Here is a 72,089-nt window from a genome sequence, read left to right on the forward strand (position 1 = left end):
AATCAAAACAACCCTTGAGATTTCACCTTACACTCATCAGAATGGCTAAGATCAAAAACTCAAGTAACAACACATGCTGGAGAGGCTGTGAAGAAATGAGGACCCTTCTCCATTGTTGGTGGGAATATAAACTTGTACAACAACTTTGGAAATAAATCTGGTACTTTCTCAGAAAATTAGGAATAATGCTACTTCAAGATCCAGCTATAACACTCCTGTGCATATAGCTGAAAGATGCTCAACCATACAACAAGAACATTTGCTTGACTATGTTCATACTAGTTTTATTTATAATAACCAGAATGTGCAAATAACCTAGAAGTTCTTCAATCAAGGAATGGATACAGAAATTGTGGTAAATTTACACAATAGAATACTGCTCAGCAATTAAAAACAAGGAAATAATGAAGTTTGCAGGCAAATGGGTGGAACTAGAAGAGATCATTCTGAGTAAGGTAACCCAGAAGCAGAAAGACACATGTGGTATATATATCCTCACTTATAAGAGGATATTAGCCATATGATGTAGGATAAACATACTAAAATCTATAGTCCTAAAGAAGCTAAACAACAAGGAATACCCTAGAGAAGATGCTTAATTCTCATTCAGAAGGGCAAACAGGATAGACATCAGAAGTCGGAGAAACAGGGAACAGGACAGGAGCCTACCACAGAGGACTTCTGGAAGACCCTAGACAGCAGGGTATTGAAGAAGATGCTGAGAGTCATAGCCAAACTTTGGGCAAAGTGCAGGGACTCTTGTAGAAGAAGGGGGGAGATAGAAAGACCTGGAGGGTACAGGAGCACCACAAGGAGACCAAATCAAAAAGTTTGGGCCCAGGCATCCTGCAGAGACTAATAAATCAACCAAAGACCATGCATGGAGAAGACCTAGTGCCCCTGCTCAGATGTAGCTCATGGGTAGGTCAGTCTCCATGTAGGTTCCCTAATAAGGGGAGCAAGGGTAATCTCTGGCATGAACTCAGTTTTCTTGCTCTTTTATCAACTCCCCCTGGCTGGGTGGCCTTACTAGGCCACAGAAAAAAAGTACTCAGCCACTCCTGATTAGACCTGATAGGATAGGGTCAGACAGTAATGGAGGAGGACCTTCCCTATCAGTGGACTAGGGGAGAGATATGGGGAGAAAAGGGAGGAATGGTGGGACAGGAAGGAGATGAGTGAGGGGGCTTCAGCTAGGATACAAAGTGAATAAATTGTAATAAATAATAATAATGAATTTTTAAAAAATTTTTAAGGCTATCTTCAACTTCACAGAGAGATAAGAGCCTAACTTTGACTAAAGCAAGTCTGTCTCATCAACAAAACAAGGCAAAACAAAACAAAATTATGAATTTTGCTTGTACATATACATGAGGTACCTTTAATCTTCAAGATGAACTTTTATTGATAGGAATGAAGAGAGAAGATAGTGTAGAGAGCATCCAGCTAGCTCAAAAACCTGTTCCTCTTTTCAATGCGGTCAGGCCACTACTGAGTCACTTCTTCCAGGGTAAAAGGCAGAGGTCCTTAGGGAAAGGTAGATTTTTGTTGGTGCTCTTGATACCATCTCCTCACTGGTCATTTGGCCTATGACACACTTGCATTACAAATATCTTGACCCTTGCTCAATGAGGCTTCTGAGATATCATTGATTATGTGACCTATCAGTGACATTGTGACTATTACTCTATATTCTGAACTTGGTGGAATTTAGAGTCACCATGGGGTTTCTAAATTGGGTTGAGGTGGGACTACCAATCCTAACTGTGGGTAGGACTGTTCCATGGGCTAGGGTCTTGCACCAAATAAAAAGGAAAAAAAAAAAGAGGTGAATTCCAGCAGTTATCTTTTAGTTTTCTGAACAAAAATTTGTAGGAAAAACAAACTTACATTGAAACTCTCACAAGACTGAGTAGGTAATTAGAAGTCATTGTGGAATGGTGAGAATGTTGCAAGTCTAAAGAGTAATTCCAATTTATCTTGAGCTATCTTTAATTCCCAAAATAATCATTCCTTGCTCACCTACATTTTGATCTAATATCCTTGTGACTAGTAAGTAAAGCCTTTGGAATGTATTAACTTAATATAACACGAGCTTCCACCTTCTACCAACCTAAAGGCAAAGAGCTTCATCAGTAATATCTGAGGCCAATAGCAGACAATTCTCAGCTTTGCTTAAACCTACCTATCAAACACATCTACTTTAAACTGCCTTAATTTGTGACTTTCTTCGTCCTGTTAATATAAAACTTTCATCAAAATATAACCACACTGTGACATGAAATCTAAGATACCCTCAGTCTGTATTCTTGGGCCACAGCCATGCACAGATTTGGCTGAAGAATAAACTGCCTCTTATTCTCTTTAGGTAATAATTGTGTCTTTGCATCAACAGATTCTTAAATATAGATGCAAAACCATGATGGACAGTTACCTGGGATTTGGAAAAGAAATAACTCTCCCTTCTTAAGTTGCTTAAATCATGTCTTTTGTTGCAATAACATGTAACTATATAAACACTGTGGAGGGGAGGCTGAGAGCCATGAATCAGGTGTGCAGTGAACACCACAAATCCTATACAAAGGATATGTGTGTCCTTAACTTAGATTTTTTTGTGTGTGTTCTTTTGAGGAAACTGACTTGGCTTTATTGTGCAAAGCTAGATTTAATGGGTTAGGTCTACTGGGAAAACCTTTACAGAGAAAGGTTGAAATGGTAAACGAAGAAAAGGTTCGGAGAAAGGCCAGGAACACATCCTGCTATGGTTCTGTGATTCCTTAAAAAGAACATGTATAAGGTGTTTCCAATGGGGATTGAGTGTCTGTCGGTGAAAATATGAGTTGCTGAAGGAAGCAATTAGAGGAGAGGGTCAGAGGAGGTGGTGCTACCACCCTCATGAGTCATTCTAGCTCATGTGTAGCAGCCACATGAACAAAACAGGAAAGAAAGAAAAAGGTCAACAATTAACAAAAGGCAGACAAAATTCATTCTCTAGCCCCCAGAAGTCAACAGAATAACTGGCCACTGGGACCTAATAACTTCCAGTTTGGGAAAGAACAGATTTGAAAAACAGACGATCAGATGCAAGAACTTTGGCAAGGTGAGAGTTACAGGAGTCAACAAATGGTGTGCTGCATGCAGTCTGCCATGCCTCTGCTGGCCTGCTTTGTTGGAAGAGTTGCACAAATACAAAGCCCAGAAATCCTCTAGTGATCAGAAAGCTCCAGAGTATTCATTTTCTGCAGTGAAGTGTTTGCCCCTCCCACCAGCCATCCTTCTTTCTTTTATATCCAGGCTGCAGCCATCCTGCCAGAGTAGCTGATACAGTGCCTGCCCATCAAGGGCCAGAGCTCTCCTCTCTCAGATGCTATTCTTTGTGATTTCACCGACAGGCTTACTAATGGGGTGCTCTGAGGAAGATCATCTCATCTTGGATGCAGACTATGCATGAATCTTGAAAAATAGAAGAAATCCACACACATGATATACCCCATCACTCACAGAAAGTGAGGCAGCAGGGCGCCAGCAGAGGGGTTGGTCAGGAAAGTGCTTGATTTTAAGGCATAAAGCCCTCAGTTGGATCCCTATAAACAATGTAAAAATTTCAGGTGTGATGGATTATATTTGGAATACTATTATTGAGAAGAAGGCAACAAAAAGATTCATGAAGCTTGCTGGCCAGTCAGACGAGCCTAATTTTGGGTTCTTGCTCCTAGTGAGAGACACTTAAGGTTGACCTCTAGCTTTGACATGCATGGACATGCATATTCGCAAACGCATGACCACACACACACACACACACACACACACACACACACACACACGTGAGCTTAAAGCATGTTGGTCTCCTAGGCTACTGCCAACCAAAAAGAATACTGCCTACAGCTACATCCCAAGACCAGCCCTTTCCTGATGGTCATCCAACTTGACTCACCATGGAATGATTATTTCATTTACTTAAAAATTATCCCTTTGGCCATATCTTGTTTGGCAAGAAAGAACTGGTTAGAAAAGAAGAGGAGTGAAGGAAAATATTGGATAATGCTGGCTTGTTTATTTTTCTTTGCACCTGGGTTACTTATATCTGTGTCCCATATGCCATACCTCCTCCACAGAGCAACAGGTCTGCGTCTCTTTGCAACACATGAGTCTTGCTGTGTCTATCTTTCTCATAAAGCATGCCTCCTCTGTGGCTGGTGAAATGGCCCAGTTGATAAAATTCCTGTTACAAAAAGCATAAGGACCTGAGTTTAATCCCCAGGTCCTTATCCCCATCATGATGGAGACACATGGGAGAGACACAAAATAAAAGATTCCTTCTTTCTTTTTTTATCCCACCCCATCCTATGGTGTATGTAATGCTGGCAGCCACAGTCAGTTTGAGTCTTCTACCCTTGATTAATCTTTGGAATCTTTTATGGGTAAAACCAATTGCATTCTTGACTAACTTCCTACACACTAACTTCTCAAGGCAACAAACATGACAAGATTAAGTTTCACAACCAGAAACTTTCTTCAACCATAGAGGTACAGCCAGTAGTCAACTGGGAAAGCCGTACACATGCTGGTGTTACTGGTGTAGAGAGACTCCTCAAGTTCAAAACAAAGAATATAGCTAGGGTCCAGGTAGGTATGAAGAAGAGAGTACTCTGAAAGAGCTAAGAATGCTGTTGGTTGGTCTGCTGAAAGTCAAGACCTTATGGGTAACTCAACCTTCTAGACATAAATTTTTTTCTTCCCTAACATGCCCAGTACTTGGGGATGAAACCTCTTCCAGATGACAATAGGTAAAATGGCTGACTACAAGCATTAACTGGAGGCATAAAAAGTATGGGGATGGGAATTTGTCACACATCAGTGTATGTCCAGACAGTCTGAAGATCTAGTGAGAGATACAGATTCAACCCCACATGGGGCCTGATTCTCTGCATTTCCACCCAACTTCACAGCTTGGGACCACACTGAGTGTTGGGGATGGGAATCTCTAAATCTAGAGTTGGATCAATTAGAAAATATTAACACTGTTTGTGGCATGAGCTCCACCCACCCTGCTTTTGGTCTGAAGGTGTTTATAAGTGTTTCAGGGGGAAGTAATGTTCAGCAAAGTGTGAACCCATCGACACTCCTTAAAAAAAAAATGTTAATAAATAACCCCCTGGTGATGTGGACATTTTTCAGCCAAGCTTCCCCAGAAGTCAGAATCTTGACTGGAATTTCAAATAACAGAAACACCGTTGGTAGTGGTGGTAGTGGTGGTGGTGGTTTGGTTTGGGTTTTGGTTTTTGTTTTGTTTTGTTTTGTTTTGTTTTGTTTTGTTTTGTTTTGCCTCATCTTTGAAATGCATGATATCTCTCCTTGCAAGCAAGGAGCAGAAACTCCTGAATTGTCTTGGATCTAAAACAGGGCAAAAGAAATATGTGTGTAAAGAACAAGAGAATGGGTATCAGACACAAACTGCTTCCAGAAAATCCTTCTCTGTTGTGGTGCCCACTACTTGTTTCATCTTTCTTCTGACTCTGACCTGCCTCTGGCCACTTGAATCAGCTTTTAGTTCCTGAGTTCAATTGAACCACCACATTCAGGAGTCTTTAAGGTCCATATTTGATTCAGCTAAATATATAGTAAAAAAAAAAAACATGACTTACATAATATAGTTATTTCCTAGGGATTATGAATTAGGATTGGGGTAATGGGTTCCTGGACATGAGTGTCCTGGTCTCCTCCATGTTTGCTCCTCTACCATTCTTAGCTTTCTGACTCATGATCTATATCAGGGTTAGAAAGTATGTGAATTACTTTTTCTGACAAAAGCAATTGGAAAGAAGGATGGAAGGAAGGAAGGAGAGAAGAAGAGAGGGGAGAAAGAAGGAAAGATGCACTTATTCTGGCTCAGTTTCGGGATCCCATCCATTAAGTTTCAGGCAGGTAGTTCCATTGTGTCTGCATGTAGGAGGCAGAGGAAGATGAATGCTGGTTCTCGACTCCCTTTCTCCATATTCAATCTGGAATCCTGTCCCACAGGATGGTGCTGCCCACATTCTCTCCTCAATTGACCCAATCTAGAAATCTTCCAAGAAAGGACATGTCCAGAAGTTTGCCTCCTAGGCGATTCTACATCTTGTTGAGCTGGTAATAAATAATGATCCCAGCATGGCAGCAAACTCATAAGAACACATTGCATCAGAAGTCAGGCCACAGAGATTGGACAGGAATTGGAAGCAGCCTCTAAAACCTCAACCACCTACTTTCCCCGCACACATTTATCCAGGACCTCCTAAAAAACTGACAACCTTCCAGAACTGCACTACAAGCTAGACAAGTTTTCAGACACAAGAACCTATATGAGGCATTTCACTTTCAAATGACACCATGATTTAAAAAAAAATGGTTATTAAGTAGCAGCCATCACTTCCATAGTGTGACCAGAAAGAAGGATCAGTGGGAAACTTGGGTGTCAACAGCTCTTACTGTGGCATTCCCATTCATCAATTACACTTTGACTGTATCCACTCTCCCTTCTATTCTCTCTTCTTTTTCAAAGAAACCCCACTCCTTCCTTAATATTTACTCTCATTCCACATCTAATAGCAAGAAAGGTTGGTAAATGCTGTCTTGATGAAGCAGAAATATCAAACTACAAAATCCAGACTCCTTTGACTAAGGAATGTGAGAAATGCTTGTGGTAGAGAAACAAGTAACCATCAACAAGTGTTTAGTTCCATTGACTCTGCTCAACTTCCTGCATCTTTTTCCCATCTGATAAATTACATCTACTGTGGGTGCTATGAGCCAGATGCTCTGTAGAGTATTCTATGCTCACATTACCCCACCAGGAAAATAATCTTAGTTTGTGCAACTAGCTAGCTTTCCTGACTAGTCACTGATGTCACTAAAATTTATATTCAGGGAACTGGAGATATGACTCAGTGGTTAAGAACTCTTCCAGAGACCCCAGGTTCAATTCCCAGTACCCACATGGCAGTTTACAACTGCCTGTAATTCCAGTTCCAGGTGCCTGAGGCCCTTACATAAATGTAAATGCAGACAAAGCTCAAATGCACATAGAATATAAAATAAATCATTAAAAATCATATTATTGAGTTATCTCTCATTGCAGAGCTATGGACTACTCTGATCCCTTCCTAGGGTGGGTTTCATAATGAACATGGAACTCTAGAATAGAGGCTTTTAAGCCAACTCATGCCTCAGTGTCTCAGCTCTATCTACAGACGAAATTGGTCTACACATTTGATAATATCACTGGTGTAGGCTCCAGCCACCAAAGACTTTTCACTGTACTTTTTTCTTGTTCCTTTTCTTTCTTCTTCTCCTCTCCCATAGTGTAACAAGATACCCTCAGGCGCTTACAAAGCTATGGAAAGCACCAGAGTTCTGCATTGCCCAGTGAACTTCTATTTCCTACTAGAATAAAAGAGCCAAGAATTGCAGACATTAATACTCTTTGTTACATAAGAATGACTGAGTTGTTTCCATTGACTTGTGAGGTTCTTTATATAAAATATAGAGGAGAAGGGAGAGGAGGGAAGGAGGGGAGATTAGGTAAGGCATAAAAATATCTGTGGAGTCTATAGATGTGGAACTTCCTCATGACTTCATCCAGTGTCTTTGCATCTGTTACCTGAGGCCACTACCGTTTCCCATGTCAATGAGCACCTCAGTGAGCTACCTCAGCATCCTTTCAGTGATATTAGGTCATTCAGTTCCTGGCCACCATTCCAATTATAACTCTCATCATCAACCTTTAAATTAGAATAAACTAGATGTTTAGAAGCAACTAAACTAGAGAAACACCCTCAAAGGAGTGACCTATTTTCCTTGAGATTGATCTCTTGCTTGGAAATATTGAATGCAACCTGCAAGCAAAATGCCAGCTCACTGATTATACTGATTAATGGAGTTCTGCTTTATCTTAAGAGATCTCTATTTTTATCCTGACCCTTAAAACTCGTGAGGCTTACACAGTTTTTGAAGACCAGTTTTGTTATTCACATGGCTTTATATCCCCCCAAAGGGAAACAGTTTAGAATGGTTCTTTTCAATGCTTGCTTCTTCTTATTTTGATTTACATATAGTCTCTCAATGAGTGTGCGATTTCGTTCTGAATAGTTCTTATTTAAAAACTTTTGTTTGACCAAAAGAAAACTCCACCTAACTAAGCAGGTCTCTGGGCACTGTATCTACCATTGAGTGCATCCTTTATAGAGAAACTTGAGTTATCACCACTGGCCCTGAAGTCAGCATCTGAGAAATGATATTTAGAGCAGAGATAATAGTCTCCTGAGAAGACATCTAAAAATGGTGGTGATAAGGTTCTGGAACTTTCTTGCCCTTTCTGTGTACTGAAAGGTTTGTGAGAAATAAGATCAAATAAAGGAATTCTCTATGGTCTCTCAGCCAAATTATCTTTCATTTAGTGTAGTTAAACAAATATTAGTATGGCTCTGTAGGATTTAACCTTTTTTAAATCTGCAGTGTGAGTTTATCTATGTTTTATTTAAAAAAGAATAGCACATCGGAAGTCATGGTTTTTGTCTCTCTGAGTGATTTCTCCCTCCCTGTCTATCTTTGCAAGAGAGCTCTGGTACCCTTGTTTAGGTTTGGATGGAAAACTAAGTGAGGAGAAAAGATGCTTTCCTAGGTTGCCATGGTGACTGAAGAGCCTTCTGTGGCTTGATACACCTCTCACAAACAACCATCTAGACATTCTTTCATTTGGAACTGAATCCAAATGCATTGAAAAGCACCTCGTGAACATTCTGGCCAAGCACATGAGATTTGAAGGTGAACTTGGCTTCTGCACATGGTCCTGCTTTACAGTAAATGAGAAGCTTGCACCAGGAACAAAAGCACTAAGCCTTTTAGCTTTGTTATCAGGAAAATAAAGATGGATAGTATTCTTTTCATCTGGAGTGATGGAGAAAATGAATGTGATAAAGCGTGTAAAGTGTTTGCTGCAGTGTAAAGAGCAATCCATAGAGTATGCCTGGCTTCACACATCCTTAATTCATTTCAGTACCAAAACTGAATCTGAGGATCCATCCTACTTCCAGGGTAAGAGGCCCAAGGCAGAGTACCTGCCTACCATTTCTGCAGCCATCACTCAAGCGAACTGAAGCAACCAAACCAGCGAAGAATCTCTGTCAACACCATGGATGGTTAAAGCTACAGGGTTATGCACCTTGTGAGCCTTAACAACACCTCCAAATGCAACTCCTCCCCTTGCTTCTTGCTGAGCCAGAGTCTGTGACAGCTGGGAAGAGTCAAGTATATACCTGTTGGGTTACTTTTCTCACTGCTGTGACAAAAGAAACAAAAATGGCAAGTTTATTTTGAGGTCATGTTTGGAGGCCACTCCATTGTGCAGGGTGAGACAGGAGTTGAGGTAGTGGTCACGTTACATCCACAGTCAGGACAGAGAGAGATGAATGTCGGTGATCAGTCCAGGGCCCTCATCCATAGGAGAGTCACCTCTCCCACCCACACTCCAGATGGATCCTTGCTTCTCTTTTGAATGTCTCTAGAGATACCATTGCAGGCAGCCCAGAGGTGCATCTCCCAGATGATTCCAGACCCAGCTAAATTGACAATGACAATGAATTGCATGGTCTAACCAGACTGTTCTGTCTGAAAATTTACATGCTACGTCGTGCTTTGAGTGTACCACTCTCTTCAAGGCTTTAGTCATAGTAGTTCCTTTTTCTAGAGCACATGAACAACAATGCTTACAGTAGTTTTTGTCACCTCTTCCTTTAGGTGTCTGTGTGAGGGGCATTTCCTGTGGGTTCTCAGTCTGAGTCACAGTGTTTGTCACATGCCTCCATTGAACCCTGGGCCCTTGTGTGTAGGAGAGTTGAAATTCTGAGCTCAGGTGTTTTAATTTAACAACAGCGGCAAATATATATATATATATATATATATATATATATATATATATATATATAAGTTGCTCACAGTTAAGGACCATGATTCTTCTTCCATAGAGCTACATAGAGTAGTTAAACTCACAGACAAAAAGTAGAATACATGCAGCCAGAAGGAAACACTGGAGGGAAGCACCAACAGGGGCTTATTATCTGATGTGGATAGATTTTCAGTTCTGAAAGATGAAAACATTCTGCCATAGATTATTGTGAGAATAGCACAGCAAAAAACAATACCTATGAATTCAGTGTCACTGAAAGAGCACATATAAACAGTTAAAGTGGTAAAATTTAGTTCCACATGAAATCAAACCCAAAGCATTGCACAGGCCAAGCAAGTGCTCTAATACTAAGTCATATCTTCGCCCTACTATCATGCACACTTTTATTTTTAACTTTTGGTCTCCATAGTAGACCAGAAATCCTCTACTATGGATATGCAATTTTCTGCCTTTAAATGAAGCACAAAAAATTATTCAAACATGCTTACTACATGAATAATCAACCTTTAATGATATGAATACAAGTCTGATACTTTTCCTGTGATGAGGTTTCCTTTACCACGACCAGAAGGAAAAGTGCATCTGTGTATTCATGTATGACCCTAATACTTTCAGACTCAAGTTGCTCAGGGGAGATTGTGATTAAGAAATACCCATGGTGTCCATGAATAGAAAGGAAGTGTTGAGGAAAACAAAAAAGCCAAAATGCTACAGTGCTACTCAGGTCTCTCAGGAAGTACCTAAAGCAGACACATGCTCTGACCTTCTGCCTTGCCAGAGCTTCTGAGGCAAACGAAAACCTGATTTAGGAGGAATCCATAGTGAAAGGGGAAGCATGGCTTTTTAGATTCTCTGCAACCAGTTATTAGACCTCCTCAAGCAGCAAGTGTCTCTAGTGGCACTATAGAACTAATGATATAGCTCTGGTGAAGATTTTCAAAATAAAAATACTAATACCTTGACTTAGTATTACACGAAGCCCAAACACATTATCGTGCGTGGACACTTGCATAAACCAAATCATGGAAGAAATGTATATGCTCACACAGTGTGATAACCATGGGATATAGCTGGCATGGTAGAAGAATGTTGACTTAAGGCTTCAAGATCACAAGCAAGTTTGGTTTTCCTTAACTTCTATGTCTTCTTTATTACCTTTTAAATTATAAGAGTGACAACAGAATCTGAAGGACTGACTTGGGAAACTCCAGGCCAGGACATCTCTGCAGACAGGATCTGTTACTAACACAAAGCCTCACTAGGATATAGGTTCCTCATCTCAGAACGAAATAGACTGTAGCTACGTTGGGTTGAGGTGAGCAAGTGCTGGGCATAATGACTGGAGTACAGCTATAATCAGGAATGGAAGCAGACGTGAGCTTTAGACTGCTAGGAGAGGAGTAGACAGGAGGAGAGGAGAGGAGAGGAGATTCCTCTCATCAGCAGTGCCTGGCAGAAGCTGTGCCGAAAGTCAGAACTACTGTCTAGGGAGAGACACAGAAGACATGCAACCTGGACAGTGTGTTGCCTTCCCTGGTGACCAGCTTCTCCCTTGGCACTAGCTGGTCATTAATTTCATAGTGCTATATGAAAGTAGTTTGTGCTGGTAACCAATCCTGCATGGATTGCTTTGTTAACATTTATCTGAATCTGTTTTTTAAAACCAGTTCTTGCCTTGCAGTGTAGATGACTGAGATGGGATTATGTGAAAATACCAAGGAGAGTGGGCTAGTGTGTTCTTTTCGTCTGTCCTTCTTCCCTTGCCTGAGATGATACTAAGAGTGCAGCAAGAACTATAATAAGAATGCAGCTCAGTGCTTCCACAAAGGTGGGTTTGGAAGAGGAATGAAAGTCTGTTCCATGCCTGAGAAGGTCTTCTTACCTTTCCACCTAAAAGTTGAAGATTGTGTCACCATTCAGACAGCTCAGCAAGAAAGAAGCTTATCTTGGGCTCATAGCAGTCTGGCCATATGGTGGGAATTGAATTGATTCATTGTTGTTTTGACTGACAATATTCCCATTTAAATCAAGAAAAATACTCCAACACAACTTCAGAGAATCATGACACAGCTCAGCATTGTTACCTTCCATTTTCTAGGAAGATTTCAGAAGTTGGAATTTTACTCACTGAAAGCAAACATAGCATAGTCCAGAGAGTTAGTGAAGATCACCACTAATTACCCAGGGGATGGAAAGCATTCATGGGAACTAAGAGTTAAAACAGAGCTTGAAAAGATCAAATAAAGGGAAGAAATACTACATCTGACAAGGGATGGTTAATACTGTCAGTTTGACAGGATGTAGAATCTCCTAGAGCATATGCTTCTGAGCATGCCTGTGAGGGAGTTTCTAGACTGTGTTATTTGAGGTGAAAAGCCTCACCCTGCCTTGGTGTCAACATTCCATGGGCTGTGCACCTGAACTGAACAAAAAAGAGAAAGAAACTGAGCTCCGGCATTCATCACTCTCTGCTTCTTAGCCGCAGAAGGATCCTGTGCCTCAAGTTCCTGCCCCGGTGTCTCTCCATCATGATAGACTATAGACCCTCAAACTGTGAGCCAGAATGACTCTTCCCTCGCTAAGCTGCTTTGTCAGATGTTGTGTCACAGCAATGAGATGGGTAACTAAACCAGGCTGTGATCCCCACATGCAGTATTTCCCCGTACAGACTATGTTGTCTCTCACTAACAGACTTACAGATGAAGAATCCCTTGTCCTGATACAGCCAATGCCTGCAGAATGGGCGAGAATTAGCAGAGATGGAGCTGGCTTCTTCTTCTTCCACTGCTTCCCTGAATTTATCATAATTAGTTTAGGAAAAACAAATGCATTTCTCAACCCTGACCATCCTGTGCCTACATTTTTTTCCAGTAGCCCCTGAGTCTTGTAGAGTTGCTAGTTATTTTAATCAATTGATAAGTATAAGGATATGAATTAGTTTTATAGCCAGTTAGGGCCACGGCGTGGAGCATATAGAAAAGTTAGTCTCTTTTCATGTGGATTTATGGACCACTCTAGACCCATAACTTATAACAGGACTAGTAACCTCCACTGAGCAGACTTCCTCAGAAATCTCTAGCTCTCTTAATGGAATTTCCTTGACATTTGCAATAAGCAAGGAGGTGGTAGATTGGAAGAAGGAGCCCAGAAACACAGGCACAAAGAGGCTCGAGCCCTGTTCTTCTTGAGTCCACTCTATGACCGCAAAAATCCATCAGCTTCTCTGTTCTCACTTACGTGTATGTATCAAATAGTCTGATAAAATCTGACTGGCTTCAACTACCCCTAATGAAAACTCAGTCATGCTTTAAGGGGACATATTTTTTTTTTCTCTTCAGATTCATAATCAAACTGGGAACTAAAATGTGTGATAGCTCAGACAGTAAAGTGCCAGCAAGAGAACCTGAATCTGATCCTCATAACCTTTGTGAAAAAGCACAAATACAACCAGGCAGGCCGACCCACTTATAATCACAGTGCTAGAGAGGAGCACCCAGCAGCTCAGTGGTCGGCCAGCCTATCCACCTTAAAAAGCCTCAGGCAAGAGAGAAACTATGTTTCAATAGAGAAGATGAGTAACAACATCCACACTGTCCTCTGGTCTGCACCAGAGGACAAGCAGGTACATGGACACACAGTAATTCAAATCTGATATGGTTGGACACAGCCCACACACATCCTGGAAGTGGGTGGGTATGTCCACTCTGTTTGATCTTACCTGGAGGCTCCGTGACTCTGCTGGTTCTGTACCGTGTCCTGGGGTCGGGCTTTATGAAGACAATCATGTCTACAGACAGCACCTCTTTTACTTGTACTGCCTGATGTGGGGAAGAAACTGAGTTCCACTGACAAGGACTATTGCATATCTTCAGCTCATCATGGACAAGGAGGGGTGGAAGTCCAGGCTGGTCCTATAAGCATCTCTCCTGCCAAAAGGCACATGTTTATTTTATAAACATTTCATGGTCTGCTTAAGGTTAGTCTTTTCCTATACATATTTAATTTTAACATTACTCTGTCAAAGACCACACTGCACAGAATCCCTCCTATTCAAAAGTGAAATTTAAAAACACACATTTCAACACCAATGAAAAGATATTAACTCTCTTCATGAATTCCAAATTTGAAGGTAGACCCCTAAAAGTACTCAGATCTTGTGTTGACTTGGCAACAGCATTACTTTGCTCATTATTCATTAATATTGAAAATGATATTAAACAAAATACATTCAGTAACACTGGCTATTCTATTAGAAAAGTAGTGACTTTAGTATCGTGATACTTGGGGAGAAAGAAGGCATGCTGAGACGCAGAGATAGAGCTCCTCCTTTGAGTCCACAAAGGTCCTGAATCCCAGCTGATGAGGTGAGTCTTTTACTTTTCTTACTTAGATTTTAATACACAATATTTTCATCATCTTCCCAAATCTATTGGAAAGAAAAAAAATGCTACTTTGATAAAAGAGTGAATTGTATTTTAAAAAAAAAGATAAGGAGGAGGAGGATGAAACAACATGCACATGCCTCAGGGGTGGGTGTCAGAGAGGGAGGAAAGGAGAGAGAAGTAGGGGAGAATTCAACTTTTAAGGAATCATTTTAATATGTTTTTTTTATTAATTACACTTTATTCATTTTGTATCCCCCCATAAGCCCCTCCCTCCTCCCCTCCCAATCCCACCCTCCCTCCCCTTTCTGCATGCATGCCACTCCCCAAGTCCACTGATAGGGGAGGTCCTCCTCTCCTTCCTTCTGATCTCAGTCTATTAGGTCTCATCAGGAGTGGCTGCATTGTCCTCTTCTGTGGCCTGGTAAGGCTGCTCCCCTCCTCAGGGGGAGGTGATCAAAGAGCAGGCCAATCAGTTCATGTCAGAGGCAGTCCCTCTTCCCATTACTATGTAACCCACTTGGACACTGAACTGTCATGGGCTACATCTGTGCAGGGGTTCTAGGTTATCTCCATGAATAGTCCTTGGTTGGAGTATGAGTCTCTGGGAAGTTCCCTGTGTTCAAATTTTCTTGTTCTGTTGCTCTCCTTGTGGAGTTCCTGTCCTCTCCAGCTCTTATTATTTCCCACTTCTTACATAAAATTCCATTCACTCTGCCCGACAGTTGGCCATCAGGCTCAGCCTCTGCTTTGATAGTCTGCAGGGCAGAGGCTTTCAGAGGCCCTCTGTGGTAGGTTCCTAGTTTGTTTCCTGTTTTCTTCTTCTGGCTTTCAGAGGCCCTCAGTAGCAGGTTCCTAGGTTGTTTCTTGTTTTCTTCTTCTTCTGATGTCCATCCTCTTTGCCTTTCAGGATGGGGATTGAGCATTTTAGTTAGTGTCCTCTCTCTTGTTTAGTTTCTTTAGATGCACAGATTTTAGTGGGTTTGTCCTATGTTGTATGTCTATATGAGTGAGTATATACCGTGTGTGTCTTAAAAAAAAAAAACAGCATCTGCTACAAGTGTCTCCTGATCATTGGATTGTTTCAGGAAAGCTTCTGCTATGAAGAATCTGTCAGCAATGCCAGCTTCCCTGACATGCCCAGGTGAGGTCAGCTGTGGTGAGCAACACATTCTCTCACTCAGACACCTGCCTCACCTAAGCTGGGATATCAGCCTTTTGAAACAAAGGTCTCAAGATACCTACCTGTCTGAACTTAATCTAAGCCTGATGGGATGCTGGAAGCATAGGAGGTCAGCAAGGCACATAATTCTAGGTGTGTCTGTGAAACTGTTTCCAGAGACAATGAGATCATAAAGATTGGGACCTAATTAATGGCTTACCCCACTGGTGAATTCACAGTGTGAATAGATTATTGAGAGATGCAGACTTACAGATCATTTTCTGGGTCCTGCTTTCGAAAGTGTATCTTGGTCCTGCTCCCTTCCTGTTACTTCTCTCGGCTTCCTAGATACCACAAGGTGAGACACTGTGCTTTCTCCCACACGAACTATCACGGTGTTTTGCTCACCACACCACCCAAAAACAATGGAGCCAGCCAACCATGGCCCATCACTTCGGAAAACATGAGCAAAAACAGCTGTCTTCCTCAAGCTGCCTTTCTCAGTTCTCAGATATTTGTCAGAGCAACAAAAAGTAACTAAGATGTTACCTTTCCCAAGGGCTTCAAGAATCATGAGCCTATACCACCATAACCGGTTCCCTACCTCACTCACAGTCTCACTCTCCAGTCTCCCCAGTCAGCAAATGGAAACCACATTCAGAATAGGAACTGTGTTTCAGTCTCCACATGGACATTCTGGTGTAAATTTTCTATAGAGATAAATTAAAGTTACAACCTCCTTCAAAGTTCTTCAACATGTATGATCATTTCAGTACAGCTGGAGATTTGTAATATATTCTGATATGTGTATATGTCCCATCACAGTTGAATGCTGCAGGAATGTGAGTGTGTAAATTAAAACCAAGGCATTCAAGAGAAGGCTGATACACTAGATGGCTGTCTAGCTATACACCTTGCTTTTAACACCTTTAGATTTTTCAGAACCAAAGTTTTATATTCATCTCTCTTAATTTCTAACTTCCATTTTAAACCAGGTTAAAAAGGAAAACTGTAAAATGCTGAAAGACATAACCTACTGAAGTCTGTTTCCTCAAGAAGGGGAGATGCTTAAAGTTGCGTGAATGAATTTGCTCCCCCAAGACACCACAACAAAATATAGGCCAACTCCAACTCAGGGCTTGAGTGTGAGAAAATGGTTCTCAGGACACTCAGAATGTTGTAAGCAGTAGATTTAGATCTGCTGACGGTAGGCAGGGTTTTCTGGCCCCTACATAAAGATCAGTTTTATTAAAGGAAAAAAAGAAAGACTTGTGTTTATCTGTGTTCCATTAAATAGCAGCAAATATACTGCCCATGTTTTTCTGTGGTTCAGCAGGACATGTGTAACTGTGGACAACTTTGGTATAAGACTGTTGAGTTTTGACACATACCTACCTTGAATGGACAGAGAAGATGCCAATATTTCCAGTCTAAATTCTGTGACCACTGAAAGCTGGGTAGAAACGAAGAGCTTCTGTCCCTATCAGCAGTTTGTCCCTTTTGTAAATATCTTACATCCTTGGATTAATAACTTGAAACATCCATCTAATCTAGCTGCGTGGGCAATCTGTGTATTTGTTGACTCTTGTGACTAATCAAAAAGCAAACAGAAAAATTGCAAACTCTCCTTCAAAAGTAATATGATGAAAATTTCTCCTGAGAAGCAAGAACTACTGCATTTTGTATGTCTTTTAAAAAAACCATAGACTAGAGACAGGTGGCGTGCCTACCCCTGTACTCTCAGCACTCAGGCAGCTAATTTAGGAGGACCTAGACTTTGAGTCCAGACTGAGATATAATGTGAAAGTCTGTCTCGAGCAAGCAAACAAGTAACACTAAAGAAAACAGAAAAAGCCGAAGATTATAATAGGGTCAAAAGATATTATTCTCCATAACCAGTAATAAATAAGTAGACAATTGACAATCAAGAGATATGACTGGAGCATCAACTGACTGAGGACCATGAGGGCTCAGAGAGACTGCAGTACCAACGAAAAAGCATGCATGGACTGGACCTAGTCCCCCAAAACAGGTGCAGCTGATGGGTTGCATAGTCTTCATGTGGGTTCCCTATTAAGTCTCTGACATGGACTCTGTTGCCTGCTTTTGGATCACTTTCCCCTAGCTGCGCTGCCTTGTCTGGGCTCAGGGAAAGAAGATGTGCTTAGTCCTGATTCAACTTGATGTGCTGGTGTGGGTTTTTAAGCGGGGGGGGAGAGGGGTGGTCTGAGGAGAAGGGGAGGGGAGATGGTGGGACCGGAAAGAGAAAAGGAAAAGGCCTGTGATTAAAATTAATTAATTAATTAATTAGTTTACAAAAAGAAAGTGTAAGCCAAGTAATCTTCCCTCCTGGAATAAGAAAAGAAGAAAGAAGAAAAGAAAAGAAAAACGTTTAGGGTCAACAAGATGGCTCAGTGGGAAAAGCACTTGCTACCAAGACTTAAAAGAAGGTTCAGTTCCTTGGAACCCACATCATGTAAGAAAAGAACTGACTGCTGTAATGTGTCCTCTAACCTTCATATTTGCCCCATGGCATATGTTCATGTGCATGTGTATGAGTACATGCTTGTACAGGCACAAACACACTAGAAATGTGTAAGAAAAGACTACATAAAACAGATAAAGGATGCTCTTCTTTTCATGTTTTTGAGTAAAGTTTCTGATTAATGAACCTTGCTTCCCTGTAATGAACAGATTTTAATATAGAGGATTTATGAACCTTGATATCTAATGTCATTTGTTGAATATCAGGTTTTGTTTGTCTTTTTTATAAGAGCAAAAGATTATTCAAATTATTTTCATTGAACTTAATAAAAAGTAGGATAATTAAATTCAGAGACCTTGATTCCAATTTTAACTAAATAACCTACGCAAAATCTTTTTATTTGGGGATTTCTGCTCATCAGTGACAAGATCAAGAAAAGGATCATCAACAGCATGAAAAATGGAGAGTTCTGGGTACACAGATTAATAAGCTAATGATAGATGAATGAAAAGATAGATAGGTGAATGGAGAGTATATAAGTTTTCCTGGAAAAATATCAATAGAAACTTATCAATCCCAGCTTAAGTCTAGTTTAGTGACCAGTCAATTTACTGAGGCTACTTAATAAATTGTATCACTCAAAATTCTCAATCAGCATGGGTGACACCTCACGCATACTGCGTCACCAGAGTCCTATCCTCAACTCTCCACCTTCTAGACACTCTGGCATCTCCCAAAACTATGTACAGGTGGGGCACAAGAGGGACTGGAAGACAGGGATCTCAGGTGAGATTCTGACTATCTTCTCCTTCTAGTTCTAGGAGAGATGTTAACAGCTTTGTTACCATAGCCACATCTCTGGTCATAATTGGAGTGTTTTTCTCATTTCATTGTCACACCTATTAGACAGGCTACAGGCAACCAGGACAAATCTCTACTACACTATGGCTGACGGCCATATACTTAGGAAACAACTGTACTACGTCAATTAATGGTAGAAAGAAAGAAAGAAAGAAAGAAGATAGATAGAAGATAGATAGATAGATAGATAGATAGATAGATACTGTTGTCATAAAGAAGCATGTCAATAACTCTTCATATAACAAGTTACAAATTTTCAGTATCAGGCAAGCTCAAAGTATTAAATATATTATTCCTAATTATTATCTGATACAAAAACACCTCAGTGTCTCTCTTTTTAAACAGTTGTTGTTTTTTTTTTAATTCAGCTATTTTTAACTAAGTCTTCACTGGTATGCCTGTTTTGTCTGGAAGATCACTATGCACATGACATCAAAATCACATCACTGTCAACCTACTGTATACAATCATCATTGTAAACACTCCTGTGGGAATGGAAGTATGTAGTCTAGTCATGTATTACTTCTGAGTAAGTTTGTTCTAATGTGTCATCTACAATCCCTGCAATTAAACTCAACCTAAGGAGAGGTGAGCGTTCTTTCAATGGAATGCATGGGCCATTTAAAGGGAGATTTGAATTACTAGAGAATCCCAACAATAATCTTACATCTTTAAGGGTCTATGCTTCCTTAGCCCACAAAGAATTGAAATGAGTATATAATAAAAAAGAATAAAATCATGCATTTTCCATCAAGACAATTTTCAGAGAAAATCACTAATAGTTGGACCTGGTTTGTAATGTAAGCATTTGGAAGACTGATGCAGGAGGATATCTATAAATTCAAGACCAGCCTAGGATATATAGTAAATTCCAGGACAACATGGCCTGTGAACCAAGACTTCATCATAACATCCTCTTCTGTCCTCTGCAGGCACAAGAAAACACACACACACATACATGCACTCACACATGCACATACACAATTAAATATAAAATAAGTCTTAAAAATGAAAAGAAACAAAACCATATCCAGTTAGTTATTCTTCTTAGGAAACCTACCATTAAGGACTTGAAGCAATTCATTTTGTGAACTTTTGTCAGTATTCACAAAATTAAATTTCTGAACTTACAAAATATGAAATTTGAGTAAAAGAGATTAAATCTCTGTTATTAAACATGTTCCCAAATTCCTAGTTAAGACACGAAAAAAACAAGAAAAGGAACATGGGTTCATATAAGAGGCAAATTATGTAACTTTTGTAAAGTTATGATGACTATGCCCTGAGAAATATCTAATAATTTTGGGCTGTTAATTCAATGGCCAGTTTTATATGGTACTGCAGATATTGCTATCCAAACAAATGTAGGATTGGAATTACAGGTACTGGCAATCAATAGAATGAGAGATCATTATGGAAAAAATACAATTTAAAAGAAAATCATTGACAGTCCAAAACTTAAAAAAACACTCCAGTTGGTGCCATCGTTTCTCAGTTGATGTTGAGTTGGGCAGCAACAGATGAAAATTCAACATGCCTCTTAGCCAGCCACTCCTGTTTCTGATTTAGCAGCATCCAGGAAATGACTAACTGCTTCCAAGCATACAAATGAAAGCCATGCAACCACCCATTCTGAAGCATCACCTCCCTCTAACATGAGAACATGAGGGAAAAGCCAGGGAAACATATGAGCCCCACAACCAACTCCTAGAGATGCTTCTGGAAGAAGGCAGAGAGCAATGAGGAAGAAGACCCAGGACAGCTGCCTTATCTGAAAACAAGAGCAAATGAAATGAAGACAAGATGGTTCCAGAAGCTATAAATCCTCGTAGAGTGACCATCAAATTAGTTTAGAGGTGAAATTATGGAATGATTTTCATTGCATTTCCTCCTCCAACTGTTCTCGCAAATGCCTAAAACAAAAGAGTTAGTGAAAACCCACTAGGAAACTGCTCAGGTTTACACCTCTGGGAAGTCTGGGTAGGAACCCAAGCAGGAACTTGAAGGTAGGAACCATGAAAGGATGCTACTTACTCAGTAGCTCATGATCAGTCAGCATTCTTTGACAGTTGAGGCTTAACCTGTCTGGAAATAGTGTCACCCACGTGGGCCGGTCCCTTACATTTTTCTAATTGATAAAGACACTGTTTTCACACACATGGCTATAGGACATTCTGACCCCAGCAATTTCTTGATTAAGGTTTATTCTTCTCAAGTGGCTCTGGGTTTTCTCACATGGACAATAAAAACTAAGACAGTAGATTTGCAGACGTGTTACTATAAGATGATCTACGTTGCTTCGAAATTTTGGGCTTATCATTGCAGGGTAAAACAAGAGCTCAGGTTGACCAACAGAATCTTGAAAATAAGCCCAGGCTCTGTCTCTTAGATGTTGGCAAAACCCTCCCACCCGCAAGCTTCAGTTGCGCATGCACAGCCTCCTATGTCCATTGTGTCTATGACATGGGCACCCACTTTCTCTGCTCAAAGACTGGTGATGACTAGGTGAGGCTGGAACGTTGGCACATTTTGCAATTCTGAATGAAGCACTGAGTTACTATAAACTTTGTGAATATTATTTCCTCCCCATGGGTCTTTGCACAGATTCTGATTCTCCTCTCTAACTCTCTTCCTCGGCACTTGACATTTGGACCGCTGGTGGTTAGCCAGTTTGAAGCAGAAGGTTTTGTGCACATGTTTCTCTCTCCAGTTTGCATGCCAGGCTCAAAGAAAAGATGAAACTCAAAGCCCTTTGCAAAGGCCATAAAATAGTAGCATCACATCCAGAGACACAGTATGATGTGATGCTTTGCCTCAATGTGAGGATCGGGTCATTCTCAAATAAGGCGATTTATCACACATCACACTGTTTATTACATTAATTGTTGACATTATAAATACAGTCATTTGTTTTATATACAAAAGACCCCTAAACTCACATCCATCAACTCTTACAACCAAACCTTTGCATCTAGGAATGCCTTAAGGTCTATAGTGACACAATAGTTACTTTAATAGTTTCAAAAGCCTTGCCAATCAGTTGATATTGATCACTCCCTATGCCAGAATAGTGATATCTGGTGCAGGCAGACTCCTGGAAGATGTTTATTTTTAGCAGCATCTGTTTATTGTACAAAATGTAAAGTTTCATATAGATCTTTTTTTCCAAGTATATAGTGTCCTTGGACCATATTCACCCCTTCCTAACCTCCCACTTTTTGGTCTTTAGTGTCTGCTTCTCTGTCTGATGGTCTTCTCCATTCCTTTAGTCTTCTTCCTCTTTTTATGTCATACATATAAACACACACACACACACACACACACACACAAGAGTTTATGTGTCAATAAGAAAGCTGAACCCACAAATGCATGCAATATTTTTCTTTCTGCTTCTAACTTATGTTAATATTCAGTTACAACCATTTTCCAGGAAATGGCATAATTTATTTCTTTTTCATGGCTGAATGAAACTCCACTGTTTATGTATCCTTTATCCTGTTGCCTGTTGGACATCCAGGGTAATTGCATAACTTGCTATTGTGCTCAATGAACATGGCTATAAAGGGGGTCTCTGTGGTGTGTTGACTTGGAGCCTTTGGGTTTATACCCAGAAGTGGTGTAACAGCAACATGGGAATTTTAATTTTAGTCTTTTGAGGAAACTTCATGCCAGTTCTGAAAAAAAGCTTATTAACTAAAAATAAAGATGGAGAAAAAGCATTCAATCAGACCTTCTAACTAAAATTTTGTAGCATACATTTAATTAAAAATTATATACTAATGTAGAGTTTGGGGAAATAAAATAATTCATAAACACGAATTATTATAGTGACGTACCAAGCCATGGAACACTTTGCCTCTACGAGTTGCCTGCTTTCATAACTTAGATTGGTCAAGTTTCCACCCAATTATTTTGGATGTTTCAAAACCCTCTGTACTTTATATATGAGGAAAAGTCATGAAGAGAAAAAAAAAAAAAGATCTGTTAAGCTAGATTCCTTCTTGCAACATATTTGTATTTCTGAAAAGTTTCAGAACAGCATTTCTATTTTAGCCAAATTAAGTCAGATTCACTGTTTTGGGAAACTGCATTCAATCAAGTGATGACCTCTGTTATCAACCCTTACTGTTCACTCAGAAGCTCCGTTCTTTCCAAAGTTTATAATGCAAACACAGATTTTCTCCAGCTCTGTCTTAGTGAAGTATTTTACCCTGGGGTTCATCTATGCAGAGATGAGAAGGCAAATAAGAAAGTGCTATTCCTCCCACAAGATTCTAATTTTCAAACTCAACACTGAATCGTGGGAAGTGAAACTGTTTTCAGTGTTCCTAAACTGAAATGTGAGCTGGTAGATCTCCGAGTTGGAGGACCGCACCTACCCTTGTCATTTTTCCCAAGACTCTCCTTGGTTTCTATGAAGAAAAAAAAAAAAAAAACACAAACCCTTGCTGGTCCCAGAACAGAAACCACAGCAAAAGAGGAGCTGAGTCATGGCTGCATTAAATATTCTCCAGATTGCTAGTTGCTCACTGGGGAAAGAAATCAGGGAGAACAAATCTTTGCAAAGTGCCCTAATCACAGGCTTGTGTCAAGCAAATATATTGTGAAATGAGTCCTTTCTTAAAGTAAGAATATATTTGCAGAACATCATGAGAACGGATATACTGAAAAATGACAGTTTAACCTAGTCAAGGGAAAGCAGAGTCTAAAGCTAAAAAGGTCATCCCTACACTCATGCAGGCGCTCAGTCATGAAACATAACAGAGGAAATTGAATCCATGTTCACTTCCTCCAGCACCTGGCTCGCCTTCCCTTTCTCTGCTCTGTTGTCCCATTCACCATATTTAGATTAGAAACCATACAGAGCTGTATGACTCCCTACAAAGAATATGCTCACTGAATGGGAAAAAAAAATAATCGTGACCATGCTACTGAAAACTATCTTATTGAAAAACAATATTTATGTTAGAGGACAAATTATTTAACAATAGAAAGGGGGCTGAAAGAGGTTGAGGTGACTCAGTTACTGAAGCACTTATCTTGTACGACTGCACACCACACTTTCATGCACCAGAAGCTCTATAAAAACCTGGGCATGTGACAGGCACCTGTATCTCAGCCCTGGGGAGGTGGAAAAGGGGAACCCCTGGGGCTTGCTGTAGTCAGCTAGCAAGCTCCAGGTCCCCTGTGAGTGTTCTCATTTGGAAGAAGTTAAAGAAAAATCCCTTGTGATATTTAAAACCTAGTTGAAACAATATAAATCTTAGGGCACATACATATCATGACCATGTTTTTAAAACTCTTTGATTTAATACTGCCTGGTGAGGAAAGTGATCATTGCTAAATCGCAGAGGCCACATTAATGCAATCACAGAACTCTTCTTGGGACAAAAAAAGGACCCTAAGAGTATTTTTGTAAACCACGTATATCTTCACATATCTTTTGCAGCACAGTGTGGAACTCAGAGACTCGCTTGTGTGAGGCAAGCAGCCTATCATTGATCTTCACTTCCAGCCTTATTCACCCTCTCTTGATCAAAATGAAGACAATTTGGTACACTTTGTACTTTATGCAACTGTACAAACTCTAGGAAAGCTGACCCAGTAACATCTTCACATTTAATTCCTCAAGAATGCAGACTAGGAAAAAAAAATGGTGTTTGTCCTGGTCTAGTTCAGGAGTCAGCTGAGGGTTGAGTGTTGGGATCTGGGAAGCAAACTTTTCAGATATGTGACAGTTTCTGTTTTCTATACAGTTTAGGTAGTGATCTGAGGCCATTTTGAAACTGTACCGACCCTGCATTAGCTGCCTCAGACCTGTCCGTTATTCACCTGTCTCGTCTGTGTCTCAGAAATAAATCAAAGGCCAGAGGAGGGCCAGTGTCAGAAATGCACCCCAATCTGTGTGAGTGCTGCTGCTGCACAGCAAAAACAATATAACCAACACTTTTCAGCAGGCCACAGGAATAAGGCTACTCTAAGCTGTATTTCTTGAATTTGTCAGACATCAAGATAAACAATAAGACTCATTTTTTTAACAACAGAAAGGTCAAATGAGTACTAAATTACTGAATACCCCATAACTGCTCAAAAAACCTTTGTCTTATGCTCTCTCTCTCTCTATGTGTGTGTGTCTGTGTATGTCTGTGTGTGTGAATTCATACACACACACACACACACACACACACACATATATATGTATGTATATGGAGAGAGCCATTTCTCCAACCCCCTCATATATATGCATAAATATATAATATTATATCATATAGCATATTACATCTATAATATACTACATAATGTATAATATATGATAATATTTTATTACATGGATATAATATATTATATGGATGTGATTAATAAATCAGAGGCCTTTTGGTAACTTAATGACTGAATTGAAATAGTTGAAACTAAACTGGGGTGTCAGTCAATGGTAGCAAAGGTTCCTATGATGCTTTGGATTCTTGGGTTGTATTCCCAGCACCAAAACAACACAGAAACAAGTGGCACACGTTGTGCGTTCAACTTTATAGCACAATAATATTTTGTACCATAACAGTTGTTTTTTGTTGTTGTTGTTGTTTTGCTTTTTGTTTTTTGCCTGTTAGTGTTTGGAGGGAAACATGCTTTCCTTGCAGAAGACAGGGGAGAGTCTCGGGCATCATCCTCAGGTGCTGTCCATCTTTCTGAGATAGAGAATGTCATTCTCCTGAGGCTCATCCATTCAGCTAGCAGACCTGTCTCTGCCTCCCCATGGCTGGGATTGCCAACACATTCCCCCTTGCCTGGCTTTCTTAAAAGGTGTGTTTTATTTTTAATTGTGGTGTGTGTGTGTGTATGAGTGTGCATGAGTGTGTGTGTGTGTGTGTGTGTGTGTGTGTGTGTGGCTATATGTAGCTATATGCATGTGTCTTTCTGGAGCTGGATTTATAGGCATTTGTGAGCCACAGGGTGTGGGCACTAGGAGGCAAATTTCAGGCCTCGGCAAGAACCAAAAACATTCCTAACCACTGAGCCATTTCTGCAGGTCCATGCCTGGATTTTTACATAGTTTGGAGATCAAACTGGGGCCCTCAATCGTATGATTTCTTTTTTTAACAGAAAGCATATAATCAACTGAAGCATCTATGCAACTCTCTCCTCATCTCTCTTACATTACCATGCTGTTATATGAGCCTCTCTGTCCTATGTGTGTAGCCTCCTACAGAGAGAAAGAGTGTTTCGTACCTGGCTAAGTGCTGGGCACTGTGCTGTCCACCTGTACTGGCTGGTTTCCTGTCAGCTTGACACAAGCTAGAGTCATCAGAGAGGAAGGAGGCTCAGTTGAGGAAATACCTCCATGAGATCCAGCTGTAGTGCATTTTCTAAGTTAGTGATCAATGGGGGAGGACCTCACCCATTGTGGGTGGAGCCACCTCTGAGCGGATGCTCTGGTACTTTATAAGAAATCATGCTGAGCAAGCCTTGAGGAGCAAGCCATGAAGCAGCATCCCTCCATGACCTCAGCATCAGCACCTCCCTCCAATTTCCTTTGGTGATGAAAAGCAATGTGGAAGTGTAAGCTGAATAAACCCTTTCCTCCACAACTTGCTTTTTGGTTATGGTGTTTTGTCACAGCAACAGAAATCCCAAGACACCACCCCAATGGGGCTTCTTTTGTGTGCAATAAACTGATTTTCCTAACAACGAGGCAGCCTGTTCCCTATTCTTTTACAAAGAAATTTTAATCTCTTCACCTGACACCACGTAAACTCCTTTATACCATACACAAACTGGGTGATTGCTCTTGAAATTGCTTTGTAGAGAGCCATGTTTTTTACTAATGAAAATACATCACAAATACCAGAACTCAGGCAGACATTACAGCCTCTGTGGGCTCAAGACTGCTTCTGGATGCCGGGCAACTGAAGTTTAAATATTGAAAAGCTTTAATCAGAATGGCAATTTAGCAATGCAAATGTAGTGACATGAATCACCCTCATAACCATCCTATGGCTTTCACTTGTTCTGATTGTGCTAAGGTCCTCAGAGGCAGAACTCTGAGGACTCAGATGGCCTTCTGACTGTACCATCAACCTGCCGTCACGATCAGCTCCCGTGACAGTGAGCACTCATCCACCAGAGACATTCTGCCCCCCATGGAGTTACTCCTACTTTTTTTAACCTGCTCCCTTGCATTAAATATATCCTCTCTGAGATCACAAAATGAACTCTGAAGAAATCATAAGTCCAACTCAGTGCCCTTAACTCTTCCTTTGTCCCTTCACTGTCCTGGTGATGTCTTAAAGCCCTCTCTAAAGCTCTGTGGTTCCACAGTCGGGCCTTGCCCTCTCCATGCTAAGCTCCCAGGTTCATTATCTGAGCTCATAGACTGGCTGAACTGGGCTACACATGGCCTCAGGTCTTTTGAGGAGTTACTAATACTGTGATGTCTTCAGTCCTCATGTCTTCCTTACAGTTAATAATGAGTTTGGACTGTCACGTGCCCCCAAAGAGGCCTTTTTATAACCACACCCCAGTACCCCTACACAACTCAGGGCTGCATCAAAACTATTAAGGGTGTTGAGCTTTTCTTTAATTTTCACTCTCACAAAAACTGATGAGGAAATCCATACCCCACTCCTTGTCTGACTTCCATGGAGAAAGGACCATAGACTTTTCACTCAGTGAGGGACTATGCATCATTTACACCTCAGGGCCTCTTAAAGGGAATGTTTTGGCTTAAGAGAATGAACCAACAGGTGGAAATAACTGACCCCTCAGGAAAGGAAAGGAATAACATCTGCAAATATGTTTTCAGCTCATATCACAGTTAGCCACACAGACACTTGTCTGCTCTTGGTAATCTGAAATTAGCTCTGTGATGCACGATATTTCTGAAGTTAAAAGTCTGCCTTCTTAAAGGGAAAGGCTTTAAGAACTGGGTCAGCTCATATAAAACACTTTTCCAAGCTATGTATTTGAGGGTGGCCTAGTTTAGAGCTTCTGAACGCACAGAATGTAAAGGTTAGATAAATATTCCAGTTTCCTTAAGTGCCCCAAGACCCATGCTTCATGAGGATTCTTTCAACAAAAGAGTTTGTTTGTCATGAAAGCAAAGGAACATGGTATTGACTTGAGAGCAGATTAAGGCTAGTAAAAAAAAAAAGTTGCTAAAATAAAGAACCCAGGCCTTGTAGTGATGGTGGAATTACAAAGGATGACTAAGTAGAAGCTGCTGAAGGACAAGATGTGTCATCATTTCACTTGCATCAAGCACCCTGCAGGTAATGACCTCACCAAGGCAGAGCAAAACAGAGAGATGGAACAGCTGTAAGCTATGGCCATAAAAGGAAGGGACAAGAAGAAACTGAGAATCCACAAACCAACAAAAGTGGTGAACCTGGACCTGGGTCCCTATGCATTGTTTGAGGATGGCTTTAAATGCCACGGCATAAATTTGGAAAAGAGAAAAAGAAAGATTGGGGCTACAGAGATAGATCAAGAGTTGAAAGCTATACAGCCAGAGTTCAGTTCTCAGTACCCACAACAGGCAGCTTGCAACTACCTGTAACTCCAGCTCCAGCTCCAGAGATCAAATGGACTCTTCTGACCTCCTTAAGTACCTGCACACACATACACACATACCAACATATATGCACATACAAAAACATGAACACACAGGCATATACACAATATATGTATGTATATATATGTGTGTGTGTGTGTGTGTGTGTGTGTGTGTGTGTGTGTACGTATCAAAGGGAGCCTTGGTAATGACCTCAAAACTTCATACCTGGGAAACAGAGGACTACTTTGTGATGCTATTCTTAGGGAGTCATGGACAAACATGTACTCATGCCAGATAGGGAATCCACAAAAGAACAAAGTAAGGGTAGCACCAAAGTCCAACTGATGAACCAAAGAGTTTATTGGGGTTACGTGGAGGAGCAGAAATAACTCAAAGACAGCTGCATCACCAAAAGTCCATCCCAGCATGAATGACAGCTCACGAAAGCCCTGCACCTGAAGCTCACTGCAGAAGAGGCAGGCAGTTGGACAGGTTGGAGGGGTCTATTCCAGGCAGTTAGGTGGTCTGAGCATCTCCCAGGCAGCTCAGCTTGTCTTTCTAGCTGAATTTCAGGAATTTTCTGTAATCTTTAAGTTGTTTCCTTCCTGAATATTAATGAGCTTTTCCTGCAGGATAGAATGTGTCACCTCTCTCTCTGATAACCAGAGTCTTATGTTTCTTCCCTCCAAGAAGAAATATTTCATTTCTAAGGAAACTGCTACACAGACTAGGCTCATACACAATTATACAATTGTACATTTTACCACTGACCCCCAATCCCTACTGTTAACCCAGATGTCATGATTTGAGATCCTGAGAGGAGTATCAAGGTACTTCTAGCCTGAACATGTTTACCCTAAGAAAAAGAATATTGTATATTTTCATATATCAGAGTTTACTATGCTCCAAAAAGGTCTCCGTTGAAGAAAGGTGAAAACTTGCATTACAAACAATACCACGGTGAACTCAGAACATCCTCTAGCGCCATCCAGCCAATATCCTGAGGAAGAGTGAGACGGGCATTGAGGCCAAAGTGCTACATATGTGCTGAGATATTTTAGATTGTATAAATGAAAAATCCATACATGGGATGTCTATTTTCTATTTACATCCAAAATAGTGCACACGAATTTTTATAGTACTCGGCCGTTGCACTCAACTTTCATCTCTACACATTCCCCTCAGAGATTACTCAGTGAAGAGATGTCATTCTTGCGATGAATCACAGTCAGTTATAAGCAATTAAGATCTTATACCAACTTCTTGAGACCATAGAGATGACCAATTGCACTTGTGTTGATTCATTTAATGGCACTGGGGCCTGGGGAAGCCTAGGAAGTCACAGGGCTGGCCAATTCATGCTTTGAACACGTATCCCATATAATAATTATAAATATGCATTACAGAACTGCTAGAGAATGCTATCTGGTGAGTGTTTGCTATCGCAGAGCTCAGTCTTCGCTTTATCGTTCACTGATGTTGAACATTAATGAAGAGGGGGAAGCTCACTTTGTTCAGCATCTATAGGAGACAGTATTTACTGCAGCCTCCCAGGAGATAACTGTCAGTCACACTGCCACCTGCTGGATGCCTCAGAAGAAATCGTCCTTCCATCCCTGAAACATCCCTGGGGAGAGCCCAAGAGGAGAAGGTCACCTGCGGGGAGTTTTCCCAGCAAGACTCTAAGTTGAGACTCATTGTCAAAACCAGCTTTGCCCAATCCATTCAGGATGCAGAGTTCCCTCCCAGGAGCTCTTTCGGCTCAGTAGAGACTGAAACTGATGGGCAGTCAGCCAGGAAGTGCCTGGAGCTTTGGGTTCAAAAATGAGATTCAGGGCATGTGTTGGACTGTAACAAGGGAAATAAAGGACGTTGCTCACACATGCCCACATCAAGGTTTCTTCTCTCAGAGGCGCTGTGGTACGCCCCAGCCCCTCCATCTCCTGATCCGTTCTCCCCTTCCCTTCCTCTCCACGTTACCTATCTCTTCTTTCTTCATCGCTCCAGAGTGTGCACCACACACACATATACAATGCGGATTCACAGATCCACACCACACATATGCACTCAGATACATACAATACACATGCACATAGCATCTCTGCACATGCACACTGACATGGGTGCATGCGCAGTCACAAGCAATCTAGACACGTATGTGTTCACAGGTATGCCAACATGCCAAGCCTCGTGTGCAGAGGCTTGAGGTCAGTGGCTTACTCTGCAGTGTTTAAAGCTCTCATTAGTGCCTAGAATATAAAAGGACAGATTTGTACAATATCTGTGAATTACCCATTTCCAGTTCACTAATTGTCTATGTGACTGCTTGTTGAATATGTGGTAAATTGACATAATAACGGAGTTGGATGCATTCGCAGCACTGGAGTGCTAATACGCCTGATTTTAGTCAGCATGTAGAAATGCATTTAGTGTCTCCAACATGAATGGGGAGTTTACGGAGACCGGATGGCTTCTAGAAAACGCCCAGCACAACCAACCATGGCATGATATGATTGCCATGGTAACGAGGGTATTCCAAAGGAAACTCACAACAGTGCACCACCAATTTAGGGCTCCACTAACCAACAAATAAGACCTCCGTGACGAATGCTGAGCTGTGGCTCCTGGCGACACGGGGCCTTCTAGAAAATGACGCATTACAGAGTAAAGATATGGGGGAAATTCCTCACATACTGTGCAGAGTTACCGTGGCTACCCCAGGGTGGAAATAGCACCACGGCTACTCACCATGCTTCATACAGGGAAGCTCTCAGTAAATTGCATCTGCCACATGCAGTAGTCATTTTCCAAACCTGGGGTTAGGTTTGGAAATCAGCTCAAATCTGGTTGACCCTTGTGTCTAGGCTGAGATGGATCATTATTTCTGCACGTGGATTAAGCCACATAATGGTATAAGAGGTGCAGGCATGAAAGGAATGTGTTAGAGGCAGAGCAAAGAATTAGCAGCCAAGGGAAGCCCAGACCCATCTATTTTCACTCCTTGGCTCATTGCATAACTATGGAAGAAGCCTCCACTTTCTCTCTGGCTACACTACCACTTGCCGCGAGCTCATTTTCATATTATTTTGATTGGTTCAAAAAATAGCCTCGTTACAAAACCTAAGGCTCACCTTTGCAATGGAGCTAAATAAAAAGGAACGCGTCGGTCTGGTCTTTTCTTTTTGGGATTTTTAAAGAAATGATCTCCTTTGTTTCTGCCCTTCTGTTCCTTTCTGTCTCCCTTAATAGTTGCCCACTGAAGGTCAAACACAGAAAGCAGGAAGCATAATGCAAACAGCAGGGATCCCAGAGACACACCGACGTGCATTCTGAAATCCACTCTGACTTTGAACTTGGCTTTGGAAAAGTTGCAAGTATGCTTTCAGCCTGATCAGTAAAATTGAGGTCAGTTGCCTGAGAGGTGCCTGGGGTGTGTCCAGGGTCTGTCCACACAGGCTAGGAGCTTGCTAATCACCGTATGTTCTGCAGCCTACCTGAGGAGGGAAAGGGGTGCTTATGCTAGACCAAGCGAGAGCCTTTAGAAACCTTATGGAGCCTTTAGAAAGCTCAGCTAAACCGCCCCGGGAGAGTATCCCTGGAGTCTGGTCACGGCGGGGGGTGGGGGAGCTTAAGATCCTCATTAAGCATGGCCACCAATCAAGCTGTGATACAAACTCGGAAGTTCTTACACGTTCGCTGAATGAACTTTCAAAAAGACGTTTTCTTCTGTAGCTTAGAATCATGGTTTTCTTAAATGCTGAAATAATTTTATGCCATTTCCCCTACTAATTACCATCTCATTATTATTAGAAGGATGCTTTCCTTGAAATCAACACAATGTTTGCTCTAGTTCATTTTAGTGGCATGGCAGGGGAGGCCTGGGTGGCTCCCATTCCGAGGAAGAGAGCGCCACCTAGTGGCACATCGCTCCAGGTGCACTACCTGGTTGCATGCCGGCATGGGGGGTTGGCTACCAGCATCTCGAGCATTAGCAAATGCTTCATTGCGGCGTGTTAGCGTCTTCCTGAAAATATGCAGATAAGAAAGCAAAATAAATCCTTGAGTATTTGAGATTCCTCGGAGCACGTGACCTCAAAAAGCCCGTTCCAAAATTTCTCTATACCCTTGAAAGGTATGTGATAAGCTCCACGGGTCATGAGGCGAAATGAACTTCCTATCCCCGGGGAGTTTTATGATTTTTCACGGTAACCAAGACACAGTCGGCTTTGCTTTGAGCCGATGTCTCACGTACCCCAGGCTAGCCTCGTGGAATAATCCTTACCTTCTCATCTTCCTTCCTGTACCCCGTTGGATCGGGGATTCCAGGTGTTCAGACCGTTCGGGAGAAGGAGCCCAGAGCCCTGTGCATGAAAATAAATAAATAAATGAAAGATAAAAGGAGGTTTTACATTAAATTCCCTTTCCTTGCGTGCTAACTTTTTAATCACGCCAACTGTAACGTGGTTATGACTAATTGAATCTCGCTGATCCCGTCGGGATCCTCTGCCTGCACCCTTGCGTTACGAGCTGAGCAGCGGGGTACTTCCACCCTTTCTCCATGTCCTGGAAACAAGAAGCTTCCCAGGAAACACAGACCATGCCGGATAGCTCTTCTTCATAATTCTGAAACAAGGGATTTTTTTTTAATTTTCTGATAAGAAATTCTCACTCTAAAGAAACAATGTTTATGTTCTCAGTACCCCCACTCCCAAAGATGAGGATTATAGACCAATCTTTCGTTTTTCCTCCATCTAACAAAAAATGAAAGAGAGAGAGAGAAGGAGAGCTCTTGAGACAAAAAGAAGTACCAGAGGGGACCAAACCATATAGTGTTCATCCTGACCCTTGCCCACATCTTACTCCCGGTGCCCAGCGAAGGGCTGGGTGTGAAGATGCTTTGTCCAAAGCAAGGTTAGGAGGCTCACTCACAGAAGGCTGGAGTTGACATCACCCCCAAAGCCACGCAAAGTTAGCCCCGGGCTTTCGCAAATTCTTGGGTCCCACTCTCCTCCCCTAACACACTCTTCCTGCCCCACCACCACCACCACCACCACCACCACCGTGAGGAAGACGGTTAAGCTTCATCCGTTTTGGTTTTTCGCCTGTTTTCAGTCGGTGAACAGGAACAGGCAGGCCTCTCTGACCTGTTCTAATTCAAATAAATGTTGTTTAGATTGATCCTCTTCTCTTTAATCTCTCACTAAACTGACAACCATGAGGCTGGAGAAACGGTCAAAATGGATGCGGGCACTGGCTGTTTACTCCTCCAGAGGACCTGGGTTCAATTCCTAGCACCCACTGGGTGACTCACAACTCCAGTTCCAGGGCAACCACGCCCTCTCCTGGCACCCACACGTACGGCATGCACTTGGTGCACAGACATACACGGAGGCAAAACACCAACACATCGAATAAAGATAAATAAATCTTTTTAAGTATATGATAATAATTACGCAGAGGGCGATTTCTCCACCGTGAAACTACGATATCCCCTTCTTGCCTGATGAGAGACTGTCTTCAGGGCAGGGAAGTTCTTCTTCAAGGTTAGAACAGAATTGCACAGGAGGGTTTGTGTACATTTTTTTTTTATATACTAGGTCTTACATAGCACAGGCTAGCCTTGAACTTGGAATGTAGCCGAGAATAACATTGGCCTTCTGATCCTCCTGTCTCAGTCTTGTATGTGCTGGCACTGTGGGCATGTATCACCAAGTGGATTGCATGCTGGGCGTGTTCTACCAATTCATCTACTTTTTCTATCCCCAAGAATACACTTTTCAGCACCTTGCCTCCAGGGTTTGTTTTTGAAGTGAGACCGGCCTCATTGGATCTCATCTTTTACCCTTTGCCTAGGAATACCCACCTACCTATCGCTCCTTGCCAATAGTGTTCTTCCTTTTATCTCTTCTGAAAAGTCACCAGGGAGAAGCCCTTTGCATCTGCATGCAATGTGGATTTACATGGAAGCCGGGAGGCTGTGTATCTCGGAAAGGGACCTGACCTGCCTACACTTAATGTGTCTCATTTGTCCTCTGCTGTGTACAGGCTGTCCACTGCACACCTGGGCTGCGAAACATGTAGACAATCAAAACAGAAGACTGCCAGGAAATCGGAGCCTTGGGCAACAATATGCATCCTGCAGCCACTGCACAGTGGGAGGAAAAAGGCTTGAGGGGTTTCCCCCCCTTTCCTGCTGTTTTAAAATAGATATAAATAGATGTCGTGCCTTTCCGTTCTTAGCCATAGTCACCACTGGGACTGGCTGTCGAAAGCTTATTCTATTGTAAAGACGCATGGTAAAATACGAGTTTTACATACTCCTTTTCAAGCCCGCATTATGTATGTTCTGTATTACCAACAGGATCTCCATCCAGTCCGGGACACTTGCCTTAAAATGTAATTCAGCCTGCAGCCTGGGTAGTGTCATATTGTAAGAAGGATTATGTGCTATAAATAACCGTCCCTCAAACCTAGAAGTGGGACGGCTCATGAATAACTCATGAGCCATGGGCTGCGGCTCTGCCCTTTGAATCAGAGAACATGTGTTCCCAGTCTCAAGAGGGAGAGAGCCTTCCTTCTGTCCCCCTTTCAAATGCTCAGCTTGGAACAAGCCCAAGTCCTTCTGGGATAATCCAATGAACTCCGCACTGCACTCTCCTCTGCATTTTCCTCTCTGGCTTCTCTGCTTCAGCAGGGAGGCAGGTTCTGGACCTAGGGCCTAAATGTCTCTCTTCACTGTAATGTCACATAGGAGTTAAGGTCCCATGTACACGCCACAGACCCTTCTGGGATTCAGTAATGTAAGAACACAGCACTGGTCCTAGCACCCAGGGCCTCTGCAGAACTCAGGAAGCTTGTCCTGCTTCAGCTCTAATTCCAACCAGCAACCTTTGACCTCAGCAGGGATGATGTGACTACAAGCCAAGTAGAGCTCATCAGAAGCCAAATGACAGGGGCATCATGACCTCATGAGACTGGGAGACCAGCATTCTAGCCATGAGAAGTAGCAGATCAATTTGGTTTTGGTGGTGGTGGTAGTGGTGGGTGGTGCCGGGGCTGGTGGGAGGAGGGGTGCGATGGTGCTGGTGCTGGTGCTGGTGCCGGTGTTTTGTTTGGCTTTTGTCATTTGATGCGGAGCAGAGTTGGGTGTCCTTGTACATGGAGGCTGGAGGGCAATCTTCAGTGTTCTTCAGGAGCCATCCATCCTGAGGTCTGAGACATGACCACTTCACAAAACCTGGGACTCCCTGGTTAATTTAGGCTACCTACCCGTGAACCTCAGAGACCCAACTGTCTCCACACTCTTACTTTAGGGCATTTCAAGTACACACCTCCCTGTCAGTTTTCCTTCATGTTAGAGGTGGGAATTGAACTCGGGTCCACATACAAGCACAGCCAGCACTCTGCTTAGTGAGGCATCTCTGTAGCCCCAGATGAGCTATCGCTCCCCACACACCAAGATTCCTGGCATTTGAAGACAGGATCTTGTATAATCCAGGCTGGCCTCAAACTCTTTACTTGTCTGAGAGTAACCTTGAGTTTCTGATCCTCCGGTGCTTCCGTCTTGAGTGTTGGCATTACAGGTGTGCCATCCCTGCCCATAGTCAACCTGATATTTGTAAAGAGCTGTGTTGTTCTCCTTGTCTCAATTAATAAAGGCTGAATTGGAAGGGAGGGAAGAATGGAGCCGGGAGAAGATTAACCTGATTTGGGGAAGTGGCTGAGGAGGCTAGGGTAGACCAGAAACACTGCCTCTGGAAAGGAAAGTGACAGCGCCTAGCACAAGGACAGGATATCCTTATGGGGTCCCCAGGCCATATTTGGGCTGATCACTACCATGGACCAGCTCTGGGAAAAAAAATTTTGATCAAATGAAAGAACAAGTGATCATTGCTGTGCTGACCTTCTGTGTGCTGTTTCCCTAGCCACATCCAAATGAAACTTCTGGATCCAGCTTCAAACCCATAGCTTACCACTGCTCCTAGGAATGGAGGAGGGGAGGCAGTTCCTGAGGGAACACACAGAACTGAAAAGCAACATGAAGAACCCAGAAGAAAAATGATGCACCAGGTTAAGATTTCAATCAGAAAAAAAAAAAAAAAAAAAAACAGCATTTTAGGTTTTTGGGTTTTTTTTTTTCTCAATGTTCTAAAATAATCAGAATTCATGCAAAACTATGACAAGTAAAATATCAAAACTTTTAAGTCACCACTATTACTAATCTTCCCTCCCCCTCCCTTTTTTTTCTTTTGTGCCACAAGTCTCCAATATGACTCAACACAGCACCAGACCTTCCTGTCAAATAATGATAACGACTTTTTTTTCTATAGCCGGATCCAACATCTTGCTCTTTGCTGTCTTCACCCACCAGTTGTCTGTCTGATGCAACATCCCTCACCAGCCACCTTCGACTGTACCCATCTACTCAGCGTCCCATAAATTTCCTAGAGTCAGACACCGCACACTTGGTTATGACTCCCTAACCAACATCTGTCTCCACCGCAAGGCAAGTTGCACAGTGCCTGGACCTCAGCAACTATTCACTGAATGAATACATCACCCCATGACTCAGGCAGGCCATCACTGCCCTTGAGCCTGATCAGCCATGAAGGGCAGACCATCATTGCTATGTGATATTTCTTCCACCTCTCTGCAGGAACTCTGGAATCCTAGACCCTGTCTTCTAGTTCTTATGGTCCACCCTTTCTGATTCCAGTCACATTTACACTCTCTAGCCAGCAGAGCCACAGGCTGAGGGCAACTAGCTGAAGAGGAGAGGAGCACACACAAAAAGACTTCTGAGAGTAGATGGCTCGAGTGACCTGACTCTTGCAAAGATGCCATCTTAGTTCTTTTTTTTATTCTATGTAGAGTTTTGTCCCTAGGTTTTTTATTTATTTGTTTGTTTGTTTTTTCCTCAGTGCTCTCTGGATACTGTTAACTTTTTGCTTATGTAAAGCAGTTGTTGACTGGCATTGCCTCGATGCCCAGTTAAGTTTGAATTTCAGATCAGGATGAATAATGCTTCGGTGGGCTTCTGAAAATACACTGGAAAATGTATTTGCTATTTGTAGAAAATTCACATTTAACCTACTTCCAAATATATGTACGTATTCTTTCAAAATGTGACAATTCTGCCACTGATGTGCCATTTTGTGTCTGTGTACATGCATGCTCAGTGTGTGTCTATGTATAAAAGTGTGTGCAGGAGTGTGTACACATATGTGCACATCTGTGTGAAGCCGGAGCTTGGTAGCCAATATCTTCCATGATTCCTCTCCACCTTATCTCTTAAAGACAGGGTTTTGCACTGAAACCAGCTCACCTGTTGGCTAGATTAGCCAGCCAATGAACTCCTGGGATCTGCTTCTCTCTCTCTCTATCTTCCCTCAGTGCTACATTAGAGATTCATGTGACCAGGACTGTGTGACCATATGATATTTATGTGAATCTTAGGAAGCTAAACTGAGATTGTCATTTGTTCAAAGCAGACAGGTTTCCAACTGAGCCATCTCTCCAGCCCTGATGTGATTTTACAACACTGCCATCCCACTTAGGTGACAGTGTGTGGACCTTGACTCTACCTCCCTCTGTGTCCACAGAGCCCCTCTGAAGCCACATCTTTAACCACAAGAAGAGTGGATTTTAGAATTGCTTATCATCTAAGTCCGTATTCACATGATAGCAGCAGACTTGATGGGGAAACCAGAAGAGTTCACCTCAGTTCACTGGAATTCCTCCAACAAAATGCTTTTGTGAAAACCTGACCCTTGTGGCACATGCCTCAAATCCAAGGGCTCCAGACCAATATAGGAGGAGCATGCGTTCAAGGCCAGCCTGAGACGTAGAATGAGATTCTGTCGTCTCTAGAATCACGTAGGAGACAAGACTGAACACATCTGCAGGAGTTTCTAGAGTGAGTCAACTAAAAGTTGAAACAGACAATTTATTCACAGAGAAAAGCATTCTGTAGGACAGGGAACGAGCAGAATAAAATGGAGAAAGCGGGCTGAGGGCAGCATTCATCTCTCTGACTGGAGAGCATTCAGCATTCAGCATTCATCTCTGACCAACTACCTCAGCCTCTTGACACCATGACGTCCCATGATGGACTTTTTTCTACAAACAGTGAGCCAAAATAGACCTTCTTAAAGTTGTGTTCATCAGGTTTGGTTTGGTTTTGTCATAGCAATGAGCAAACTAACTAATAAAAATAGTATGTATTTCTGGAAAATGTAGTTTTCTTAGGGAATTTTGGGGTTATTTTCTGTCTGATTTCATTTCACTGAGTTTACTTCCCCTATGGGCCTAATTTTCCTATGAGGCACTAGATCTGCTAAACACAGTTCTTGGCTGAGTACATAATTTACCAAAAAAGAGGAATTGGTCCCTATATTGTACATCACATCATGAATGAGGGTCTCCTAACGAGTCCTATTTGATCATAAAGGGATGTCCCATCTGCAAAAATCCTAAAATAAAAAAGGAAAACCTCAAAGTTACATTTTCACTGTGACAGTAAACACAAGAGCACAGTTTTGGTTTTGGTTTTGGCCTGGTTTGGTTCTTGGTTTTGCGAGACAGCGTTTCTCTGTGTAGCCTTGGCTGTCTTGAACTCACTTTGTAGACCAGGCTGGCCTCAAACCCACAGAGATCTATCTGCCTCTGCCTCTGAGTGCTGGGATTACAGGCGTGTACCACCGCACCCAGCTAACACAGGAGTATATTAACAGGAACACCAGTTGTGTGCCTCCATTCCTGAGTCCTGTTCTCAGACCTTAGAAGACAGGCGGGTGCATCTGATTAGCTGCCCGCATGGATCTCTGTGTACATCCCGCTCCATTCACTCACGGAGCCCTCACTTACAGTATCCCTGAAGCCTCCTAGGACAGATAAGTAAAGGGGTTAATGTATCCTGACTAAAGAGGGCCAGTCTTAGCAAAGTCCTCAAATGCTTCTATAGTGTGTCCCCAGCCTAGAGTAGGACCTGAGAGAAGAGTCCATGCTAGCTGTGATCAGCACCCTGAAAGGTTCCAGAATCTCCATAATCAAGACAGTAATGTCTTACACCTTCCATTCTCTGGACCCCCCTGAGAGAAACTTGCTGCTTTATTACACACACAACAAATGTTTACTTGAGGAAATATGAATGGCCTTCCTAAAGAGTCACAAGCAGTTTCAGGATGATTTTGCCATGAACTCTAAGAGGCAAGATTGGTTTATCATGATGGTTACTGAAGTCCTTGCTGGCAAAGCTTTGTAAACTGTGGGCAAGAGTCAACCTTGTCTGTGCCTTTAAGCAAAATTGTCATTGCTGCTTTCTGAGCAGCAAAAGCCCACAAGACGTTTCATGCACTGCCTTTCTATTGAGAGAAGGAAAAGCAGTTCCTTAAATGCATTCAAGTATCGTTGACAGGAAACTGCTGCCTTCAGAAAGCTGGCTGTGGATTGTGATTCATATGAAAACTCATATATGCAAATTAAAATGTTGAAAAAAAAGACACTTGTCAGCATAACCTTTAGAAAACCAAAGACTTATAACCTGAGCACTTATTCTTTAGCAAAGAGGAAAATCATGAATGCTTATTTGCTCTTCCTTCAGCATGCAGGGGCTGGGAACTGGAGGTGTCACCAAACCAGGACCAAAGTCATTCTTCTCCTGGTGGGCACATGTGACTCGACCTTTCTGGGCCTCAGTTTCCCTTCATGTGGTGTAACAGTTTGAGGGAGAGTATCTCTAATATCAGTACAAGCTCCTGTGCCCTGATTCTGTTATAGATTCCCAAACACCATAGTGAGAATATAGTCAGTACGTGTGTGTAAAATGCTGTCCTCTAAACAAATCAACCATCTAGTTCTTTGGAATAGCTGTGATAGCCTGCACGGGAGGCAGGCTCTCTCCTCCTGAGCCGTATTCCTGACCAAGCCACAAATGTTTATCCCACAGCTTCCTCAACTAGCAGCTTTCGTGGAATTGAAGAGAACTTGATCTGTTAGGCTTTGTCTGAAGAAACTGTTGTGGCTGGCTTGATCTCCACAAACCACTAAAATCCTCTCCGTATCAATGGAAGGCAGTTCTGCTTTCTCAATTCATGCGGGACGTTCTCCCTGGCACTCTCAGCTTAGCTGGTTGGTGCCAGAAGACTAGCTTTCAGCCTGTCTCTGCATCAGCATGATTTACTCATTGAGCTTAGTCATCTCCAGATTTTGATTTCAAGTGAGTGATGTATGATTCTTCTTGTCATTTGAACATTCAGTATTCATTGCATGGGGTATAAATTGGCCCAATTTCAGTATTTCAGGAAATAGGGGTTCCCAAGGAAAGGAGCCGGGATGGAAGAAAGTCAAGTAGAATAGACACAATAAATATGGCCTGTACTGATTACTTTCACCATCTGATGTGAGCACTGTCTTAGTTAGGGTTTTTATTACTGTGAAGAGATACCATGACCAAGGCATCTCTTATAAAGAAAAGCATTTAATTGGGGACTTGTTTATGATTTCAGAGGCATAGCCCATTATCATCATGACAAGGAGCATGGTGGCACAAAGGCAGACACGATCCTATAAAAATAGCTGAGGGCTTTGCATCCTAATCCTCAGCCAGCAGGCAAAGAGAGACACTGGGTCTGGCCTGGGCTTTTGAAACCTCAAAGCCTGCCCCCCTCTCCCATGACACAGGTCCTCCAACAAGGACACACCTACTCCAAAAAGGCCACACCTCTTAATCCTTCCAAACATTTCCATCAACTGGGGACTAAGTTTACAAATATATGAGCCTATGGGGGCTATTCTCATTCAAATCACCACAGGTACATTTATTGTGCCCCCAAAACAATTACAATAGCAGCATCAACAATCACAGATGACAAAGCTTTGGGTATACTATAACATGAAATCATATAACTAAGTATGACAAAAACAGTAAGAGGAAAGTTTTAAAATATGTGTGAAGTTATTAAAATGTGACAGAAACATGATTGGGGAAACGACACTGATAAAAGTTACTTAGTGCTCAAATCAAGGTTGCTACTAGCTTACAATTTATTTGTATAAAATACAGTGTTGGGTTAAGGGAGGGTTCAGCAGCAGGTAAGAAAACACTTGCTGTAAAAACATGAGGACCCAAATTCAAATCCCCAGCACCCATGCAAAGGAAAAAAAAAAAAAAACCCTGGCCTGTGACCCCAGTGCTACGAGATGCAGACACAAGAAGAAGGCTGTTGCTTCCTGGCTGCCTACATATAGCTGTAGGTTTATTGAAACTAGTAGATAAACTAGTAGCTGACCATGACAGCTGCCACTAGTCTTTGCACACACATGCATTCCCCTGCACACAAACATACAATTACACCATACACATACAAAGTGGCAAAAAGCAACATCTCAAATCATAACAAAGTAAAGTTCAACACAACAGGGTTTTCTTGTGCTTAACGTATGTTCACATTTTTTGTTTTCCTGGGAAAATATATCACAGTGTGTTCAGGTTATAAAATATCTGTTCAACAGAATGAAGTGGGGAAAATGAAAACAGCTAAGAAAAGCAAAGGTACTGCAATTTTGACAACCAGAAAAAAAAAGTCTCCATCATTTTTTTCATGCGTTGCTTTCTCGCTTTCTTTCTTGCTTGCTTGCTTGCTTTCCTCCTTCCTTTCTTTTTTACTTTTTTTTTTGCTTCTATAACATGTATTAGGACATGTGTTCTTTTAAGACGGCGTAACATGAGGCTTCCCTCTCACAAGTAATCCTTTGTATCTGTAGACACTACACCTATGGATTCCCATAAACTTGGATTCAAAACAGCGGGTGCAAATTGCAAGTTCACTGAGCATGGGCGGACACTTACTCCCATTATTCCCTGAACACGGAGCTCAGCAGCTATTTACATAGCATTTACATTGTATGAGATGCTATAAATAACTCAAAGGTGATTTAGAGTATGCGGGAGGATGTGTGGTTATATGCAAATCTTCCACCAGTTTACATAAAGGACTTTTGCCTTCTCAGATACTGGTGACCTTGGAGCCTCTGGCACTAGTGTTTTGTGGATCCAGAGGGTCAAGAGCACTTCGCTTTTCAGATATGTCACTGGCATTGTGTCAGTTGTGTATGCTGTTTTAGATGGAAGACCTCCCACAAGGAGTTCAGGAACTGATACCAGCACCCAGCTTTTGCAGAGTAGTTACCAGACATTCACCCTGGAATAGCACCTGCCTAATGACAGTCTTGATCTACAAGTGCTCACTTATCCCCAGTCAAAGAGAGGGAAGCTGAAACTGAAACTCAGGCAGGGTTGCAGTTCCAATGGTTCAATATGCGGGTATTGATGCTGTTTCCAGTTTGATACTAACATCATTGCTTCTACTCTGCACACCTGCTTCCTTTAAGCCCCGCTCCTAGATTCTCTTCCTCTCTCAACTACCAAATACCACTGGATCTCAGATGGGCTTTATAGGTGCTACCTAGGTCCCACACTCAGAGTAACTCTAAAACCTAACCTGGGATGATTTCTTGCCTTTAGCATTTGTTCATTGTCATATAGACAAACTACTTACCTTGTCCACCCAAGCCTCTATCTCTCTAACAGATCAAACAGAGATATCAAAGTACCTACCTCATAACATAGGTATGACGTTTCAAACAGTATGTGTGCACAGTTTTATTTACAGAATATTATTTTGCCTTATCTGTCGTATGTGCTGTTGTATTTAGGGTGTATGTATGTATGAAATATTTAATGCAGAGAGTAGGAAGAATGTTTAATGCATTCATTATATTAAATTTATTTTGTATGTTTTATATGCTTAAATTTGAAACTCTTGGGGCCCAGAAAATCAGTTTGTGTACATTTTTATATAGCCCCAGTCTCTGTCCTGCATGATTTCTCTCTTACACACCTCTTCCCCTGTTCAGACAGTCGTAGATTTTTCTCTAATTGGTCAGAAAATGAATGACACAGCAGCATCCCAGAGAGGGAAAACAGAACCACATTCCTAGTTTTTCAGTTTTAAAAGCTGAGGTTCTGGCTAAAATAAATAAATAAATAAAGTGAAAATAAAATCTACTTGGGAGGATATTTTTATCTGTGAGAACCAGTGGTTTTTTTCCCCTTACTGCCAGACTCAATCTGTTTTCCTAAATGAAAGAAGATGAAGAAAGGGAGTGAACAGAAGGAAAGGAATGCTTAAATGTTGAGGGGTCTTGAGATGGGAGATTGGTTCTATTTTCCACTATTGGTGATGAGCGTGAGAATAGTAGAGCAGAACGAAAGCCAGGTAATACTCAAGAAGACACAAGCTCTCTCAACTCAAACCTGCTCAGCCTCAAATGAAGGTATCCAGGACGGTGGCTAACAGTTCACACTCTCCCTCTGTGCACTAGGTGAGGACAGAACCAGGATGAGGGTGCATTATCTCAACATCCATCACTAGAAACTGGAGCAGGAAATAGAGGATGGAAAACATGTTTCCCTAGCAAATAAAAGAGGGACACTGTTCTGTCAAGCACAAGAAAAAAGGGACAAAAGAAGCTCACGGGAGTAGAGGGGAAATAAGGTAAACAGAGCATGGGGTAAGCCCCTCACAGAGCTGATTCACTCTGGAAGTGAATACAGTCCTGCAAACAAACAGAAGACACCAAGCTGTATAAGAACTGGCTGAAATTATCTTTCCCCTATTAGATAGGATTCTGGTGTGGGGGAGCACGCCGTTAATCCAGCACTCGGGAGGCAGAGGCAGGTGGATCTGAGTTTGAGGCCAGAATGAGTCCTGGACAGTCGGGGCTACACAGAGAAACTTCATCTAGAAAACAAACAAACAAACCAAAACAAACAAACAAACAACAAAAAAAAAAAAAAAGAAAGAAACAGAGATGTAAATTTCAGGATATGTTTCCATTTACATATAAGCAATTCAACTGGCTTATTGCCATGAATCCTAGCCAAATATAACTTAAATTCTTTTACTTTTGTTACTTTTTAATTCCGTGTGTGTGTGTGTGTGTGTGTGTGTGTGTGTGTGTGTAGGGGTATGTGCACATGAGTGGACCTGCCTACGGAGGCCAGAAGAAGGCATCGGGTCCTCTAGAGCTGGTAATGAAGACAGTCTTGAGCCACCTGGTGGGTGTTGAGAAATGAACTTGGTTCCTCTGGAAGAAAAGAAGACTTTCTTAACTACTAAACCACCTTTCTAGCCCCCTGAACAGAGCTTTAAGCTAGGCTTGTTTTACCTTCCCATGGAGGAACTCGTTGTGATTAGATGATTCCATCTGACATGTAAAAAGAGGACCAGACAGAGCATCGGCTAAGGGAATCTGAATCCTCGCTCTCAGGTAATACGATAGAAGTCACACATATAATTTCTTTGGACACTTTGCAGATGCCTTCTTGACAAAAGGGGAAGATTTTTTTGGAATCTGCTTTTAAGCCACCCTGCTGGGGAGAGAGTTAGAAAGTAAAGAATGGATTGAGCATATCAGGCATGATTTGATAGCTTAGAAGCCTGCCTGCCAAGTGAGTGGGGGGAGTATTTATAATTCTGCCTACTTTTGCATATGTCTGAAATTTTCCATACAAAAGCTCCATGTGATGTTTTAAAAAAAAAATAATAATCCACATCTGCCTCTGGAGCAGTTCCAGCAACTCCCACCCCTGTGATAAAAACACTTTCCATCTGTCCCCCTGGTGACTTGTCAGAGCAAATTTTAGATTACTATATTCTGCTTAAATTCCAGACCTAGTCAGGACATTGAAAATGCCAAACACTGCACCTGGGATAATTAGGAAAGTAAATTTTGTGTTCACATGAGCAAGGTCGTTTAAGAACTTGCAAATCAAGCCAAAGTGTGTTAATAATTCTTCTAAGTTATTGTGTTTTTCCCAGGTCTGTATTATTTTTCCATATAAACCTTCAGAAATTAAAGGTATTTATAGACCCATCAAAGAATGCATTCTTTTGGTCCAATGAAAAGAAGAGTGAACCAAACTTAATTGGAAGGGACAGAGTGAGTCCACCTGCACACATAACATGAGTCAGGTACATTGTCATGGATGAATGACGTCTTAGTTAGTCATCGCAGAAGCAGAGTCCTGAGCGTACCTGGGGAGGGCCTTGGAGAACTGGCTGATCCCCACTTCCTTTCAGATGTCAGATACACCTGAGATCGAGGTCTGCTCAGAGGAGATCCCTGAATCTACAGGGGAAAAAAACAAAAACAAACAAACAAACAAAAAACATAGAACCAGGTTTGTTTTCTCTTCTAAACAAACAAAAAAAAATAGTAAAATGATTAATCAAAAAGTCAAACTAAAGGGAGAAGCAGTCCTGTTAGGCCACAGAGGAGGACTTTGCAGCCAGTCCCAAAGATACCTGATAAAACAGGATCAGATGAATGGGGAGGAGGTCCCCCCCATCAGTGGACTTGGAAAGGGGCAGGGTGGAGATAAGGGAGGGAGGGTGGGAGTGGGAGGGAATGTGGGAGTGGGATACAGCTGGGATACAGAGTTAATAAAATGTAACTGATAAGAAAAAAATAAAATTATAAAAAACAAATAAATGGTTAACATCTTAATCTATAAGGAAATAAAAAAAAAGTCAAACTAGAAGGAGAAAATTTGATATTAACTACTGCTATTTCTGGATGAAGGAGAAAGAAGGACACACAGTTTGACCACATCTACCTCTGATTTTTCACTTTCCATGTCTTATATTCTGTCAACAATTTTAGGATCTATCCATTTATTATTTTTATTTAGCTTTGTTTTTTTTCTACACAAATTTAAAGATTATAACAATGTATGGACTTCAAATGGTCCATATATTTATAAGTGCAAGTGACAGTGAAAGAAAAGGAAACCCTTACATACTGCTGGTGGGAGTAAGATGTCCAGCCATAGTGGAAATCACTAAAGGGTTTCAATAAAAACTAAATGCAAATCTATAGTTTGTGGTTGACAAAGGACAATGAAGGGCAGATAGACTGACATAAGCTTCAAAGTCCTAAGTGATAATAGCTGCTTTTTGAAGTAAGATGACTTCAAAACTAATAAATATTGCCCCCTTTTTCCTAAAGTAAATCTGTATGTAGATTCTGGAACATTTGTCTCATATACACGTATACATACCTATACACACAGATGACCAAATTTACTGGGTCCTGCTCTGTCAAATGGTTGGGGCCAAAAGGTCAAGTACCCCATGATTCCCAACACAAAACAATCGTGACCAACAACAGCAGCAATCCTGTCACCAATATCATCAAAGATGTCCTACAGTCATTGTTACCAAGAGCCAAACTATCACTTTACCTCACCACCGTCATCACCAACACAACCCACCATCACCAATGAAGCCAGAAACATTACCAAAATTATCACTATCATAATCATTACCACAGATATGATGACAGTACCACCTCAAACATCCTTACCAATAACATTAAAGCACCAGCAGAGGCATCATCCCCAACACCAGGCTACTGAGACACAATCACCAACATCACTATGACAAACAGAGCTACCCCAGACACAATATAACCACAAACAACGTTAGAAGACCATCGCCAGTGTCAAAGCAGCAGCAGCAGCACGAACACCACCGTCATTACCAACAACCTTTATGTCATACAGGGCAAAACTGTGCCTGTCAAAGTTTCGAAGTGTGTGAAATCCAGGTGTTAGCTTTTTTTTTTACAACACACTGTGGGAACTGGCATTTCCTAAGTCACACAGCATCATATGCAAAGACAACAAAAAAAGCCCACGAGTATCAGTACTTTACTTAAAAATACAGCGTTGTTGTTTGAATGAAATGTCCTTCGTGAGCTCGTGTTCTAGAACACACAACCTCAGCTGGTTCTGCTGCTTTGAGAGGCTGCAGCAAGTTCAGGGGGTGTGGCCTAGCTGGGGGAAGTATCATTAGAGGCAGAATCACAGGTGTATATTGATCTTAGCAACTTCCTGTTATGTTTCCTCTGTTTCCTATTCCAGCTACCACAGGAGAGACTCTGCCACAGGCCCTTGCTGGCACAGAGATGCTCTGGGAGGCCTTCCCTAAGATGATGTACCCTCCAAAGCCATGAGCCAAGGTAAATCCTCCTTCCTTTAAGATTCTGGTGGCAGGTGCTTTCTCAAACGATAAGAAAAGTGTTTAGTGCATGCACTTTTTGATGTAAAGTTCTAGGACTGGCTCAAGGGACAGAATCAAGATGAGAGACGACAATGAGGGGTCAACTTGGAAAAGAGGAGTCCAGGTAGAGGGGACAACAGAAAGACAAGGCCACCGTCCACGCAATGGGAGCTGACCCCTGACTTGACCTGTCCATATCATTACTGAGGAATACTAATTACTTCCACATCTCGCTTTGCTCCAGGATGAGTAAGAGTACAGATAAGTCTTAAACCAGAACAGCATGTGTTTGTCAGAGGCTAAAGACAGAGAAAGGACTCGGCTATGGGAAAAATTCCCGGGAGGTACAGAGACCTCTAGAACACCCTCAGTGTTCTCGGCAAGCCACACAAGAAAATGACTTCCAAGAGGAGTTAAAAGGAACAATAGCATAAGCAAAAAGACAGTGGTCTGATGTTTGGTATTGGATGTCAGGTGGAAAAAAAAAAACCTAGGAGGCATGCCTGTGGGCATGTCAGTGAGAAACACTACAGACAGAAGCAAGAAAGCTTACCATAAACACGGGCAGCACTATACCAGGGGCTGGGCCCCCATCTAAATGAGTAAATTAATTTGGCAACACCCTTCATTTCTCTCTGCTTCCTAACTGAATGCAATGATGCCAAACAGCTCAACTTCCTCACAGTAAGGGACCGTGTTATCCAAACTGTGAGACAAAGTAAGCCCTTCTTCTTTTAAGTTGCTTCTTGTCGGGTACTTGGTCACAACAATGGGAACAATAACTAACACAAATGTCAGCAACAGAATGTATTCGTAAAATAATAGTTAACACTGGACTAAAAGAATCTCCAACCCAGCAGCATATCCAGGTTGGAAGAGGCCACTACATAACTGGATCAATTGAACTTAAGTCTCCCATATCAAAACAAACTAGAAAAATTACAATTCTTGGCACTATAAACAGTTGCTAGTTGCCGCTAAGTAATGAAATCAGACACTAATAAGCTTGAGAATTCATAGAAAAATGAGGATGTCAACATGGGTGAAATGAACGGGAAAGACAAGTGACATGAAAACACATTTTAAAGGTAAATCTAGGAAGAGAAAATCAATGGGGAAAAAAAAGTAAAACACACAGAAAAAAAAGTAAAGGCAAACACTTTAGTGTAAGCAATGCCAGTGCTCACAGTGCACCATTCTGGGTGAACTTCTTAATGGATAATATTCTCAAAAGAATAAAGTTCTGAATATGTACAAGTGTGTGACCTGAGGAGGTGAAAACCCAGGAGAAGAATGTCCATCTAACTCACGTGCAAAGCAGCATACACTGGCTCAGCCAGAAGGGCACAGTGCACAGCAGTTCTTCGTGCTTGATCCGAGGGGTTTTTGCTTGTCTTTCCAGACAGAGGCGATTGCACATATCTAAGGTATCTGTAATACATCAGAGACTCTTTGTTGAAAAAGAGTCTTGGGGACAATTCATTGGTGGGTAGTTAATTGATGGAGGAAAACGAATCCAGGAAAGGGGTGAGAAAGATAATCTGGCTGAAGCCAGTCTGCAGGGACCCTGTCACCGTCTCACACTTGAGCAGAGGGAAAACCATTTGGCCAGCTATAATGATCCGTGTTCTGTTTTTATAAGCTCCTTCCCATCCTCTTTCTATTACAAGCTGCGCTTGCAGAGCAATCCTCACCCACACAATGGGGCAAGTCCATTTTTCAATCTGGTCTCTGAAGAGTAAGGTTTATTTAAGTTGTTAGCAATGTGTGACTTTGTTTAAGGCAAAATGTCAAATACAATTACAGTAGCACCAAGACTGACCTACTTTAAAGCTGACTTGATTTAAAAATGTCTATTTCCCTCCTGAACCCTTAGTATCTTAGCAAGAGATGTTAAAATAATAAACAATTCTGAAACAAGGTTTAAAAAGTGAAAAGAAATCCCATAATTTTGGCTCAGTTTTCTAGATGGGGGGATTTACCTCAGCAATGACAACATCTGTGCGCTGAGAACAAGGGCAAAAATAAATGTGAGGAATTGCAAGGACTGCCAAAAGCTCAGAGCTAAAATTATTAAAGGAAAAAAAAGTGTGCTCCCCAAATATAAGGCGTCTGGCCTGCTCACCAATTTTAAATCATGCAACAGTGACCCAACACTGAGTTATTAAAGGGTTAGCAGCAACAACTTGTGTTTATCAAACACGAATCAGACCTGAGCATGTGGTAAGGGTACGTCTTCATCTTCACCGGCAATATGGTGGGGAAAGAGATGTCTTCCCTCAGCTTAAGATGCTCAGGTCTTCGGCGGGGGGAGGAGGTGTCTCATAGGAGGGGTAGTCCTGATACCTGCTCCTGCCACTCTGGTTCTTCTTCATCAAATACAGCAGAGAGATGATGAATATCCCATCCCAACAAGTCATAATGGAAATCCTATCCCAAAAAGGCATTCTGGAGGTAGACTGTGACCTGGTGCCCTGACAACATAAAACTGCCTTCTCTGCCCTACCACATCAGAAGCCAAGCTTCTGCAACTCTCTTTTTTTTTTCTTTTTTTTTTTTTCTTATTCATGCATTTCCCTCCCCTACACACTCTCCTTTTCCTCCCAGAGAGAGTCCATTCTTCTTCTTTCATGTCACATAATACATTCAATTCCATTTCCCTCTGTTGTCCCCCACCAACTCACTTAGACCTTCTCTTCTCACAGTCCCCTTTGTACTTTTATGCTCTACATAGTGTACATATATACATAAATTATATGTAAATCAAGATTCCACATATGAGAGAAGATATGTTAGCCTTTCTGGTTCTCGCTTATTTTGTTTTACCTCATGATATCCAATTCCATAATTTCCCTTCAAGTCTTATGATTTTACTAGTTTTCTAATGTGTACAGTCCGTTTTTTCCATCCATGTATCTGTTACTGAATATCTAAGCTGTTTTTTATGTTAGCTACTGCGAATAGTGCGACAGTAAACAAGGATGTACAACTCTCTATGGTGTAATGACATAATCTTTTAGATATAGTCCCTAGAGTGCATAGCTGGGTCATATAATATTTCTAGTTTAATTTTGTATTGCATTGGTTGACTGATTTATTGGGGGGGGAGAGAATGGGCATACACAAGAGCATGTATGAAGGTCAGAGGATAACTTCAGAAGTCATCTCTCTCCTTCCATAGTGTGAATTCTGAAAATCACCATCAGTTCGTCAGTGGCAAGTGCTTTTACACGCTCAGCCATCAGCAAAGCAGTCTAGTTCTATTTCTAGTTTGTTGAGGAGCCTTTTTTTATTGGGGTGACACCAGTTTATGCTCTCAATAGTAGTGTGCCATTTCCATAGGTGCATTAGCATTCGTCCTATGTTTTGTTTTTCTGATTCTGTCTTTGTTTGCTTTGTTGATTAAAGCCATTCTGCGTGCCGGCCCAGTCTTTTTATTCATTCCATAGCTTCACAAAATATCCACAGTGTGCCTGTGCTGGTTGTTGAGGCTGATGAGTTACTCTTCTCTAGTCACATCATTTCTGACCCACATGTAAGGAAATACATTCCATAAAAAGCCCAAACAGATGAGGCCAGTAGCTTGGTCAGGAACGCCAAAGAGATGAGGAAATGTGCTGCTGTCTGCACATTTCCATTTCTCCTAACTAACTCTTCATCTTCCACAAGCTGTGGTGATCAGCATGGCTGTGCCATGTAAGCTATGTGTGATCCCTTGTCCAATTAGCTCAGCCTTAAGGGGCCCAGCTCTGCTCCTCTGAATACTTACAATGGCACAGTTGGTGTCCTCTAAAGGAAGAGAATAATGACTTTTTCCTGATGAAAAGGTTAATCTGGTTGTTGTTCTATGAGAGTGGATGTCATAGCGGCCCTAATCTGAGGCTGAAACACTAGATGATTCCTGGAGAAATTCTTGTCTTCATAAGTCAGTATGTCAGCCAATAGATGCCCCAACAAAACAGACCATTAAATGTGGTTTTCTGTAATAATACAATGGCTGGTAAAATTCTTACACAGCTGAATGACTTCAGTCCCTAGGTTCATAACAGAAACCAAATATCACACAAGAACTGGTGTCGCTGCGCTCTGATGAGGATTTACAAGTCCTATGAAAGACAATTTTGAGGGAATAAAATCTTTGAGACTGTGACCCTTTGTACACTAGCAGCAATAACTAATGCAAACAAGAAGTCCCAGAAAACACCAACCAAATAATTTCAAAACCTTTGCTCTTCTTGCAGCTGGCAAACATGAATGTGGATATTGCCATATAATTTGCTAATAAATAGAACTGAAAAACGAGAAATGAGTGTAGTCAATGAATATATAAATGCACAAAAAGGTCACAATAAAACCCATTTGTCTGTATGATAAATATATAACGAAAAGTGTGAGTGTTGGGCCTAGTGAGATGGCTTTGCCAGTAAACAGCTTGCCATGCAAGTCTAAGGATCTGAGTTCAAGCCCAGCATGCACACATTTTCAAACCAAAAATTCAGGAATATGCTAGTAATCCCAATGCTGGAGGAACCTAGACATGATGATCTTTAAGACTTGCTAGGGGGAGATCCAAGATAGCGTCGCGAGGAGGACACTGAGTCTGAGGAGCAGGACAGCAATGTCGGTACAGCAACCAAGAGACTGAACTCTAGACCCTAAAACAACAACGCAGTTTCTGCTGCCTTGGGGCACAGAGTTCTGTCTGTGACAGAGAGCCAGGTGCGCAGCAGGTCTCTGGGCTGGTAGCTGTGCACCTGCCAGTCTGCGGGACCTTTTCCAGGGATAGACTGGGTGACCTGAGGTCAGTCCCATTTCTTTCCTTCCCTGTGGGTTTTTCTCGGGATGGGACTCCCTCTCTCTGATGTTTTTGTGCCCACCGTTCAGCCTGGGAAGGTGATCAGGACACACAGGCGTGTGGCTCTGGTCTGGTGACTGAGTGCCTGTGCGACCCAGGATCTCTTCCAGGTTCTGGCTGGGTGACCTGAGAGTGGACCCAACTGATTCCCACACCATGGAGTTTATTCTCACCTGGGAAACACGATCGCTGAAATCAATAAATTAGAATCAAATAAAACAATTCAAAGAATCAATGAAACCAAGAGCTGGTTCTTTGAGAAAATCAACAAGATAGACAAACCCTTAGCCAAACTAACTAAAAGGCAGAGAGACACCATCCAAATCAACAAAATCAGAAATCAAAAGGGGGACATAACTACAGACTCTGAGGAAATCCAAACAATCATTAGGACTTACTTCAAAAGTCTATATGACACAAAATTTGAAAATCTAAATGAAATGTACAATTTTCTTGATCGATTCCACTTACCAAAGCTGAATCAAGACCAGGTAAATTAATTAACTAGTCCTATATCCCCTAAGGAAATAGAAGCTGTCATCAAAAGTCTCCCATCCAAAAAAAGCCCAGGACCAGATGGTTTCAGTGCAGAATTCTACCAGACGTTCAAAGAAGAGCTAACTCCAATTCTCTTCAAACTATTTCACAAAGTAGAAACTGGAGGAACACTACCAAACTCATTCTATGAAGCCACAGTCACCTTGGTACCTAAACCTCACAAAGACCCAACAAAGAAAGAGAATTTCAGGCCAATCTCCCTTACGAACATTGATGTAAAAATACTTGCAAACAGAATACAAGAACATATCAAAGACATCATCCACTATGACCAAGTAGGCTTCATCCCAGGTATTCAGGGCTGATTCAATATACAGAAATCCATCAATGTGATCCACCATATTAACAAACTGAAAGAAAAAAAATACACATGATCATCTCCTTAGATGCCAAAAAAGCATTTGACAAAGTCCAACACCCATTCATGTTTAAAGTCTTGGAGAGATCAGGGATACAAGGCACATACCTAAACATAGTAAAGGCAACATACAGCAAGCCTATAGCCAACATCAAACAGTTACCACTCAGGTCTGTACGCCTGAGGTGAGCTGTGGCAACTCCTGAAAAACACCAGCCATCCAGGGACTATACCCAAAAAGCTGAGAAGGCTTCCTTCTGGAAAAAACATCTTCCTGCCAAAGGAACAGAGAGAAACTTAAAGCAATCCCCCTGAAATCAGGGAAGAGGTAAGGCTGCCCACTCACTCCATATCTCTTCAACATAGTTCTGGAAGTCTTTGCTAGAGCAATAAGACAATTGAAGGAGAACAAGGGGATACAAATTGGAAAGGAAGAAGTCAAAGTATCACTATTTGTGGATGATATGATAGTATAAATGACTGACCCCAAAAATTCTACCAGGGAACTCCTACAGCTGATAAATACCTTCAGCAAAGTGGCCGGATACAAAATTAACTCAAAAAAAAAAAAAAATCAGTAACCCTCCTGTAAACAAAAGACAAAAGGGCGGCTGAGAAAGAAATTAGGGAAACAACACCCTTCACAATAGCCACAAATGACATAAGGTACCTCAGAGTAACCCTAACCAAGGAAGTCAAAGACTTATATGAAAAAAATTTCAAGTCTCTGAAGAAAGAATTAGAAGAAGATATTAGAAGATGGAAAGATCTCCCGTGCTCATGGCTTGGCAGAATTAACATAATAAAAATGGCCATCTTACCAAAAGCAATCTACAGATCCAATGCAATTCCCATCAGAATACCAACACAATTCTTTAGAGACCTTGAAAGAAAAAAATCTCAACTTTGTATGGAATAACAAGAAACCTAGAATTACTAAAACAATCCTCTACATTAAAAGATCTTCTGGAGGTATCTCCATTCCTGATCTCAAGTTGTACTATAGAGCAACAATACTAAAAACTGCATGGTACTGGCATGGTAGAATGGTACAGAATGGTAGATCAATGGAATAGAGTAGAAGACCCAGAAATAAACCCACACACTTATGGACACCTGATCTTTGACAAAGATGCCAAAACCATACAATGGAAAACAGATAGCATCTTCCACAAATGGTACTGGTCTAACTAGATGTCTACATGTAGAAAAATTCAAATAGATCCATACTTATGACCCTGCACAAAACTAAAGTCCAAGTGGATCAAAGACCTCAACATAAAACCAGACACATTAAATTAGTTAGAAGAAAAACTGGGGAAGAACCTTGAACTCACTGGCACAGGAGACAACTTCCTGAACAGAACACCAACAGCACAGGCTCTAAGAGCAATAATCAATAAATGGGACCTCATGAAACTGAAAAGCTTCTGTAAAGCAAAGGACACTGTCATCAAAACAAAGCAATTGCCTACAGATTGGGAAAGAATCTTCACCAACCCTATATCTGACAAAAGCCTAATATCCAGTATACATAAAGAACTCAAGAAGTTAAACAGCAACAAATCAAGTAATCCAGTTAAAAAATGGGGTACAGAGTTAAACAGATAAGTCTCAATAGAGGAATATCGAATGGCAGAGAAACACTTAAAAAATGCTCAATGTCCTTAGTCATCAGAGAAATGCAAATCAAAACGACCCAGAGATTTCACCTTACATCCATCAGAACAGCTAAGATGAATAACTCAGGTGACAGCACATGCTGGAGAGGATGTGGAGAAAGGGGAACCCTTCTCCACTTCTGGTGGGAATGTAAACTTATACAACCCTTTGGAAATCAATCTGGTGCTTTCTCAGACAATTAGGAATAGCACTTCCTCAAGATCCAGCTATACCACTTGTAGGCATATATCTAAAAGACACTCAAGTACACAACAAGGACATCTGCTCAACCATGTTTGTAGCATATTTGTAATAGCCAGAAGCTGGAAACAACCTAGATGTCCCTCAGTTGAGGAATGGATACAGAAATTGTGGTACATCTACACAATGGAATATAACTCAGTGATAAAAAAACAAGGAAATCATGAAATTTGCAGGTAAATGGTGGGAACTGGAAAAGATCATTCTGAATGAGGTATCCCAGAAGCAGAAAGACACACAGCATGTATATACTCACCCATAAGTGGATACTAGACATATAATATAGGATAAATATACTAAAATCTGTACACCTAAGGAAGCTAATCAGGAAGGAGGACTCTGGCTAAGATGCTCAATCCTCATTCAGAAAGGCAAAGAGGATGGACATTGGAGGAGGGAGAAAACAGGGAACAGGACAGGAACCTACCACAGAGGGCCTCTGAAAGGCTCTACCCTGCAGGGTATTGAGGCAGATGTTGAGACTCATAGCCAAACTTTGGGCAGAGTGCAGGGAATCTTATGAAAGAAGTGGGAGATAGTAAGACCTGGAAAGGACAGGAGCTCCACAAGGACAGCGACAGATCCTAAAAGTCTGGACAAAGGGTTTTTCTTTTTTTTTTTCTGAAACTGATAATCCAGCCAAGGACCACTCATGGAGTTGGCGTGGAACCCCTGCACAGAGGTAGCCTATGGCAGTTCAGTATCCGAGTCGCCTTCATAGTAATGGGGACAGGGTCTGTCTCTGACATGAACTAATTGGCCTGCTCTTTGATCACCATGCCCTGAAGAGGGAGCAGCCTTACCAGGCCACAGAGGAAGACAATGCAGCTACTCCTGATGAGACCTGATAGACTAGGATCAGAGGGAAGGGGAGGAGGATCTCCCTTTTCAGTGGACTGGGAGAGTAACACAGATGGGGAAGAGGGAGAGTGGGATTGGGAGGGGAGGAGGGAGGGAGGTACAGGGGGGATACAAAGTGAATTTAAAAAAAAAAGGCTTGCTAGGTTGGTGAGTCCAAAAGAAAAGTTTAAGACCCTGACACAAAGAAAAATCAAGAGGGCCTGGAGCCCCGGCTCAGTGGTCAAAAACACTGACTGCTCTTCTAAAGGAGCCAGGTTTCATTTCAAACACCTATATGGCAGCTCACAACAATCTACAATTGCAGTTCCAGGAGACATGATGGTCTCTTGTGACCTCTGAGGACACTGCAGAGACCCAATCCGCAAACATACAGGCAGACACACAATACACACAAAATAATAAAAAATAAATAAATAAAGGTGAATGTAAAAAATAATACAAACTGAAGTAGAGAACCAGTGAGGAAGATACCCAAGGGCAACCTCTGACCGCCACCCTATAAACACGCGTGCGCTCACACACACATACTTGCACACATAGACACACAGAGTGAGAACCGGAAGTGATCATGTCACCGACAGGCAGGAACTGTCAGCGCCATTGGGATTCACTTAATTCTCCTTTCCCGTGGCTACGATTGGGGGATCATGGATTCCCGAGGGGAATCCATAGATGGGCGATGACAAAAGAAAGAGACTGGATGATGAACAACAAAGATGAGTCTGCATCATAAGAGAGAGCAGTGACGTGGGTTATTGGTGCCCAGCAAAGCCAAGCCATGACAGCTCTCTGGAAGGTGCTGTCAATAAATAACCCATACTAACTTGAACGTCACATCCAATAACACCGGTGTAGGTGTCTGTGTGGGCCACTTAAAGCTATAGTACAATTTCAGCGTATTAGCATGAGTAACAGGGGAAAACGGAAAACGTAATCTAAATATTTGCATAAAATATTTTTTCATCATTAAGTGCTATTAATATTTGAGTGCCTGTGCATCTGTGTGTGTGTGTGTGTGTGTGTGTGTGTGTGTGTGTGTGTGCGCGCGCGCACAGGTGTACATACATGAGGAAGATGGAGGACTGCCCCTGGGGTCATTCCTCAGATACTGTCTACCTTCTTTTCTTTTTGACACAGGGGATCTCAGGAGCCTAGGATTCATCAAGTAGGCTAGGCTGGCCGACCAGTGAGCACAAGTAATCTGTCTGTCCCTGCTCCTCCAGCTGGGATTTCAAGCATACATAGCTGTTTTTATTTTATTTTATTTTATTTTATTTTTTAACATGGGTTCTGGAAATTAAACTCAGGTTCTGATGATTGCCAGTCAAACACAGTACTAACTGAGCCAACTCCAAATTTTAGTTATTCGTCTTATGAGCATGCTGTACTAGAATGTGAGTTTTTACTTTCTTAAATTCTTCCTTAAACACAGTTTTATAAGGTCACCTAGAAGCCTATATGGTGTCTCCCTCTATATATCTGTCTGTTTCTCTCTCTCTCTCTCTCTCTCTCTCTCTCTCTCTCTCTCTCTCTCTCTCTCTCTCTCTGTGTGTGTGTGTGTGTGTGTGTATGTTATATTTTATACCATTTTAGTTTCAATAATTTAAGTGCTCAGATTGGTGAGTGCATCACCAGGCTCAGTGGTTTCCATTAAAGCCAATAACTTCTTTTAGAAAGTCTGCCTCCAAGGGGACTCATCTGACTGGACTTTCCTGCCAGCTTTTGACCACTTCCCCCTGGTTGCTGCCTTGCCACGCCACAAGGAAAAATAATAGGTTCAGTCCTGATACAACCTGGGGTGGACAAGGAGGGCTCCCCTTTTTTGAGGAATAGGGGAGGAGGGAGGAGGAAGGTAGAGGGAGGAGAGGATAGGACTGGGAGGTGAGGTGGGATGGGGCTACAACCAGAATATAAAGTGAATAAAGAATGAATTAAAAAAGATGAAAAGAAAAATCCTGCCTCCTTGTCACTTGTACCTCTGATTTCACTACTGTGCTTTTTAAGCTATTTCATTTCCTATTTTTTTCAGCTCTTCATCTCTCACTTCTTATAGAATGGCTCCTCCTAAGTGCCAGCAAGAAGCCCTCTTGTAAGCTAAAGTGAACCTTTCTTCCTTGTATATTGTTAGGTTGTATTACTGCAGTAGGCACCAAAGCCTAGAAGCTAAGCATTCCTTCTCTGGAAGGGCTCACTGTGGCAGAAGGGATCACTTAGAGCAGAAGATGCCAAGGAAGCATTATTAAGAAGATAGAGTGGTCTGGAGAGATAAGTCAAGCAGTAAGGTGTTTGCCTTGAACGCTTGAATATTTCAGTTCAATTCCCAGAACCAATGTAAATAACAGGGCATGGTGGCATGTGTTTGTCAATGCACTGCTGAGGGAACATAAAAAGACAGAACCCCAGAGCTTACTAGTTACTCAGCTTAACGCAACATACAAATTCCAACCTATTTAGAGAGCCTGTCCCCAAAAAATATAAGGTGGACAGCGTCCTGAAACTCCACCTATTTGCACACACACACACACACACACACACACACACACACACAAAGAGGAAGAAGGGGAAATGGAGAAGAAAAAGAAGACAGGAAGGAGAGGAGCCATGAGCACCTCCCTGGGGCCAAGGCTAGTTACTCTGGGATGACAGGCTGCTCATGGGATACTACTGCCTTCCTCTAACCAGTGTGCTTCACTCTTTTACTCTTTGGCCTTCTCCTCTTTTTTCAGGTACATCCCTCAGTCTGATGATTCACACTATAAATATGAATTTATAAAGGGTTGACCACCATAGATCCCACCTATGATTAAAGTCTTTGATAAACTCCCAGAGCATTCATTCCTGTGACTGACACTTGATACACATCTAAAGCAGTCCTCAGCTAACAGGCTGAATGAACCAGAATTAATTAGCCAAGTTCTTCGATGCTCCTTTTTGCAGAGGTTTGTAGCTTCGTGATTAACATTGCTTCCTAACATTTGCATTTCATTTAATGTACCGTTATTAATGAAAGACTGATTGAATGAGCCCTAATGTGATTGAATTCTGAATTAATGTATTTGAATAATTTATTGTTTTCATAATTCCAAGACAAGAGGATCAGTGGGATGGACTTCATGATCTCACACCAGTGCAGTTCAAAATGATAAATCCATTTTGCCTTCATACCCACTTAAATCTCCGTGAGAATTTGCTTGTCGACTACAATAATTTTGCTTCGTGATGACAGGTAGGTAAATTTCCTAGCTCTAGGTCTGAAAGTCTTGTGTTTTCTAAGTCTTCGGTTCTATCCTTCTGTGTTGGAAAAGACAGTGCACACAATTCAATGAGCTGGTGGAGCTGTAATTCAGCACTGAGATGCTGTTCCAAGTGTGAAACTGCCTAAGATTCCCACAGCTCAGTCTTCAACTGAATTATGTTTTCAATCTGACCACTCCAGTCCTGTGTATGTCTTCTATGTAAACAGCATCAAGAGTATAATATATGAATTCCTTCCTGTTTCCCTTTGCCATTCAATAAAGCATCTGTTTTGGTTTTCATCTGAAGCAGATGGAAGCCAAAAAAACCAGAATTAGAATAATAATCCTAGGTGAATTGAGTTCAATTATCATTTCCATAACACACTGTGCATTGAGAGAGATGTGCACACATACTGAGTTCCATGAATTGAAGTTTGGCCACAGACAGCTGTTTTTGTTTATTTAGTTAAATGGGCTTCAGGTTTTAAATTGTACAGTTTGAGTGTCTTTACATGACAACAGTTCACTTAATTAAAATAAAAAAAAACATTACATCTTTGTAATATCTTGTGTGGGACTGTGATATTTAGCTTTCATTGTCAACTTGACTGTATTCAGTATCATCCGGTGGGCACACCTCTAGCAACTACTCAGAATGTAGGTGGCACCATCCCATAGGCTTGGGGTCCTACACTAAAGCAAAAGGAGAAAACAAAGGGCCAGCTTCCTTTCTTTCTGTTTCTGAGTATGACCAGGGCTTTGCTGCCACAGCCTGAACTATGCTGTACACCATGCCTTTTCTGCCATAATGGATTACTTCAACTCTAACCCTAAATAAACCCTATTCCACAAGTTTCTTTCATCAGAAGTTTCATCACAGCAGTCAGAGAGGCAGTACAGAGACAATGTCCTTTGCCTAGTGAAGAAAAACAAAAATTCAAGCAAGTATTTTCACAATGGAAAGGCAGATGCGATTTCTCAAACGTGTATATTTGAGATCTTGACCATAAAGTCTATATTAAAATACCAGCAACAACTGGTTACAAATGAACCAACATTCAGTCATTAGTCATAAGAGTTTGTCAATGTGATGTAAAGTCAAACATAAGATTATTAATTCCTTTTATTGAATAATGTGTATGCATTCATTCTATCATTTGCCAACATTTTGATTATGCAGATATCAATAAGTTTGGCTATATAAAGTACAGCATGGTGAGCATAGCTGATATACTGTGCTAGATACTAGGATGATAAATAGGGTTATTATGGCAATTATTTCACATGTATATGTGTATTCAAACATCACATTATATACATATGGTTGTTTTTCAAGTGTGCTTTAATAAAGCTGCAAATAGATGATAGATAGATAGATAGATAGATAGATAGATAGATAGATGATTAACAGAAGATTATAGGTAGATGATAGATAATATATAAGCTGATTGATTGATTTTTGATAAAAACTATCTCAGATTAATACCCACAAGATATTCAGAGTTACACAAGTCCCTACTTCAAACCCACACAGGCATATAGACCTTGGAAGTAGACAAAGAAAGCCAAACAATAGTAAATGACATTTGAAGTAAGCCATCACAAAGGCCTAAAGAAGCTAGAAAGCAAAAGCTTCCTGGCAGCAAGATTCTGTTAAACTCCAGCTGTCTATCATACTACTATCAAACGCCTTAGTAAATTTTCAGGTGTCTTCTTTTCTGTTGATTATATTAAGAAGAAAAAATAAAGCCAGGCATGATGACACACACTTGTAATCCCAACACTCAGGGAGGTGGAGGCAGGCAGATCGCTGTGACTTTGAGGCCAGCCTGGTCTACAAAGTGAGTCCAGGACAGCCAGGGCTATTACACAGAGAAACCCTGTCTCAAAAAGAAGAGAGAGAGAGAGAGAGAGAGAGAGAGAGAGAGAGAGAGAGAGAGAGAGAGAAAGTGAGGCCAGGCCAAAGTTGAGCCGGTGCCTACACAGAGCCTTCATCTCCTACAGGCTAGTGTTCTTGGTCCCATAAGATACTTTGCATGCTCCCAAAGGAGAAACATAAACACCAGCTCAGCTACAAACCCTTCGGTCTACAACAGTGTCCTGCCTGCAAGACACTGGTAGCACAAAGCTTGTGTGATTAACCACTTAAGACCCACTCCACTAGATGGAACCCATACCTGACACTGCTTGGTTGACCAAGAACCCGAGACCAGACAGTACAGAGACTTTGGATAAAACTAAATACGACTGTTGAAAAAACATACAGCAATAAAGTGACTCCTAATGAAATTGTGCTGTGCTCATAAACCAGCACCTTGCTCAGCCATCATCAGAGAAGCTTCCTTCTGCGCCACATGGAACAGACACAGAGCCCCATAGCCAGACAATATGCAGAGTCAAAGACCTTGGAACACTGAGCCCTAAGTAGGATATCTCCAATAACTCCTTGCCCTTGGGTCTCAGGAAATCCTGCAGAAGTGGAAAGGGCATAAGAGCTGGCTGGGAAGGTGGACACTAAGAAAACAAGGCCCTCTCCATCGACAGGATCAGCACACACATGAACTCAGAGACTGAGGTGGTGTACACGGGGCCTGCATGGGTCTGCACCGGATGGGGTCCTAGAGCTGAAAGGACAAGTGGACACATGTCCTCATCGCTAAAACAGAAGCTATTTCCAGTGGATAACCACTTAAAAATAAAAATTTTAGTTTTCCAAGAGAGTCTCGCTGGGGAAACAAATTCCTCTTAAGGGTAGGCTGCATGCCCAGCAGTAGACAGTAAACAGAAAATTAACCCAGTGTCATCTTTGGAGGTTCCTTGTTTCATAACATCATCTCAGAGCCTTTTCTTTCTTTCTTTTTTTAATTTTATCTTTTTATTTAGTATAAATCGCTCTTTTTTTTTTTTTTTAACTCTACATAGTATATACACAAAAAGTTTCCAGTTTCTTTTTATGGGATTCCTGACTGTATGAATGAGTACGTCTTTTCACATTTTTATGACACATATATATGTATACATATACATGCATGTTTCCTGTGACTTTTCATGGCCTCTTTCCTTCGGTTTGTTTGTTTAGTCTTACTCCAATATGATCGTCTTTGTTTTATCTTGTTAAATTGCATTTCATATTATATTATTATGATCTTTCAGAAGTCTCTAAAGAGTATAGCAATAAACATGGCTGGGCAAGTTTCTCTGTGATCCGATGGCTTGGAGTCTTCCAGGTGTACATCCAGAAGTGGTATAGCTGGATCATATCTAAAAAGAGGGAGGACTGGGAAACAGCGGAGAGTGATGGAATATGAATGCCATATGCCATAAAAGAGGGATGGGGATACACTGGAGTGAATGAAGTTCTGCTTTCATTTCTGCTGCTGTAATAAAATACTCCAACTGGAAACAACTTGGAAGAAAGAGAGAGGAAAAAAAGTAGAGAGTTTAGTCCACCTCCCGGTCACAGACGATCACTGAGGGAAGTCAAGACAGGAACTGAAAGCAGGAAATGAAGGCAGACCTGCTTGCTATTTCACACAGCATTACTTGCTATTAGGTAGCAAACTCACAGCCAAATAGAGCAAAAACCACGGAGGAATGTTACCTGTTAGCTCACTTGCAGGCTCATAGTTAACTAGCTTTCTTCTCTAGCCCAAATCCACTTGTCCCGGGAATAATGCCACCCACAGTGGGTGGATGGACCCACCTACAATTAAAAAAAAATCCCTGAGAGAAAGACAAACAGGATGGACATTGGAAGAAAGAGAAAACAAGAAACAGGACAGGAGCCTACCACAGAGGACCTCTGAAATACTCTACCCAGCAGTGTATCAAAGCAGATGCTGAGACTCATAACCAAATTTTGAGCAGAGTGCATGGAATCTAAGACCTGGAGGGGACAGGAGCTCCACAAGGAGAGCAACAGAACCAAAATATCTGGGCACAGGGGTCTTTTCTGAGACTGATACTCCAGCCAAGGACCATGCATGGAGATAACCTAGAACCCCTGCACAGTGGTAGCCCATGGCAGCTCAGTATCCAACTGGGTTCCCTAGTAAGGGGAACAGGGACTGTCTCTCACATGAACTCAGTGGCTGGCTCTTTGATCACCTCCCCCTGAGGGGGTAGCAGCCTTGCCAGGCCACAGAAAAGGACAATGCAGCCAGTCCTGATGAGCCCTGATAAACTAGGTTCAGATGGAAGGGGAGGAGGACCTCCCCTATCAGTAGACTCGGAGAGGGGCTTGGGAGGAGATAAGAGAGGGTAGGTGAGATTGGGAGGAAATGAGGGAAGGAGATACAAAGTGAATAAATTGTAATTAATATAAAAAATTAAAAAAATATTTGTGTTGCAAAAAAAAATCCCTGAGAGACATACTCTTAGTGAATCCCTCAATTGAGAGTTCCTTATCAAATGACTTAGACAACAAAAGCTAACTAGTATATATATATAAGCAAAAGAACGGTAGAAGGTACATGATGGTGGTAAACGGGAGAAAAGTATGATTATATATGTAAAAATATATTTTTATATGGGAATACCACAATGTAACACAATTTTTCAAATGCTCTAAAAAAAAAAAAAACTTTTACATAGTTTTACAAAAGTTTTACAAACTTTTCACACATGAAGGAAGCTAAGTGTTTAGGACACAACCTAACAGAGAAATAGGGAATTCTTGGAAAGCCAAGCAGGTGCATGCTAACCCCGATCACTGTCTGTGATAGTCAGGTCTCAAATCTTGCAGCCATTTCCTGCTAGGCCTTAACCTCAAGTGGCCAACACTATCCTAGAAGAAGTTAAAGCAGCTTAATTTTCAAAAGAATGCTGCCCTTGGCTTTGCTCTGAAGACAGCCAGCCCAGGACTTTGAAATACAGAGAATGACAATGTACCAGGAGCCCATAAACATGTCAGAGAAAGACAGCTTAAATCCTTGCTTTATTACATTGGAGCTCACTGTGTGGAGCTGGGGTGAAGGATGAGTCTGGGAGCTGGTTTTTAAATGACCAAACTCGTGCTAATTTACATCACTTTTTGGCCTTAGCACTTGGCTCTGACATCAGGTTTTATTTCTGTTCCACTAACCCCTCCCCAAAAGCCTCTTCTTTCGGAACACAAATAGACTTTTATGAGCTTTTGGGAAAGGGACAAGAGAAGAAAGGATAGAGGTTAGGTGTCCCGCTTCAGTTTGGCTTGGCTTTAGAAGGTCATTACTCACTGAAATTCAAAATAAGCCGTTAATCATCTGGAAAGTGGAGAAAATAAGAAGGACAACATTGGCTCTGGGGCTCTGGGATGTTGACTTTGGCACCCTGAATACTCCATGGAGCCTCTGCACAAGAATTTGGAAAGTTCTCTAAATGGAACTCACCTTCTTCTTCCAGCTACTTCTCCCACCTTCCAGATGTGAGATCCACCTTCATCATTCAGTCTCTGCTTCTTACATGAAGGGGTAGCTGATGGGCTGGGGTCACCCAGCTTCTGTTTCCTCAGTGGGAATCATTCGTAGCTACTCTGTGTAATGTGTTGCGCTGGGAGGTAAATGTAATTGCACATGAAACAAGATACATCATTCATCCATCCTCTGTAAGTCACATGGTGCGTTACTGGGGCATTACAACTAGCCTGGAGCACATTTTGCCTCTGGAGAAGCACATCTTATTGGAATTTCTGCACCAAACTCCTCACATGCTTTCAAAATTAGATACAGTCCCAATGCACCTTTTCCATCACCTTCTCCCATTAACCAGGTTGGTCCTGGAAGGAGAGAAGATAGTCTAGAGAGAGCTGTTCATGTCCATCCCTTTAGCAACCAAAGCACCGAAATAATGAACTCTGAAGAACTGGGATTTTTCCAAGAATCTCATGCTGGGAGACAGAAGAGTCTGAAGCCTGGAACTTTCTTCCCAGGAAGAGATTTCCTACACTTCTGACAACTTGTCGAATGAACTTGCAGCAGAGACTAGAGCTGAAAATAACAACTCAGCAATGGGCAGAACCAGGACTGCTCAGGTGTGCATACCTCTTACCCTCCATTTATACCTGAACCACATATGAGAATCCCAAAGACCGACTTAGAGGTCACTAAACAATTTTGTTTCTTTTCTCAGCTTGGTCACACTGATTAAATGTTCTTTTTTTCTACTGTTAACATACTCATCTGTTAATTTGACCTGATCAGGACAGGTAGCCATGACTGCTTACTAGGGCTTCCAGAGTCCAAGCTCTGTCCCTCACCACTTCAGTAACTGCTTTCCTAGCTCCACAGTTCAGCTTCTATTCTTACGGGGGAGGTGGGGAGGGGAGAGTGTGTGTGTGTCAGACAACCAGCGGGGGTTCTCCGAATGAATTTGAAGTATTTCAAGATGAGCCAGCTTTGGTTTCCTAGTCATTAGTGGAAATCATTCATAGCTGCTCTATGTAATGTGGTGTTGTGCTGGGAGGTAAATGCAATTGCATATAAAACAACCTAGGTACATCATTCATCCACCCTCCACAAGGCCCATGAGGAGTCATGAGGGCTTTGTGACTAGTCTGAAGCATTTTTTGTCTCTGGAAAGATTCTTATTGGAATCCTACAGCCCTGCCATGCCAGAAGATTCTACACAGCCTCCGAGATGTGCTTTGCTCTGGAAATCCTCTTTCCTCTGACTTCATGGGATTCGCTTCGCACTTCATCACACCATGTCTGCAGCTGTACTGTAGGTCGCTGTGAAGCTGGTCGCCTGGCACAAGGCGAGTCAGCTCACCTCCCTACAAGAGGCTTATGTTGCTTCACTGCTTAAGGAATCACAAGCCGAAATTCAATTCTCAGCCTGCTTCAACTCTGGAGAAAATATACCTTCAAGCCCACTGACAGAGTGGCTGAGACGGTGACTTTTATCTGTCCGGTATCCTAGGCTGTCAGGTGTCTACATATTTGATCTGGATTGTTCTGGATACTTCTATAACAGCATTATGTATCAAATTGATTTCCAAACGTACAAACCCTGAATAAATCTTATTGTCCTCTCTGGTGTAGATGATAGACCTTAGCCAAGCAGTGGACTTAAAAAGAAAAAAAAATCTTTATACAATGGCCTTTGAATTTTTTCTGAAATATTGGCTTTTCTTGGTTCTAGAGAAGGTATGGTTTGGACTAACAGGCATGATTAGCTTTTTTCCATCTGTGTTCTTTCTCTTTCTAAGATAGACAGACAGAAAGATAGGTAGATAGAGAGAGAGAGAGCGATAGAGAGGTAGATGAATGAGTGAATAGGTAGATGAGTGATGGACAGATAATGACATAATATATAGATGGACAGATAGATAAATGTAGGACTGGTTTTGTTTCTCTGGAGAACCCTTATCAATACATGGGCAGAACCCAGATATATGAATGGCTCAACTGAGGTCTTCATTTTCTTACTGACCAGTAGCTAGGTGACTACTCTCTCTTTACATGTGGTCCCCTGCATCTTCAAATCTAGCAGTGACACCCTGAATTCTTGTCCTACTTAGGCTGTTCTAATTTCTCCACAAGAGAAAATTCTTGCAAATAGACAAAGTTTACAACACACACACACACACACACACACACACACATGCTTCAGGCTACGGCATAACACAGTTGAAAGTGCCATCCCATCACACTCATTTCTAGGAACCAGTACAGAAAAGTATAGGGACCTTTTGAAGTCCTGCCTGCAGCCTCATCCTCATAGTTTTCGCCTTTCTCTATCTCTTCTTACAGCATGGATGACACTGGTCTTCTGAAGTACCCCCATGGCACTTCTCCTGTGTATTCTGTCCTACCTCCTCCTTAAAAGAGTTACCAAGATGGTCCACAGACCTGACCAACAATTGAATATACTACAGGATGATACCACTTTTGATTCTCCCTTGTCTTTTCCCAGGCCCTTCTGTATATCACGTCTTAGCCCTGACCTGTGCTCTGTAGAACTCTGAGATTGAAGGCATTTGCCCTTTTTACTATTACATGTATGACACACCTGTCTCTCGCAGCTCAGGATGGGCAGGATGTGCCCTGTAGTTTAGTGAGAAGTGGGCGGCAACAAGAAATGGAAGCTATTGATGGGAAGAAATGGAGAGTTATGCACCCCAGGCAGAACTTTCATTTCTGCAGGAAGCATGGGGCAGGAAACAGGAAGGTAGCCACACCATTCCACATCAGCTTTGCTGGGCCCTGGAACTCTTAGAAGCGTTTGTTTGTTTGTATGTTTGTTTCAGTGAAATAACTAGGAGAATGGAGTCTGTAAGGATGGGGCCCAGGAAGAAACTAATTGACAATACATTTGTGGGGCAGCATGGCCACACCCAGGGCTCTTGTGTGGGGAGTGGCTTTCAAGGAATTGCACAACCCTGGCTACCAACAGCCACAGGAACTTTGTGAGCCCCGAGATGGACACAGTGACTGTGGATGTGGATGCACAGTGAGGATGAGTCATCTTATCACTGACGGCCAGAGAGCAGGAAACCTTAGTCACACTTTTCTGTGGATTTGTAGTTTGTGGTCATTTTCTTACCCCAGGCTCCCTGTTCTGTAACTGTGAACAGTGAGATGTGATTCTGTGGGTCCTTCCTGTTTGCACAAATGCTCGGAACAAATTCAACTAAACGGAAGGCCGAGCCAGCAATACTCCCCAGTGCAGCATAGCTGTGAGCGAACGGTCTTGTAAGTCACAGGATGGTTCTTCCAAGATGGCACTTCAGAATGAAAAAGCTTTGAAGGCATATTTTATGGTATTTAATTACTAGACATTACATAAAGCAGAATGCTACATAAAAAGTAACAGAATCTAGAAAAATGTTTTTTTTTTAAGTTGATAAACACAAGCTATTATAGAGAATGATGTAGGTGCAAAACTTTAGACTCACCTAGATAGGATAGATAGTATTTTCTTCAAGGTTGCCAGATACATGTGAGCTAAACATTTTGAATGTAACTTTTACATATGGCTTTCCTGATTGTTTCATAACTGTTCTTACTGTATGTAGTTTATTATAAATCAATAAAGCCCATATGCATTTGAAGAAAAAAAAAGAGTTGTTGTGCTCATGTTGTCTTTTCACAGCAATGTAGCAATAACTAAGACATTTTAAAGGCAAAAAAAAAGGAACAGAATGTGTATTTTTCTGCAATCCCACAGAAAGTTCCCATCAATTTCATTCGTTGTATAGTGTGACTAGTTAAGTCTGCATGTATCTGTGTGTATGTGTACATGTGTGTCTGTGAAAATGTGTCTCCCTGGGTGAGTACATTCATGTGTTTCTGACTTTGTGTCTATGTGTGTCTGTGATTATGTGTTTATGTGTGTAAGTATATACGTGTGTTTTTGATGTCCCCGCATGTGTGAGAGTGGCTGTGTTTGTGTATCTGCGCATGTATGCCAACGTTCTTCTGTGTTTCTCTTGGTCTTTGTGTTTTGTGCATATGCCAGTGACCATGTCCATGGATAAGTTTGTGAGAGTGTGTGTACCTTGGCAGTTGGCCAAGCGAATGTCAATCTTCTTACGCTTTCGGGAGATCTTTGTTCTGAGACTTCCCCAGTTTCCTAGTGTAGCTGTTACACATCACAGTCCAGACTGCTTGCACAGTGGTTTCTTCCAGAGAAAAGGCCTCCTTGTTAAAGAACCTCTCAGACATCCTGAACACAAGTGATGCCACTTTGCCTCAGATGAATAAGGTCAGAAACTGGAAACATAATGTCATGGAGCTCTCAGGCTCCATGTAAAAATATTTTCTAGTCTTCTGACCAGCTGTCACCTGCAAGCTGCCAAGTCTCCATCACGTTAAGTTTCTCTCCAAAAGGATGAACTTTCAGAGTAATTGACCAGGATCCAAGTGATAGGCCTTCAGCGCTCACACCTTAAGTATAGCCCTCCTTTGTATACACATGGGGATTTGAACCCCAGGTTCGATCATTCTGCATTCTGGACACATGGCAGCTCACATAGGCATCACAGGAAGAGGCCTTATGGACCTGGAACTCAACCCTGAGAAGTTTGTTCGCTGTCAGGCCAGACCTGTTTGTGTCAGATGGATTCACACTGTAGCTCTGCTCCAGCTTACGCAGCTGTGCTTGGGCTGATGGAGAGGCCAGAGTCAGAAGCAACAATCTCTGTAAGAGGTGTGTTTAAATGCTCTCCTCCATGGAACTTCTGATCCTCTGTAAGCCTGCTGTGCAACATGGGGTGACTTGTTTATAGTGCTAATTGTGCGTTCAACTGTCTCTGGAGCTATGGAGTGGAACAGTAGCCATCGAATCTTATTGTGAGTTTTTAATGTGTCACTTGCTGGTGGATCTGGATGGGACCGAGGTCATTACAGGAAAGACCCCATTGATGGTTTGTATCTTATGACTCCCCCCAAGGTGTCTGGGAGGTGGCTTGGAGAGTAAATTGCTTGCAGTGTAAGCATTAGGGTATGATTTTTGAGCTTCAAGAATCTGTCTATAAAGCTGGGTGCGGAGCATGTACTTGCAATGGAACACTGAAGCAGTGAAAACTGTCAGATCTTTGGGGCTCAGTGGTTAGCTCGTGTAGCCAGTTAGTGGTCCCTAGGTTCAGTGAGAGACCCTGGTTCAAAAAACAAGATGGAAAACAATAAAGGGGGATAACCAAAGATGGCATGCATAGGCATAAACACATGAACACATACACAGAGAATAAATGAAGAAACAAAGACAGACGACAAACAGACATTCAGACGGAAAGAAAAAAGGAAAAAAAAAAAGCCTCCAAGGCTCACGTACTAAGATTTGGTCTCTAGCAATTGGTGCGATTGGAGTGGTGAGACCATCGGTGAGTGGGGCCTTTGGGACTTGGGGGTATGCTCTTAAAGGAGATATTGAAACCACACGCTTTCTATCTCTATACTTCCTGGCCATCATGAAGTGAACAGGTTCCTCTTCCTTATGTTCAGACCCCCAAAGCAGGGTGACCAGGGAATATAGGATGAAACATCCTATGAAGCCAGATAAATCTTTTTTTAATAATTTTAATTTACTCTTTTTTAATTTAATTTAATTATTCATTTATTTAAAACAGTTTATTCACTTTGTATCCCTGCTGCAGCCCCCTACCTCATCTCCTCCCAGTCTCACCCAGCCTCCTTCTTCTCCCCCTATGCCCTTTCCCTAATCCCCTGAGAGGGGAGGACCATCCTCCCCTTCTATCTGCCCCTAACCTAACTGGTCTCATCAGGAGTGGCTGCATTGTCTTCCTCTGTGGCCTGGCAAGGATGCACCCCCCAGGGGGAAGTGATCAAAGAGCCAGCCACTGAGTTCATGTCAGAGACAGTCCCTGCACCCCTGGAGGGGACAGGAACTCTACAAGGAGAACAACAGAGGCAAAAAAAAAAAAAAAAACTGGGCCCTGGGAGGCCTGCAGAGACTGATACTTCAACCAAGGGCCTTGCATGGAGAGGACCTAGCCCCCCTGTTGAGAGGAAGCCCATAGACTGCTCAGTTTCCAAGTGGGTTCCCTAGTAAAGGGTAAAGCTTTTAATCTGGTAAGTTTCTCTCTCAGGTACTTTGTCACATCAATGGAAAGGTGATCTCTACAACATTACGGGGTAATATGGTTCATGACACTAGATAATTCATGACACTAGGATGGCATGCAGTTGTAGTTGTGCCTGAGGGAAATGTGACCGGCTTCCACCCATCAGAGGTAGGGCTTATCTGAAAACATGCGTGTGAATGAAACAAAGGCGTGTTGGGGGAGTACCTCGTCTCGTCTGAACCACCCTTAGATCGTTTCCAAAGCCTCTCTGCCTCAGGTACGAGGGAATGAAAGGGTGTGCTCTGCCACCCAAGGCTGAAACAGAGACTGTATGACAGATCAACAATGAAGGTAAGAAGAGAATGAATTTGTGTTTCTAAGTGGAGGCTTGACTTTGCTACAGCCTAAGTGGGATCAGTGTCTCATGGGTGCATCCCGGAGCTTGGAACTTTCCCTGGCACCTGGCATGGATAAATAGGCAGGAAGAGGGCGCAGAGTGCCTCTACAGGGAATCTCCTCATGAGGGTTACCGTAAAGTTCATCCAAAGCCTTAAGAAACACATAGTTGAGAATGTAAATAACACACTTCGTAAGGGGAAAGCCAAAAGGGACCTAGATGTTCTGAGCAAGAGAACTTCTGAATTAAGTTTCCTGAAATGTTTTTCATTCCAGACATAAAACATAACCTACACCGGCCACTAGAGGGCACCGGAGTGCCTCTAGTTTGGGTGGTTGCCGGAGGCGCTGTAAAAACTTGAGGCCCGAGACCCTGAGACTCTCCTGTCTCAACTGAGGAGCCTGCCAGATTCAAACATGCAGGCAGAAGGCACAACATCTGAGCCAGAGAAATTTCTTTCAGAAAAAGCAGTTGCCAGAGTGTCAAGTATTTGGGGAACAGTTTCCCGGGTTCCTTGTGATGATTCAGAGACCAGACTTTGTGCATCGCAAGAGACTGTTACAGGATGGAAACAGTGTTCCTGGAACACGTGCCTTTTATAATGACAGCCTTTTGCACCTAGGTACATATTTTCAAACATCGATACATTAAACGATTGAGTTTTGGGTTCAATCCGCCTGAGATGGGCTGTCCTTTTAGCTAACAGATTTATTAAATGAGTTGTCAATGCCATATGTAGGCAGAAAGACAATAGCAGCGTGGGGACGCTGAGGAGAGTCCTGGTCCATGTGATAACATGAGGGTCCCTCCTCACAGGTTTTAGAGGAAGGAGGGGCATTCGGAAGTTTCCTTTTGTTCTTGTTGTTGTTGTTGTTGGCCAGAGTTAGC

General features: G+C 41.9%; 1 long non-coding RNA gene across 1 annotated transcript; it reads right to left on the minus strand.

Annotated features, from left to right (window-relative positions):
* Positions 1-13,669: 13,669 nt before the first annotated feature.
* On the minus strand, positions 13,670-49,098 carry LOC132649156 (uncharacterized). Its single transcript, XR_009587582.1, has 3 exons — positions 48,821-49,098; positions 32,666-32,744; positions 13,670-13,869 (listed from the first exon to the last, which is right to left on the minus strand). It is a non-coding gene; the product is annotated as an uncharacterized LOC132649156 (long non-coding RNA).
* Positions 49,099-72,089: the final 22,991 nt, after the last annotated feature.

This window comes from Meriones unguiculatus, chromosome 19 (assembly GCF_030254825.1).
Source record: "Meriones unguiculatus strain TT.TT164.6M chromosome 19, Bangor_MerUng_6.1, whole genome shotgun sequence".
Taxonomy (NCBI): domain Eukaryota; kingdom Metazoa; phylum Chordata; class Mammalia; order Rodentia; family Muridae; genus Meriones; species Meriones unguiculatus.